Raw genomic sequence first — 72089 nt, 5'->3', positions numbered from 1 at the left:
CCCTGCCTTTGAGTTCTAGGCTGACCTTCCTGCCTGCCTGCCTATGGTTTCAGATCTGCTTAGTCAGCCCCTACGATACCATAAACCAATTGCTTGTAATAAATTTCATAATATATATCTCTTCTACTGGTTCTGCTTCTCTGGTTGAATTTTGACTGGCACACTTATTCAATGATTTATATGGATATGTGAAAGATCTAAATTAGATAAAACAATTTTAGCACAGAACAAAGTTGGAGGACTTACATTATCCAACTTCAAAACTTAATATATAGAGCTACAGTAATCATGAAAATTTGGTATTAGTATAAGGATAGGTATACAGATCAATGATAACAGAATTGAGAAGTCCCCAAACTAACCTTTATGTTTATGGTCAATTGGTGCAAATCCATTTATATTCCAAGACTTGTACATGAATATTCATAACATCATTATTCACAATAGCTCCAAATGGAAACAACCTAAATGTCCATTGATTGAGAAGTGGATAAACTATACTGTGGCATATTCATAGAATAGAATATTATTTAGTAATAAGAAGGAATGAAACACAGATACATGCTACAACATGGATGAAGTTTACAGCATTATAGTAAGTGAAACAAACCAGACACAAAAGACAATTAAATTGTATGATTCCATTTCCATGAAGTGTCCAGAAAAGGCAGAATTATTGACGGAAACTAGATCAGTGGTTTCTCAGGCTGGGAGACAGCAGATATTCACTGCAAATGGGCTTGAAGGAACTTGGAGGAGTTATGGAAATGTTCTACAACTGGATTGTAATGATGGATGTACAAATCACTAAAGCTTATTAACAGTATCATCAAACTGTACATTCACAAGGGGTCCTTTATGGTGTGTAAATTATACTTTAATAAAGCTGTTACAAATAAGTGAACAGAAAAGTCACAGGGCCTGTTTCAATGCTCATCAAGGGAAAAAGAAAGGAAAATTCCCTACGGAGAAAATCTGAAGTGACAATAGAAGATAAAAATAAAGTTGCTTTTGTACATACATTCCTGGAGTCCAGTACTTTTCCCACATAAATTACAGAGGTCAGTATGGCTGGAACTAGATAGTGTGGCCATCTCTGAAAACTCCATACTTTTTCATGACGTAAATAATTTTCTCTCAATGCCATGAGAATATGAAGAGATGTTAAGATGTTGATTCAGCCATAGTTACCTTACCTTGAAATATAATTTTATACTTTTCAGCTTAGTGAGCCTTAACCCACCTTTTATAATGGAAAAAACAAGGAAAAGAATTACAAGTCAGAAGACAACTATAGAAACCCACAGTCTCAGAGTCTTCATTTAGACCCACACAAACCAGTTGATTTTATTTGGAAGGAAAATTGCTCCCAAGTCAAACTTAACCCCCTGACTCTAGCCAATCACCTAAAAAATGTGAGCCTAAATCCTGGTGGGCTCAGCAAAATAACGGGGTGCCTCAGAACACTTATTTTCAAGGGAGATAAGGGATAGCACAATGTTAATCCACAATATGTATTAACTATAGAAATCAGTAATAAAAAGGATAGGAGAATCCAAGATACGATGTGATACTATTTACCCAATGACTAATTGTAGAGTTAATGAGTAAGTGGGGAGAATTTGTTAAGAAGTAAGAATATATGACAGGAGACCAGGTTTTGTTTTTAAACAGTACCAGGGAATAAACAAGGCTTGAAAGGATAGAATCTAGGTTACATGTTTGGACAGGAAACTAGGGTTCTACAAAAACATGCTCTTCCCTTTTCTCTCCGGTGAAGGGGCACTGATTTCCAGTCACACATTAATATTTGGAGGCACCTTGCAAGCTGTAGTTTCATAATTACTGTATTTACCATCTGTCTTTGTTAAGTTTCCAAAAGAATTGGCCATTACTCTATTATTATTATTATTATTATTATTATTATTATTATTATTATTTAAGTAGGCTTCATGCCCAGCACGGAGCCCAACATAGGGCTTGAACACACAACCCTGAGATCAAGCATTGGATGCTTAAACCACTGATCACCCAGGTGCCCCTGCCTTTACCCTATCTTTGTTACTGACTTTTAACCCAGGGTTTCCAAGGCTAGTCACATTTTAAGAGACATGCTTAGACTCTTTCACACTTTATAAATCTCTCAGTCATACCAGGAAATAATGCTGAGCTGTCCCTTAAAGACACCAGAAGTATATGCTGGCAGCTTTTTGGATTCAGGGTCCCACTTGCTGTGATTACTATGGAAATGGGACCGAATGACCTGCATTTTATAGACTTTAAGCTAGCATGGTGATATTAGATATTCCAGAAGCAGAAGCATTTTCTCATTCTGAATTGTATGGAGAAAATTTGGCCCTGACTGATACTGAGATTATTGCCTTCAATGGAGTGTAAAAGAGTCCCTCAGATTCAGATTTCTTAACTCCTCTTTTGAAATGGAACGGATGAAACTTGCTTATCATTGTACTTAGTGAATTTCATTACAGGACTGTTATATCTGTCAACGGGTGGCCACACACCACAGCTGACTTCCCCAGTTATCAGAGCTGTCCAGCTGCATGTACCATCTTTCCTCTCTACCCTATGAGCATTATCACTGCCTGGCCAGAGCGGGACCCCATGGCCCACTGCAGACATGCTATTCACGTTAATCTGGTACCAGTGGCATTGAACTTGCTAGACGGTACTTCCCTTCTCCTGTCTACCTGCCATCACCCTGATGATGTCTTCCAAGAACATCATTTCTAGAAAAGCAGGTGTCACTCTCAGGTTTTGTAGGCAGCTAAGAAACCCATGGAAGGAGCAGAGGGCGGTGTTATTAGGGATGGCAATTCCAGTCATTGAATGCGAAGTCTGTGCAGGTTCAACTCTAGCACCTGCCTTACAGCCCAGCTGCAAAAGTGCACTTAGTTCTTCAGGTCTATTGCTGGTCCAGATACTCTTCCAGAATATAGTCTCATTTTTCAGTTTTTATTAGGGATAATTAGATGATTGAATTTAAATCTTGTCAGCTAAGAGAACATCATCAGAAAGGCAGATTTTTTTTAAAAAAAAAAGGGATAAAGAAAATTAAGAAGAAATTCTTCAGTTTTTCAAATACTAAGTATGACTCATTCCCATTTCCAAAATTCTGAAAGGTAATGTTTTCAATTCTACTATTTTAATAAGAGCCTGTGATTTTAATTTTGATATCCTTGTGGGCCTAACACTTATTTAGGACAGAGTAAAAAAAAATGTTCAAGCTGTTTGAGATTTCTGGCTTATGCATTTGTTACTGGCTGTTGACATATTGCCCTGACTCCCCAAGTATGTGGGTCATGGAATGTCTACTTTTAATTCAAAAGTTGTATTTACAATCAATTTTTGCAAATGATCCATAGGCATTCAAAAGAAGGCATAGTCCCTGTAGGGAACAGATATTATAAATGTATTAATTCAGGGTTAGTGTTGAAATTATTTAAAGCTTCATGCCCTTATTATCTACTTGAATCTGTCAGAGCCTAAGAGTGCTGATTAAATCTTTCACTAACTATGATTGCCTTTTGGTCAATCTCTTTTTTCAAAAAGGTCTTATTTTATATATTTCTTCATTCATTTTATGTATTTTTTAATTGTTCTATATTCATTATGGAGACACTTCATTATAAAATAATTCTCTTTTATCATATTTAATGTCTGGTTTGAAATCTACTTTGTTGGATATTAATACTTCTTCCCTTGCCTTCTCTTTCCTTTTGCCTGATATAAGCCTATTTAAACATTTAAAAAAACATTTTAAAATGTTTATTTATATTTGAGAGACAGAGACAGAGCCCTGCCCCTTCCCCACTTGCACTCTGTCTCTGTCTCTCAAAACTAAATAAACATAAAAAAAAATTTAAGGTTCCAGCATCATTTTGAGTGTTTTTTTTTTTAAGAGAATCATCCAGTTACAATTTATTTGCTAATCTAATGTTGTAATTTTTGTGTTTTAATTTAAAATTTAAGTTATTTCGTTTGATCTAAATGAGCCACTAGTTCTCATTCCTGTCATCTTGTTTGATATGTACTTGTGCCTTTTGCATCTGCTTTTCTTTTCTATCATTTACCCTATAAAGAATATAATAACAAGGGCATTTGTTTCAAATTTGAAAATTTCAACAAAATACCTTAAGCATATCTTTAACTTCCAAAGTATAAGAAAAAGGAAATAAAATTTGATTTCATGATATGTCAAATACATGCCAATGTTAACTATAGTAATGACTATAAACTCAGACTCATATATACCTAGAAATATAAGACTGATTAATAATTCTTTTATTTACTAGATTCAGTTTGGCAATATTTATTTATTATGTTTAACTCCATAAGTTTAGTTGTTTTTTTTTAATTTTTTTAACGTTTATTTATTTTTGAGACAGAGGGAGACAGAGCATGAACAGGGGAGGGTCACAGAGAGGGAGACACAGAATCTGAAACAGGCTCCAGGCTCTGAGCTGTCAGCACAGAGCCCGACACGGGGCTTGAACTCATGGACCATGAGATCATGACCTGAGCCAAAGCCGGTTGGATGCCTAACCGACTGAGCCACCCAGGCACCCCTCCATAAGTTTAGTTTTAATGCTAATGTATATCTCTTCACATACTTTTTTTTTTTTAAGTTTATTTATTTGTTTTGAAAGAGAGAGAGAGAGAGAGAGAGAGAGAACGTGTGCACACAAGCAGAGGAAGGACAGAGAGGAGAAACAGAATCCCAAGCAGGCTCTGCACCATCGTCATCAGCGCAGAGCCCCAGTTGGGGTTCGAACCCATGAACGGTGAGATCAGGACCTGAGCCGAGGTCAAGAGTCAGACACTTAACCGACTAAGCCACCCAGGCGCCCCATCTTTTCACGTACTTTTTACTGCCTAACTTCTTAGTTACTATTTACTGCTTTTTAATTACTATATACTGCTTTTGTGTCTAGAATTGGTTTTTTGAGTAATTTTGGGGGATGGTGACTTGAGAGACCCATTTTGAATGTCTTTGAATACTTAACAGCATGTATTGCTATTTTTCATAAAAAGAGGACCTAATTGGGACAAGAATTTCTGGGTCACTATTTTTTTCTTTCATATTGCCACTCACTAAGTTCTAGGTTTTGGCATGCTACTTTTTTGGCATCTCTCTAGGACTCAGTTTTTATTCATAAAATGATGATAATAGCCCTTGTCCCAGTTACTTCACAGAATTTTGTGAGACCAACATCAGAATATGGACAGGAAAGTACACTGAAACTACAAAGGGCCACTGAAATATGAGATGTTATCATTTCTCACTGAGTTTAACTTGAAGTACAATGTTTTGTACTTGTCTAGACTGATTCAGTTTTTGTTTGCACCTTAATCACTCCTGTTCAGCTCAGCCACCTCTTTAAGAAGCACCTTCTTTTCCAGATTCATCTGTAAAATACAGCCTTCCTGGTCAAGTCATCTGATGGGTCATGCCTAAAGAGGCCTTCTTGTATCTAAAATACTTTTTATTTTTCTTTTAAAATAGAAGTGATTCTTGGTCACTGAGGGAAAATAGAAAATAGGCAACAACTCAAATCAATTCTAAAGCAATGAATTCTGAAGTAATTAATTCTTAAGTATTTCTAATACACGGGAATAACCCACATTTTGACTTTTTTTCTTATATACAGATCACCATTTTCCCTTAAAATTGATATCATCATATAATGTCATGAGCTTAATTTAAGTAATTTTTAATTGATATGTACAGCAACATACACCAAATTGTAAGTATAGAATTTGATTCATTTTTCATGAAGTGAACCCATTTGGGGAGCCACCGCAGAGAGATTATCTTCAGGCCTCTGGAGGCTTCCCATGTAGCCTCTCTATGAACTACCAGTTCCCTCCCCTAAATAATCACCTATTCTACCCATTAGTTTCAACTACTTTTGAACTTTATGTGAATGAACCATGCGCTATGCTTCTTTCATGCTGGCTTCTTTAGCGTAACATTGTATTTGTGAGGGTCTTCTGTCCCCCCATTAGTTTCAAGTACTTTTGAACTTTATGTGAATGAACCATGCACTATGCTTCTTTCATGCTGGCTTCTTTAGCGTAGCATTGTATTTGTGAGGGTCTTCTGTCTTGTTAGCGGTTCATTCACTTTTATTGTTGTATAGTATTCCATTATATGACGACACCACCATTTCTTTTTTTTTCTACTATTAATGAACATGTGGTTTATTTCCAGTTGAGGCTATTACAAATAGTGCTTCCATGAATATGTTTGTATATGTCTTTTGAAGTAAATAATATGCATTTTGGTTGGCTATATACCAGATAGTGGATTTGCTGAGTCATAGGGTATGGGTATGTTTGGCTTTAGGAAATAATAAGAAGAAAATTCTCTCAAGTGTTGGTACCAATTTACATCCCCAGAAGTAGTGTATGAAATTTTCAGTTGCTCCACATACTTTTCAACGCTTGGTAATTGTAACCACTATGTTGGATGTGTATTAGTATCTCATTGTGGTCATTGAATTTCCATGAAATTGAACTTAAATTTTTTTTACCTGTTTATGACTATTCAGATATTTTGTGAGTTCTTATTCAAGCACTTTCCTTGAATAAAATATTTCCTAGTTTTTAAAATTATTGTTAGGAATTCTTATATACTTTGGATGGGAGTCATTTGCCAGATACATGCAAATTAATATTTTCCTCTATGGCTTGGCTTGCTTTTGGCTCTTTTATAGCTGTGTCTGGATGAACAGAAGTCCTTAATTTTAATACTCACAATTATCAATCATTTTCTTTATTGTTATGAATTTTTGTGTCATTAAAAAAAGCTTTGTCTATTCCAAGTCATGAAATTATACTCCAGTACAATAATCTGGAGGCTTTATTTATTTAAGTTTCACATTTAGATCTAACTTTTACCTGGGGTTGTTATTTAATTGATTTTTAAGTATGGTATGAGGTCATGATTCATTTATTTTTCTCTATATTGAAAAAAGAATTCTCTTAGGCAGTGTCACTTTTCTTGTAAGTGAAGTGACTGTATAACTGTGGGTTTGTTTCTGTAGTCTCTATTCCGTTTGCATATCCTTGTGTCTTGACTCAGCTTTATAATAAACCTTGACATCTGATATATGTAAGTCTTCCAGACTAGTTCATTGAGAACGCCTTTACCATTCTTGGAACTATAAATGTCCATGTACTGTTTAGAATTATTTTGTCAATTAGAAATGTCAACAACAAAAACCTGGTTGGGATTTTTCTTTGTATTGAATTGGATATATAATTTAATTTGGAGAAAAATGATACCTTTAAAATATAGAATCTTCCAACTTGTGAACATTATGTATCTATTTATTTAGATTTTTTCAATTTGTCTCAATAAGGTTTTCTCCTTTTCTGGATAGAGATCTTTTCTGACTTTTAAAATATATTACTAAGTATTTAATTATTTATTTGATGTTATTATAAATGTTATTGGTTTCCAAATGTCATTAAAAAATTTTCATGTTGATATATGTAAAGAAAATTGATTTTTGTATATTGGATTTGTATCAGCAATCTTGCTGAATTTACTTTTAATTCACACAATTTATCTGTAAATGACTGTATTTTCTATCTATAAAATTGTATCGACTGTAAATATAATTAATTTTATATTTTATTTTTCAATTTTTAAAACTTTTGCCTTGTTGCTCTGGCTTGGTTTCTTTAGTATAATGTTGAATAGCAGTGCTGACTATGGGCACCTTTGTCTATTATTGATCTCAAGGAGATAGTTTTCAATTTTCACCATTAAATATGATTTTGACTATTAGATTTTTTTTCATTTTTTTAAATCTTTATTTATTTTTGAGAGAGAGAGAGAGAGAGAGTGGCGGGGGGGAGGAACAGAGAGAGAGGGAGACACAGAATCAAAGCAGGCTCCAGGCTCCAAGCTGTCAGCACAAAGCCCGACACGGGGCTCGAACTCATGAACCGCAAGATCATGACCTGAGCCGAAATCAGATGCTTAATTGACTGAGCCACCTAGGCGCCCCTTGACTGTTGGATTTTTTTTTAGACACTTTTAATCACATAAAGAGGCTCACTTTTTCCCCTAGTTTATTAGAAGTTTTTATGATGGACTAACATTGAATTTTGTCAAATATTTCACAGGAAAATTTTTATAATTACAAATTCAATTTCTTTAGTAGAACTATAACAACTTATATTATCTATTTCTTCTTTTCTCAAATTTGCAAAGTTGTCTTTTTCTAAAAAAGTCTCTCTTATATCTAAATATTTGAATTCTTTTGCATAAAGTTGCTCATAATATTCTCTGTATATATGTGTACATATGTGTATGTGTGTGTATATGCATTTAGCTCTATTTAGTGATGTATAATTTATATATAATTAAATTCACCAATTTTAAGTATATTATTTGATGACTTTGACTTTATCTCACTATTTCCATTCTCACATCTTGATTTTGGATGGCATACCTTAAGATTTTGCCTACTTCATTATTGTTATTAATATAACACAGTTAATATAGTTAAAGTAGCATTGTTTATATCTTAGGTGTCTGTTTAAAAAATTAGTTGTGGTATTTACATTTGTTTACCACATTTATAACAATTATTTGGAACTTCTTTGTTTGCTTCACAACTCTTTTTAATTCTATTTCTTCCCCTTTTCTTGAAAATTTTCAATTGCATTGAAAAAATTGAAAAATTTCAATTTTGACGCTTGCATATTTGATCATATCTCTCTGTTTTCTTTATACAACCTTATTTCCATTTGGGTATAGATTTGGCTATAGAACTCTTGGTCATAACTTGTTTCTTTTAATATTACAAAATTTCCTTCATTTTATTTATTTATTAAAGGTTTTTTTTGTGTGTTTATTTATTTTGAGACACGAAGTGCTTGTAGGGGAGAGGGTCAGAGAGAGGGAGACAGAATCTTAAGCAAGCTTGATCCCACAACGGTAAGATCATGACCTGAGATGAAATCAAGAGACAGATGCTTAACCGACTGAGCCATCCAGGTGCCCCTTCCTTCACTTTATCTGACAGAAAAGAAATTTGAAAAAAAAAACTTATTTTTTTTGCTTTATTCTTTCTGTTGTTGTTCCTTCTTTTCTTGTTAATGATGCTAGTGCACTAGGGACCGGCCCATTGCATCTAGTTTTCAATTTTGTCTCAGTCTCCATTCCAGATACTCAAGTAATACTACTGAGTGTTGGTGACCCAAATTGTTGAAATGGGTTTCCGAAAGAATTGGCTTCTATCTCCTGTTTTTCACTTGGTTTTAGCCCAAATCCCACTGTAACATATTTGGAGGGTGGGGAGATTTTCTCATATCTCTTCTTCTTTCTGACAATGTGGCTTAGCTTTCTCAGGAAGGTACCTTAATATCTTTCAGAATTTCTACATGCAATGTGTCTAACTAAAATACCTTGTAGTTTGTACCTCACAGGTGGAATTTTATTTTTCCATGGCTGAGGTGAAATTGTTTCCAACTTCCTATTACCCTACATTCCACTGGTTATTCCATTTTAACTATGGTGATGACCTGGGGAGAGATTTAATACCTGGGCTCAATTACCATCTTACCTGATGACTGCAGGAAGAATTCCTTTTTTTCTACCGCCTTTTTCCTCTCATAGTAGTAACTTTATCTTAATTATTTTTATTTTACTCCTATTGCTTCTGTTTGATACTATCAATATTCTGAATTAATATCCTAAATAGTTAACTGAGACTAATTATAAAGTTCAACCTAAACATTTTTCTTTATATAATCCATAAAAATTATATCAGTAATGCTAATATTCAGGGAAGGGATAGAATGATATAAGATGCTCAAGAAAGCCTTTATGTTAGAGGGACTTGGAAACACAGAATTATAAAATTCTAAAGCTTAAAGCATCCTTAAAACAATTTAACTCAACTTTCTAATTTTATAGATGAAGACACTGAGGCCAAGAAAGTCAAGCTAGCTTATCCAAGTACATGAAGATAATTTGAACAGACGCAAATTAAACTGAGACATAGGAGGTCACTCATTCTTTGGTCGAACCATCACATTTTTCTTCTTCTGGAAAAAGGTCCATCTTTTTAGGGAATTCTTTTAAGGAATTCTCCTTCTCAACTTCTTCAACTGTATACCCCTAGTAAGGGCTGAAGACAATATTGATCTGTTCCCATGAGCATAAATATAGTTTTGTGACCTTAGGTGACCTAGTATCCTAACATAGAATTTAAACATTTCACCTAAGGGAGCATTTATTCTCTGTTGGCAAAGCTATGAAGAGTTGAGCTGCAGAAGACCATGGCTTCAACATTATGTAAAAGCTTACTTAAGAGAATGAAGCTGAACTCCTGAAAGTGTCAGAGGGGGAAAATGGAGATAGCAGGTCTAGACAGCATCTGGGAGCCTGGTTCCAGACAGCTGGTGGCTACCTAGATTCTACTCTGCTCATAGTTTGGGTACCTAAGTTCAAGAAAAAAATGCACTTTTGGCCTAAGCTGGGTTGAGTATTATTTTAGTTACATATAGTCAAAAAAGTCCTAACCAATTGTGTGCCTTTAAGAAAAGGCAGAAATTAAACAGATGGAGAAGAGTGGGGAGGGAATTCTAGGCAGAGAGGGAGTTGAGCCAAGGTTTGGAGGCCAAAATGCCATGCTCTGTTCTGACAGCTTGGTAGAATTAACACCTCAGCAGGTCAAGGATGATAGGGAATGGAAAGCATAAAGAGCACACAGAATTGGTTCCCTGGGGTGGGAACATCTGGGTATTTCACCAGGAGGAGCTTTGAAAAGGATGGTAAAAGGGTACTACATAGGGTTACCTCATAGTTTTGTCAGAAAGATTTCCTGACAAATCCGCACTCTCTTCAGTAATGGCAAACAGTGGTAGCAAACTAGAGCAGACAAATATTGCACATTTTTCTTATCTAGCTCAACCATAAGTTTCCTCCTGAGTTTAAAGGGAAGAAAAAGCATTGACTCATCCACAGAGGGATGTAAGGCAAAAAAGAAAGAATTCACTGTAATTAGGATTGCAAAATTGCTTCAGTATCATCTTATCTTTGGTGGCTTGAGTATTTCTGATTTATTGTCCTTTTAGGACTGGGAAAATGAATCAGTGGGCTTTAAACTGTGTTTGTCTTCTAAACACACAGCCCTTTTGTAATTCTCATTTCTTTGTGGTATTTCAATTCCTTATCTTGAGATCCTTCAGCTTATCAGTTAGTTATATTTTCAATCTTCTCATCGGAGTTTGTTGTATTTGTATTTTCTTGTTCACTGTACCACATGAAATTTAGTAGATTTGAGAATGGGGTCCCTGTCAAGAAGGGAGGAAATTACTGATCCATGTAAGCTAATCAAAGTTGGAACCCTGGTGTTAAAAACTGTGAAAGAGTGAGAGCTCATCTTACTCCAGCTGTCAGGGCCCAGCATTTTCTTTAAAATTATTCAGCAGTGTGGAGTTGGCCATGAGACCATGGAAGGGATTGGTGAGCCAAGGAATGGATGATGTGTTAGAATCATATCATTCTCTTTTCAGTTCTGTCACTGACACATTTGTGCTCATGACTGCCTTAGAGCAGGCATTTTAGTCAGATATCTGTTTTTCCTCTCTGCCACATAATGGTAATGAAACTGTTCAGGCTGATTTCCATGGATTTTAGGAGAATGACAGAGAAAAATGTTTTCTGAAATGAGAGTCATTTTAGCATGAGTAATGGAAGGGAACTAAGAAGTCATCGTGAACTTCCTACAGGCCATCATGAGCCTTCTCCCTGGCCATACTTTTGGGGAAATACCTGTCCTCAGAAGATGATCAACTTTCTGGTAGTTGCCTGATGTCTTCTCTTTAAGTCCTGCTTCCTGGCAGGGCTTTTTTTTTCTTTTTTCCTTTTTAATTTTTTATTCATTTATTTTGAGAGACAGAGAGAGACAGACGTGAGCAGGGGAAGGGCAGAGAGAGAGAGGGAGACACAGAATCTGAAGCAGGCTCCAGGCTCTGAGCTGTCAGCCCTTAGGGCTTCTTTTTTTCTGAGAAGAAAATCTTGCAAAATGGCTATCATGTTTTATATGCTCAGTAAAGTTTCCTTTTTAAATGAAAGAATTAAGGAAAAAATTAATATGTTTGTTGCAACAGCAGCAACAACAAAGCACAGCGAACTATATAGAAAAGAAATGTTTTAATATTTCAAAAGTGCTCACTGCTAAGTTCCCAAGGAAGTGAGATAAATCTCACCATAGTACATGCGACAGAAACTGGTGGGAAAGCCCAACCAAGATTTCGACTTCTTTAGCCATCATGAGTGAGTTCAAGAGACATATTTAGAAGAATGCGATTCATGTGAGTGTCAGTTCAAGTCCTCTGGGAAGCAGACGTGGATGGAGTGAGAAGTTCAAAACATTGTTTTGGAGTAATGCCTGTAAAGGATAAAGGGAGAGGGAGAGGGGTAGACAGGGAAAGCCTTCAGACTGCAGTGCAGGTTTGACACCGGAGAAAGAAGAGAAGAAAGGAAAGACACTTGCATAGGAAGAGCCTAAGGCATAAGTACTATTCTGAGAGAGTCTAGGCCAGTAAAGGATTCCCTGTAGAAGAATCCCATGTTGAGCAGAAATGGCTGGGATCTGCTACCCTGGCTGTGCTCAGTCACTGACTAGGACTGCGTGTGTCCTTGATGCAAACACGATAGTTGATCCTGAAGACACACTTACATGGCTGCCCCATTGGAAATCTCAGCATCCTAATGCAAGCTGCTGTTTTTAAAGTTTACTATGTTTGTTTAGTAAGAGTATTCCATCATAAATTTGGGGTGACAGTGTTGCTGAAAGAGATAGAGCATTATCCCGTACTACAGATATCTGCAAGAGTGTAGCAGTTGGCATGGGAAGGAGGGCAGGTTGTCATATAACAAAAATATTTCATGAAACTGAGTACTCTAGCTTCTGGTTATGATGGTGTGGTTTATAAAAGCCTGATGGCTCCATTGACAACAGCTAGAAAAGCCAGGAAAACAAAAAGCAAAAACAGTAGTTTGAAAGGATTAGGGCCTGCCAAGGCAGCCAAGACCTAAGGGACAAAGACCTTAGAGAGAAGAGAAGTTTGCTGTGGCGAGAGGGATTTCCACATGCCGCTTTCTTCCTGGAGCTTTTCCCCAATCTTGGACTAGAGACAGAGGCTGGGTTGTTAAGCAAAGCTACAGGCAAGCTCACAGAGCTGAGGTGGCAAGCTGGAGTTTGGGCCTGTCGAAGTGTCCAGGTATGGAAGCACCCCGATCCCACAGGAAAAGTAGGTCCAGAGAAGTTGGTTCACACTTGGCACCAGTCTGCCCCTTGAGGCATTTCCTGACTCTTAAACGAGCAGGGTCAGAGGCTATGAAACTGAGCAGAAAGCAGATGGAAAGTAGAGTGACGTATTTTTGTTGTTGTTTGGTTTTGTTTGTTGTTAACAGTTTCATGGTGCTAAGGAGATGAAAATGGGAGCCCAAGACCTACCTTTATGTGAGTGATCAATGCCCTAGGCTCTCAGCTGACTATGTCATACAGGCTAAGTTGACTGAGCCTCAAAAGAGTGCAGAAATGATCTGCTCACTCCCTGACAAAGGACAGTGTAAATTCACTAGGCAGGAGGATGACATTGCACCCGTCTACAATATTTCAGTCGCAAGTTTGGCATTCAGTAAGAAATTGCCGCTCATAAAAAGAAACAGAACAAGTAGAGAAATAGACATTAGATACATACTTATGGATGTCCAAGCTATTAAATTCATCGGTCATATGTTTCTTTTTTCATAATTGGGATTGACATGCTTAAGAAAACATCACGAGATGGAAAGTTTCACCAGGTAATTGGACTATATAGAAAAAAGGGATGAAGTAGAATTTTGCGAGCTAAAAAGTACAATAGCTGTAATAAAGCATCTAGTATCAGGTGGATACAGTTGAGAGAATGAGTGAACTGCAAGAGAAGACAGTAGAAAATATATAGACAAAGGCAGAGGGGGGGAAAGGGATGGCAAATACAAAAAGAGCATAATAACACAATTCTTTTATAGCCAATAGAAAAAAGCAGGAAAAATAAGCACGCATATCAAAAATTTGAAATACTTACTTACACACTTGATGTCATTGAAATATATAGAACACAGCCATATGACAGAACCCACATTCTTTTTAAGTACATTTTACCAAAACTGACTATCTTCTGGGACATAAAACAAGATATAGCAGGTTTAAAAGATTGAGACAGTTAAAAGTATGCTTATCGATGACAGTGGAATTAAGCTAGACATAAATAAATAAGAATACAACAAACGGAAAATCCCCCAACGTTTTGAAATTAAGGAGAATACTTCTAGACAATCCAAAGAAGAAATTGTTGAACTGAATGATAATAAAATATGACATATCAAAATTTGTGTTATGAAGTGAAAGCTTGTTTGAAGGGAAATTTAGGTACGCACAAATTAGGTTACACACAAATAAGAAAAGGAATGTCTTAAAATCAATGCTATAAGTATCCAGCTCAGAAAGTGAAAGGAATGACAGTAAGTTAAATCCAAGGAAAGTAGAAGGGAGTAAATAATAATGATAAGGTTGGAAGTTAGAGAAGTAGAAAACAAATGTATAATAATTATCTAGCTATAATATCTCGAGTCATTTTTTTGTATGAATTGACATAAACATTACTAAACTTTGGCACCTATGACATCAGTATGACCAAAAAAGCTTAATTTAATGAGATAATGGATGTGAATTTGGGATTTTATAATAGGTGAATAACAATCACGATATAGTAAAGTTACTGAAATGGAAATGCGAAGAAAGCAGCTGATAACTTAGGTCTTAGAATCTTCTCTGGAACATACTTTGTGGTGTTCCTGTAAGCTTGGCTGTTTAATCTTTAGTTTGAGATTTCTCTTGTTCTGCATTTTTCCTTTGTGATTGATGAATTTGTAGTTTAATAGTTTAATACATACTACATGCTACAGTTTATGAAAATATTTTTTTTGAAGAGAGACAAGAGTTGAAACCTTGAAAAAATTGACATGTTTGATAACTTCCTATCTAGGAAGAAAGAGAACAGGCAGAAATAACAATATAAGAAATAAAAAGGAGACATTGTTGCAGATCTTATATACGTTAAAAACATAAGGATATATTATAAACAACTTTATGTTATTAAATTAGAAAATTCAGATGAAATTGTCAAATTTCTAAAATCACATCTTACAAAAACATCTGAAGGATCCTATGCCTATTAAATTAGTTCATCTTAAATAACTACTAACAAAGAAAACTAGAGTCCATAAAGGTTTCACTTGAGGATTTGGCCACACATTTAAGGAAGAAATAACTTCAATCTTACAAAATTTTCCAGGGAACAGAGAAAGAGAAGGCATTTCCCAACTTATTTGATAGGGCTATTTGATAACCTCGATACCATGACCAGATAACCGCCTACTCAATTTCTCTCATAAACTGAGATACAAAAATGTACAGCAAGATCTTAGCAAATCTTATCCTCCATTAAAAAAAGGGCAAAAAACTTTAATTTGGGTTTACTTCAGGAACACAAGATTAGTTTAACATTTGAAAATCAACCAATCAATGTAATTGACTATGCAACCAAATAAAGGAGAGAAGGAAGTTACCTTAAAAGGAATTGTGACTGGCAGTGGGCATGAGGGTGGAGACTTCTGGGATGTGGGTGATATCTTTTTCTTGACCTGGTGGTGAGTATCTGGATGTGTTCATTCTGAACATTCGCTGAGTTGCGTGCTGATAATTTGTTTACATTTCCCCATGTATGCTATGCTGCAATACATTTTTACTTTAAAACATTCCATGAAACTGATCTTATGGAATTTGTGGACCCTGCAATACACAATAGACAGTAATAAGAAATAAGTCCTTTGGATCCAGCCTGCTATTGAATTGTATTTCAGAGTTTGAAGGACTCTTATAGTTTAGTCCAGAATACATCCACATACACAAAGAAGTTACATTGGAAACCTGCCATTACTCTATGAATATTTGAACCTCTTCCTTCAGAATTTTATTCATGATTAGTCTAATGGGCATACAAGAAAATTTCTTTTTAAAAATTCAAGATATATTCTATCTTGATTGTTTTCTCTACTTCATTAAACTTCAAGTGGCTTTATTTTCTTCCCTCAAAGAATAAATATTTACTATCACAAGGATATTTAATAACATTATCTTTGGAATAGGTATGAATTCTCCAAGGGCTGTCTTTGAAGAAGCAACATTATTGGGACTCATCTATCCAATTGCCTGTCATGGCGTGTGTGCTTGCTATACATCAGGGATGTTAATTTTTGGTAATACCTCATTATCTTTTGTATAAACTCATATTTGACTTATGTCTCCAGACTACATTGGAGAAAAGAATGCCAGGTAGTAATTAGCACTTTTGTTTTCTGGACACAAGGGCAGCCCACTTTCAAAGAACCAAAGATGACAAAAATACACATAAACGTAAACATTTAGTTCTCAAAGTGGTGCTCCATCTCTGGATGAGAAGCATCAGCACCACTGGGCACTTGTTAAAGCTGCAAATTCTGGGTCCCAATCCAGACCTACTGAGAAAGGAATGCTGGGTTTGGGCTCAGAAATCAGGTAATTGTGATACATGCTAAAGTGTTAGAATCCCTGGCATAGGGAAATACTGTAGCAGAAAAAATGCAGTCTTTGGAGTTAGCCTTAGGCTTTGCATTTCCACTTCCTATTTGGGTAATCTTGGGCAAGTCCCGGGATTTTGAACATACTGAGTTTTGTCAACAATAAATGGGAAAAATAATCCCTACAGTTAATCAAGTACACAAAGGAGGTTTTCAATATGTAGTGCCAATAATACTGATAATATTACTGATATTTTTATTAATTATTTTATAAATAAAATAAGATTTGGAAATCTAGTTTTCACTGGAATAATAGGTAAAGAATCGTCCTTGATTCATGTGGTATCACCAAACAGTATTGATTCCATTTGCTTAGTTATAAAGCATATTTAGAAGTATTCCTGGTTTTGTCAGTTCATGGGAGGCTCTCCTTGTTAACAAAAGCATCGCCGTGTGGCAGCTTATGCTGAATGAGATTCTGCTCAGTGCAGGACAAACAGCATGTCCTGGGATTTTGAAGATGAAGTCACTGAAGAAAGAGCAAGTGCATTTCGTTGAAGAAAATTGCTGGGCATGCGTCAAAAACATTTTTTTTTAACCCCTACTTTCTTTTTTTCCTTGCCCTCTTTCAACCTCTAGTAGATGTAAGTTTCAGAGAGTTGCCAAATCTCTCCACTGCTCAATTAGAAACCATTCTTCCTTCTGGTAAATGGCTCTGCACTTGGAGAACTCCCCCTAAGTAGAGGAGTAGAGGAAATGGCCTGGCTCTTCCTCTCTTCCTTTTTATTCCCTGAAATAAGTGTCTGGGCTCCAGTCTCTTCACCACATTATAGAACACACACTATGAAATATGGCAGAGATAAGACATTGTCTGGTTCACTTTGTTTCCATTTATTGTCTCTGTTTTAATGTTAATGATTTGGGGAAGAAAGTCTAAACTGGCCACTTAACACAGGTGACTCTGTTTGGTAATTAAGTGATGACACCATGAAATGTTGGCCAGATGCGAGGTTGTTAACAAGCATATTGGATCAGGGCTTTTTTCTTCATGTTCTTTGTTTTGCACAGGCTCTGGGCCTGAAAACTGGCTTTCAGCTCCTGTAGACATGGCACTGACAGACGATGACACTTCCTCCATGCTTAGTCCAGAGCTGTGGTCTACACTGTTGGCAGGATTCTATCATCCTATTATTTTCCTCTTTCTTGTCTTTTTCTCCCCAACCTACCTCAGGTTCTCTCTTCTCCCAATACAAATGGGAGGAAAAATCAGCCTCCTGCAGCTTCTGCTTTACAAGAGAAAGATGACTTAATTTCCTTGAGACTAATTCCAGGAGCAAGAGTATGGCATAGCATGCATTCAATGCATTTTATTTAATTCATCAGATTGCTATGTTTACATACAAGTTAATTCACAGTACTGTGCAAATTAAAGAGCTTGTCAAAAAAAAAATGAAGGCTTTCAAATTAGTCTGAGATATACCTATTATTCATTGAATCAGTAACATCTATTCATTGGAAGTTTCTACAAACCCCATATTACAGGTCACTCCAACACATTGGGTACCTTATTACTCACACATGGAAACCTCATTTGCAGATAAATGTGACCTTCATGTTTTGAGGATCTCAATTTTAAAGTGTACTGCATATTAGTTAGTTTTGAATGATAGTAAACATTTCCCCAAACTTAGAAATAGCACCACATAGGGGTGCCTGGGTGGTTCAGTCAGTTGAATGTTTGACTCTTGGTTTTGCCTCAGGTCATGATCCCAGGGTCATGGGATCAAGCCCCGTGTTGGGCTCTGCACTGAGCATGGAACCTGCTTAAGATTCTCTCTCTCTCTCTTTCTCTCTTTCTGCCTCTCCCTCATGTACACTCTCGCTCTCTCTCTCTAAAAGGAAAGGAAAGGTCAGGAAAGAAAAGAAAAAAAAGAAAAGAAAAGGCACCACGTAGGCCACTGTAACACAGTGCTCATGCACATTTATATGTCTAGTCGTTTTGTCATTTGAAAATGATACATTTGAGGCAGTACATGAAATGAGAGTGGCCACTGAAGATAGAACTTCTGAGTGGTCTGAGCAGATTGAAGTCTTGAGAAGAGCAGAAGAGTCAGGCAGGATGACACAGTGGGAAAGCATTCTGCCTTCTAAGTTGTATTCATTGCATGGCTTTTCACTTGTACTTATAGGTAAGCCATTTCAACTATATTTGTGTGAATGATAAAGTGGCAAAGGGCTACCCACCTGCTAACATACAGATCCACATACTAGTCATAGTGATTGACAGGGTATGAGGATGACTGCCCCCCAGGGGGATATTTGGAACTATATGGGGGCATTTCCAGGTGCCCCATTGACTAAAGGATGGGAGGTGTTCCAACATTTATTGTTTAGCAGTGGGAGATGTTAAAAATTCAGCAACATTCTGAACACTCTTGCACAAATAAGAATGGTCATGCCAAAAATGTAAATTGTCTCATCTTTGAGAAGCAGCTGTTTTTTGGTTCGTATCTATCGATTATTCTCATCTTGGGTTTCTAATAGTTGTCATGAATTGTAAGAATCTGTAGACCACGTTGGTATTTCAGATCTCAAGCTCATCCAGACTTCTCTTCTGACTTCCAGAACATTATCCAACTGCTTACTGTACATCTCCATCTGGATATCCCAGAGGACCTGATTCATTATATCCAAAATCAAACTCATTCTCTTCTCCCTCAAACCTTCTCCTTCTCATCTCAAATATCCCCTGTGTTGGTGAGTGCTATTGCCATGACAGTCAAGTTAAAAAGCTAATAATTGTCCTAGGTGCACATTCCTCTCCTCACCCTCACATTTAATCAGTCACTAAATCCTGGGTTTCCACCTCCTTGGTTTCTTTCACTTTTTTCACTATTTTCTTCATTCCTGCCGCTTCTGCCTTAGTTCCGCCTCTTTTCATCTCTGCCCTAGTCTATTTCATTCATCTTCCAATTGATCTCTCTACCTTGCTGCATTAATTGAGAATCTTTTGGTTGAAAGTGACAGAAAACTTGGCTAAATGGGCTTTTATAATTTAGAGGGCAGAAAATTCAGGGACAGCTCGATCCAGGGTCTAAAATGACATAATTAGAGCACTGACTCGCTTCATCCATATACTCCACTTTCTTCTGTGTGGCTCCATCTCAGGCAGGCACTCCTGATGTGGATCCTGCCACAGCTCAGTTCCAAATTTGTTCTTCCAGCCATCTCGGTGGAAGGAGACAGCCTCTTCCTTAGTTGCTTCAGCCTAGTCTCATGCTCAGCTCTCCTTGGTTCCCATCTTGTCATATGCCCGACTAAGCCAGAGAAGGGTCAAGGCATCCCACACAAACCCCATTGAAGGGGCATGGGGAGCAGTTGGTTTCTAAAGCAAAACACAGTTTTGTTAGTAGAAGGAAAGAGAGAATTTGTACTTGGGAGTAAATATCCATTAAAACTCTCTCTGACCTAAGCTCTATCCAGGGACAAGAGGGGGTCTTTTTCTGCATATTGAATCACATCTCTTCCCTGATAAAAATCCTTCCATACTTTCCCATTGCCTTCATGATAAAGTCTAGAAAAGTATGAGCAGGGCTCTAAGATCTGAACTCTGCTAACGTCTTTTTTTTTCAAATACATATTTTTAATGTTTTTATTTATTTTTGAGAGAGAGAGAGAGAGAGACAGCATGAGCTCGGGAGGGGCAGAGAGAGAAGGAGATACAGAATCTGAAGCAGGCTGTCGGCACAGAGAAAGTCATGGGACTCAAAGCCATGAATCTCGAGATCATGACGTGGTCTGAAGTCAGATGCTTAACTGACTGAGACACCCAGGCACCCCCTGTGCTAACTTCTCACGTTCTGCTTCTTCTCTTACCTGGCTCCTCCCTCTGCCTTGGCTACAAACATTGAGACTTTCTAAATACCTCATGCTGAGCTGTGCTTTGAATTTGCTCCAGAAGCACACCCCGTTTCTCTACCTACAGAAATACCTATGCATTACTGTTAGAGGCAGTTAGTTAGGTTCTAACAGGATTCCTGGAAGCCAGCAATGAGGAAGTCATGGCCAGGTATCTGGAAAGTCAGAGGCCTGTCCTGGCAGCACTCCAAAACAAAGCCACATGAAGCCAAATCAAAGGAGACAAGCCCAAGATGGCTGACAAAGGAGGCCAGAAATCCTTGTTCCCAAAAATCCCCACCCCAAGTAATGAATAGTTTACCCCGCTAGTTAACAACTGTCAATAATAGATAGAAACCCAAACCCCAGGGTGCTCCTGATGAGACCAAGAGCCTTTGGAAACATCTTTAGGACAGGCTGAGTGGAAGCCTCTGGTCCTGGCATCTCCCCAGTTCACCTGGCAACATTACCTCTTTTCCTAACCTTTTCCCATCCTCTCCTGCCTTTACACCCCCAATGAACCCGCACAAATTTATGTCAGAGCAGTGTGACCCAGTCTATCCTGATTGGTCTGTCTTCCCCTCTAGGCTGTCAATTCCTTAAGATCAGGGATAGACGTTTCTCTTTGATTTCCAAATATCTAACAAGGTGCATGACCCACAGTTGGCACTGATAAATATTTACTGAATGATTGAATCAATAAAATATAATAAAAATGAAATGTTTACAACTGATAAAGTCAAACAGGGTACAGATACTTTTTTTGAAAGTTGAAAATTTAAATTCATAGGGAAATCAGAATCAAAGATGTTTTTAGTGCTGAAGGGGGAAAAAGTACTTTCAGCGGGACATTGTGTTACAGTATTATTTAGCGGGCGCTGTGCTAGTTTGTTAAGTGATCATTATTTTGAGGGACAATTTGGTAACTAATTTGATTATAACCATACTTGAGGTCTATTTTTATGTAATCCTTGTGGCCCGAGAAAGTAAACCTTAGTCAGTGAGTCGACTGCAGTGGATATAAGGTCAGCAAAACTATTGGCATTGATTGTTTTGTCTCCCAAATCTAAAATCTTCCTAGTGTGCTATTCAGATGGAAACAACCACCAAGCACTCAAGCTAATGGCCAAGGTCATTTTTCCAGCAAGGCAGCGATGCAGCTGTGTCCAGTGCCCTAGGCAGGACTTGAAAGAACCCTGTTTGTCTCCCCATTGCCAGGGTGGGGGAGTGCCCCTCCCCCACACCACAGGTCTGCTTTGAACCACGTTCCAAAGAAAGCTCCCCCTTGCACAGTGAATGCTAAACAATTTCTTCTTTTTTTCTCCCTGAGGCTTAACTCAAAGAACATTTTTCATTAGGACTTTTCTAAGAATTTAGGGAGAGCAAAATTTGGGTTTTATCAGAATGATGAAAGCTCTAGATAATGGGGATCATGGCTGTATTTACATATAATTTCATCCTGAATTACTGTCTCTAGAGTTCAAACTTGTCTGGAAAGTGCTAACCCTTGGTTTCACAGCACTGAGCTGTCATCTGAGCTAAGAATGGAACTCAGGTTTCTTAACTTCTCAGCCATCTATTAGAACACTGTGCCTCTCAATTGTGTCTTAAATTAGCCACATAAATGAATTCACTCACACTCTTCCTGCCTACCAAGTTTCTGCAAAGGAACTTATCAGCGCTACACGCTACAGTTGGGAGCATTTCCTCAGCTCTAGAGTTAAACTCCTACAGACTGCGGGCGTGGGAGAGACTCAGATTGAGAAGCTTAAGTCTCCTCAAATCTCCGAAGAGCCACACAGTCCCCTCCGCCTCCTCCATCATCAGTCAGACGCGAAACAAAGGGAATCCTTCTAGTCCCAGGCCAAACTTCATCAGGGAAATTACACGTTTACCGTGAGAAACCCTTAGTCCAGCAAGAGTCTATGAGTGTGGAAAGGAACATGCGTGGACGCACCTGCGCGCTGCACTTTGCCATCAATGGCATTCTAAATGGGGGCTCTGCTTCGTTCCCCAGGCCTGTCCCCCCACTGCATCCATCTGCAGGAGTGAAGAGAGGGGTCTAATGAATTAGAGTGAATTGCTTGGCATTGCTCTGACTTGAGAGCTGATAGGAACTCAGGGGCGAAGTGCCTTTTATTTTTAATGGGCTCTTGCATACCTTTTAAATGTTCTCTTCTTTTTGGTCCCTTGAAATTCTAGTGCCTGTGGAGTGGGGGGAGGGGAGGGGAAAAAAACACACAACAAACCCAAAAGAAGAATATAAATAAATATCATTTGGAATCTTGCATAATATCAGCCAATGGCAACAGCAGGTTTTTGACAGGCCTGCGAACTTCCCCAAAACAACATCCTGCCAGCCTGGCTGTGATTCAGGCATGAGTCAACGCTGTGAGATGGGCCGCTGCCAGCCCGCTTCCCCAGCCCAGAACGACTCCCCCTAGGCCCGTTGGTCTATTCACATTTAGAATCCAGGCTGGACTGTGTGTTATTAGCGGCGCTGGTCCCCCTCAAGGTAACCGCATGAGGACATCTTTTCTTCTAGCGTTGAGAGCAAATCTACCATAAAGAAAGATGTCTCTTCATCACGATATGATCTTTGGTAAGAAGGGTTCGGCACACAGTTTTTACAGCTGACAAAATTCTTATATTCTTAAGAACTGGAGAAAAGCTCTTTCCCTAACCCCTGGAGTCTTGTTATGATGAGGCCTGAGAGTACGATCTCTTTTTTGTAATCCAAACAAGGGATGGAACTGGAACTGGGGGGGGGGCATACCAGAGGAATCATCAGAGCCCCAAATGCTGCGCAATAATTTCCTGCTGATGTTAGGAGACTCCCTATCACAGAAGCTTTTCTCGAAGCCTGCCTTTCACTTGGAAACGAGGGCTGTGCTTCAAAGAGCAGTTCTCTCTCTGTTTGCACGAAGTAGCAATCACGGGCTCCTCCACCCCCCAAAACCACCACCTTGCTAATTAGGGATGCTGGCCTCCTTCTAAATGCCCATGGTGCCTTCTGAGCTGGGAAAGCACAGCACAGTCGTGATTCTGCAGACGTTGACTCAGAGTAGAGCTATAAAACATGAAATTTTCTCCAAGTAAATATGGAGCCAGGAGACATAATGGAAAGAAAACAATATTCTTCATCGGTTCCTTCCCCCTTCATTCTTTTGTGCTAGAGCTAGGGAACGATTTATGAAACCGCGATCAGGGAGACTTCTTTTTTCTTAAGGGCAAGTCCCTCACTCCTTTTCTTTAACCTTTTGACCAGTTAATGAACTGTGTTACTCACCGTGCTTTTGTTAAGTCACTCTTCCACTGCCGAAAATACAAAGTAACTTCGATAGCCTCACATCCATTTGGGAATCTAGAGGGGATGGTTTATGTTGTGCAAGTCCTGGTTGGGCACTATAGCCTTTGATTCTTCAGTGATGGTTTATACCTATGGCTCCAGAGTGGGGGCGGGGAATTGGGGAAGCCGAAAAGTGATTGGCTGGCAAGTTTCTTTAAATGGAGCCAACAACATTTAGAAATTGCAGGCATGGGCATGGAGACTGTCAATAAAGAGGATATTTTGGAAATAGGGTTCTTGCAAATTCTGATTTTTTTTTTTAACAGCTTCTTTTGGCTTATACCTTGCATGTCACTTGTCTTGGAGGAACACTTGTCCCTTGCGGTAAAGCAATGACTCAGGTGTTAAAAAAGTTCTTGGAAACATGGCGATCCTGCACTCACAGAAGATGGAGCTGAGTTGCAGGATTACACTGGGAGAATTATGATGGCTGTCGGCGGGCTCTCACTTCGGAAGCAACTTCCTGCAAGTTATGCCCACATCTCCTGCGCCAGCCAGAGTGTGGGTGGGAATGGGCTTTCTCACAAATGCTGGCCCTAGTTTTTTGTTTTTGAAAATTTAGCCTTTGCTGTTTACTCTAGCTTCAGACATGATATTTTTTAAAACCACACTTGGAATCTGCAGCAGCTTTTCTCTCCTTACTAGAACTCTGCCATAACTTTGGCCATGGAAGTTGACCTTGTTTATCAACAATTCATAAGCTGTGGAGGTGGCAAAGAGCAAACTAACGGCAGTGACACCCAGCTAGCAAATTCTGGCCCTCACGAGGTCATTACTATTGGTGTGCTTATTTACGGACTGACTCTATCATTTCCGGCCTCCTGTGTTTGCAGCTGCCTCCTGTTCTCTCCCTCTTGATGGCCGCAGATCTGTGCTTATCATCCATTTCCATGCTGGCTTTGTGTGCCTCTTTGTAAGCCCTGCTCTGAGTGGTTTCCACAGCATGCACGGCATTGTCAGTGACTAGTGGATAAGCTGCCTTGCCTGTTATAGTCATTCTGGATCTCCTTTGTCTTGTCTCCTTTTTGATGGCCTAATTTCATACACATTCGAACTAAGGACTCTTTTCAAAATAAGCAGCCGATATGGGTCTGCTATTGTTCCATGAGGCTGCCAGATTATTATTTTTTAAATGTATTCACTGCATGGATTTATCATGTAAACTCCTGTTGAAAACCATTGCCCCCAGGGAAGGATTTGAGCATTTGGATAATTTCCTGAAATTCTCAAGTGTACGTGTTTGTAGTTTCTTTTTTCTTGCCTTCAAATGGATGCAGCCATGTCAGAGCAATCCATAAACAATATTGATTGCACAAAAGCACCAAACTGCCAATCTCAAAGCTTAAGGCTCGTCCCCTGCTGTAGACCCTAATCTCTGAGAAGCCCACCCTTTTTCACAGGATGCAAAAGAAACACAATTGGATTTCCATTTATATGATCGAAGCTTCAGTGATAGTCTCCCAATTTTCTTGGTGTCAGCATTGTGTCAGTTTTGGACTAAAAGCTGGAAAATCATTCTTCCTGTGAAACATGGCTTCTTTTCCTATGCCAGCAGAGACATGCATGAATGCAATAATGTGTGGATATTCTAGGCCCCAGACATGGAATGTGCTGGCTTTCACTTGATTTGATAATCTAATACAATTAAGGCCATTAATAAGAGAAATTGTTTGGGAACTTGATTCATTGCCTAAAATCTGTGCAAGGCAATGTCATTTAAAGATCTTTTTCCTTTCCTTTTAGACTTTTATCCTTTGAATAAATAATTCAACTTAATAACCTCTGTGGTCTGTGAGGTTAATTGTCATCAAAAGAAACTTTTCTACTGGTTTAATGGAACCGATCTTTGAATACTATTTACTGAGTGATACAGTAACTTTTGATTTTCCCTCTTCCCCTCGTATTTCCCAATAGACTGAGTATGTTCCAAAAGCCACAAACCACGTCAGCGTGGTTCACAACTGGCTAATGTTTTTGGAACACAGGGGTCAAGGTGATTATCCAAAGTTCATTTTAAAAAGCTACATTTGCTATGGTCCTTATAATCCAACCATTCTTTCACATAAATACACATTCTCAAACAGCAGCTAACCTCTAACAAGAGTCCAGCATTTTAAGTAATTGAAAATTAATGTGGACAACCATACAAATTCTGTAGTTTAACCCCAAGACTGGTTGGATTCCAGGAATGGTATTTTAATGAAGGGCCCACTGAATTTAGGACAGCTGCTGGGTGTTATGCTAGGCTGGTAGCTGAATCTTGGATCAAACACAACTTTGCAATGACTCATACATTTTACTAATTTATAAGTGCAGCCTTCCTTGAAATCTCAATGTAAAGACCCGCATCCTGATCTAGAAAAGTGAATATAACCTTGAAGTCAATGAAAATGAGGGTTTTGTTCCCTGAATAGAGAATCTGTAAGCTTATCACCTTTCCCCTCCCACATCTTCTACCTTTTTGTTTTCTTTGAGTTTCACATGAGGGGCTATGTGAAGCCAAAAGCATAAATCTGACTTCCGGAAGTTTGTATAACAATAAACAAGAAAACCTTATCTGAACAGCCAACAGAAAAAGGTTGGATGGCAAATTCATTTAGAAACAGCATCAGACTACCCAACTGGGCATGTTACTCTGAGCCTGGGTAGGAAAGAGCCATGTGTGATGAATAATCGGGAAAATATTCTCATCTCCCAGTTTAGAAGCTTCTTGTCTTTGAATGTTCCATGTGGCCCATCTTTATCCACTTCCTCAGAACCCCTACCCCACCCCACTCCTATACGGTGGGTGAGCCTTGCAGGACCCATCTGTCTACTGCCAGAGGTGCTGAGTCTGGCAAAGTTCCCCTTTCATTTACCTTTTCTACCACTAACTTCAGATTGTCAACTCTTACATGTGAAAATGATCTCACAATAAAGTCATACAGAAAAACAGGATGCAAAATTTTACTTTGGAAATAATCCCAAATATACAAAAAATTACTTTATTGGAAGCAAATACTTCAATATATTAATAGTCATTGTGAGTATTTTGATCTTTGTACTTTTCTCTAGTTCCCCACCCCTGGCCTTTTTTTTTTTTTTTTTTTTTTTTTTTTTTACCATAAACACGCTTTTGTAACCAGAATGTATTTTCTCCCTCCCTGTCCCATCAGGTACAGCATAGAAGATACAGCCTGAAATACATTGAAATCAAATTAAGGAAATAGAGTTACTTAGAACACAAATTTATAGCTACAAATTGTCATCCTTTGCCTCTTTTCAAGTGCAATGAGATAATTAAAAGGAAGAAGTGAAACTTTTAAGGGACTATTAGCAGTTTAACATTCTCAGTTGGTGTCGATTATGGATTTCACTTGAAAAGGTGAAAATGAGATGCCCCTGAGAGGCTGGACATCATCCCTGGTTTTCTCTGACAAAGCAGGTGTAGGTATGTATAGGTCTTTGGCAGAATCCGACCTACATGTTGTTGTAAAGAAGCACCTTTGTGGCCACACAGGGATTCTCTGATGGGCACATTCACTAATTAGGAACAGAAAGGGGACATGCTGGGAAGGAGGAAAGCGAACAGAGTGGGAAGAACTGGTGCCCCAGATTCCGACTCCGCTGCTCTTCAGGAAATAGAGAAGCTAACTGTGCTGGCTGTGGAGGATCCAAGACGCCTGTCCGACCTCATGCAGCATCCTTCCCCTGCCTGAGCTCTGCTCAGAACTGCCAACAGGGAGCCACGGGAGCACTGCACATAGGGATCACATTTTACAGAATTCTATGTATTAACATTAGATGTATGTGTGTATCAGATTATGTATGTGTATGCACATAAATGTCATCTAATTTCACATCCGTGCTACCTGGTACAGTAGCTACTGCTCTCCATTTGCACATAAGGAACCTGACACTTGGAGATGTCACAAGCTGGTAAGGAGACATGTGCGGTGCTAGAAACAATCTCTTGGCCAAGTCCAGGACACTAATCTCTAAATTACAGATAAATTTATTAAGGAACAGTCATTTTAATTCCTGGTTTTGGGCTCAGGAAAACATTTCTACACTGAGATTTGCAAACCGCAGCATGCTCCTTGATGTAAACGTGGAAGTGCCCGAGCTGTGTTTCACATCTTCCCAACCCACCTCTTTATGCAGTTGTGGCTGTGATGGCCAGCTACACTTCTGCCACACCGCCTGGTAGCTGGCAGGAGCCCATTCAGCCATTGTGACACATGCTCAAGGTGGTAACATCCAAGGGAAACCTATGGACCATTTGGTGTACGGCGTCTGGATAAATACTCTCCTGCCCCATTTCTTGGGTGGACAGTCCTGAGGTGTGCTCTGCATGGCTCCTGAATGGTCCTGAGTGGGGTCACGTGCGTGAGGAAAACAATCACATTCTAGTTCTAAAATTTATGTTTATGGGAAAAAAAAATTAAAAACTGAAGAAAAGTATAGGAAATACAGACAAATGATAGCTCAATTCTGTATCTTGGATGGGATTTCTCTCCTCTGGTTTCTCTTCCAAGCTGTCCAGTTGGAATCCAGTCTTTGGAACATGCCAAAGACCTTTGTATTGATGATGCTACTCTTGGGGATGATTGTATTGAGAGGTTTCCTTCAAAATGCAGTATAAAAGTAATTTTTGATCTGCTCATTGGAATTCATAGGTTTCATATTTGTTTTCATATGTATCACCTCATTTGTATCTTTTCTCCACCTCTTCTCCCCATGTCCACTCCTAACACCTTGGACCGAGTTCCCCATTTATCTTTGGATAAATGGATTGTTGCAACTGCCTCATAACTTGCCCCTTGCTTTTGCCTTTACTCCTGTTTGAACTCTTATCCCCACATCATTTCATTCTCAAGACACCAGCCAGAATGATTGTTTGAATAAAAATCAGATCATGTCACGGCTCTGTTCCAAATGCTCTAAAGCTCTCCATATCACTCAGAATAAAAGCCCCTATGAGGGTCTAGAAGGCCTTACTCAGGCATCCTGTTACCTCACTGACTTTATCTCCTCCAACTTTTACACTTGCTTAGTCCTCTCTGGCTGCACTAAGCCTCCTTATTGTTCTACCAACAAGCTAGGAATTCTCCTGACTCAGGACCTTGGCACTTATGGCTTCATCTGCATGGAATGCTCTTCTCCATATACCCACATAGCTCCTTCTTTCCCTTCTTTAGCTCCCTCTTAAGTTTTGCCTTCTCGATAAGACTCTTCCTGATGGCTCTGTTTAAAATTGCAATCCTTCCACACTTTCCCAGCATTCACTATCCCTCTCCCTCTTTTATTTTTTTTACCCATAGTAACATCATCTAAACTGTATTCACTTAGTTATATTGTTTATAGCTGATTTCTCCTGCCTGATATTAACTCCATGAAGACAGGGACATTTGTTTTGTTTACTTCTATTTCCAGTTTTCACAACAGAGCCGCACATCATATGCTAGGTAAATATTTGAATGACTGAATGAATGAATGAATGGATGAATGAATAAGCTTTGTGAGTTTGGCCCTATCCCTATTTTACAGATAACAGAACAGAGATTTGGAAAGATTAAGGGACTCTGCCAAGTTCATACAAATGGTACATAGTAAAGTCTTGAGCTAGTTTCCCTATCTGCAGTAATGCTCATGTACGAAAATAGAAACAGTTCTTAGATTTAGAAATTCACACTTAAACTAGATTTATTAGGGTACACAACTTGTATCCTAGGGAAGAGCTGATAAGTAACTCAAGCACATGAAAAGCAAGTACATTTGAACCATAATTGCTTTCATGTTTGTGATGACTGCAAGAAAACTCAGAACAAAATCTGTGACCCATCTCCAGGATGTGACAATATGCACTTGCTTTCATAACTGTTTCTCCTGTCCTTGTTTTTTCTTTTAACCTGATTTCCTCAATTACTTGTTTTTTTTATTTTGTCGTGTTCTATGAATTTTTGTAAGGTAACTCCAGTCCTCTTTTGCAGTGTGTGGCAGGGAAAAATACAGAAAGAAATAAAAATTATATTGTGGTGCTTATGTAAAGGACTAACACGATCTGACTTCAAGAAAAGATCAAGGTGGGCTATAGCCTGAATATAAGTGGTGTTCACTGAGCAATGTGGAGATAGCCTGGTCTCTTCATGATGTCAACTCAAAGGAATAACCTTTTGAAAAATATCATGAAAAAATTCAAATTTGTGCTTTAGTCTTTTAAGAAGCTGACCAGTGAATGGATAGAGGTTATTGTCCAGCACTGTGACAGATCGGAGGTTTAACCTACTTGTATGCTAAGTAGTTAGTGTGTCATAGTCCCATGGATGCTGGTAGAAAACGTGAGATTTCTGGGTCAGAGGCAAAGAGCTTGCTCACAGCAATAGCAGCAGCCAACGTATCGGCATTTTTGCCCCAGTTTCCACACGGTGACACAAAGAAAGCCAAATGACACTTACACACTCAGTGGGTTGCATTATAGGATAGGACTCCTGAGCTTAGGGAACCTGAGTGTTTTATACTGGGGTAAGCATGCCTCCTCATTGCTCAGGAGGGAGACACCATCTCTGTCCTCTAAGGCTATTTGCTAGACAAGCATCTTTGAAAAGATAGCCTGGTATACCTGCAAGAAATGCAGAAATATAAAGAGCCATCTAAAAGTCTCTAAATGTATATATATATATATATATATATATATATATATATATATATATATATTCTAAATGCAGAATGAAGCATCTTAAAATCCATCTCTATCCACCTCTTCCAGTCTTAATATCTGCCACTGGCTGGCAGCTGCTCCCCTAATGTTCTTTCTTAGTCTCAAGTCTCCAAACCAAGCTCTCTGTCAAAGCCAGCAATGGACTCTGGTCTTCCTTCCTTTCCTTCCTGCCTTTATTCTTTATTCTTGGCCAAGAATAAATCTCAACACTAGACAACACAACTTCCCCTTCATTTTTCCCACTTCTGTCTTTTTCTGCTCAGTCTCCATTCAACATCACAAAACCTTAGGAACTGAGTTTGCAAAGACCTAGTTTTCTTTAGAGAGCAGGGCAGGAAAGCCTAGAACACTCACACCTTAAGGATTTTTGTCCCCGACCAAGGATGTCTTTAGTAGCTCCAAGTTCTCTTCTGTTCTCTATCCATTCTCTTCTTTCTCTCCCTAAGGTTCTCAGAGCTCTAATATTGTTCCCAGATGGTTTTTAATTAAAAAAAAAAAAGGAATATGAAAAATGTCTCTGGTTGCAGGGAGCTTGGGTTAATGACCCTTTTTGAGAACTTGAGATTTTGTCTGACTATAATTTAATATGAACAGCAGTACAACATGGCTTATAGGGCTATGTCACCAAGATTTTAAAATTTCTAGGCAATTTTGGATGTTTTTGGAGTAAGGCACTTAGGCATTACCCTTAATGCCTTTAATGTCTTTGCCACTTTCTTTAAAACTCCTATCCCTCTGAACTTCTGTATATCACCCCCATCTCCTGTTCCATTAAACTTTACTGCTTTTCTCTTTTTCACCCAAACAGACTTGACCTCATGTGTTACAGAGAAGATAGAGGTTCTCATATTCCTGCCAACAAATCACCAATCCTACCTGAATTCATTCAGGTTTCTTTGTTCTCTTACCCAAAGTTCATCTCTCCACCTATGCTCTCAATCAATCCCTTCCGTGCCTCCTTGCTACCTGCCCATTCTTCACCTATGTCTAATCCTGTCTCAGTCTTCATAATTTCTTAGAATGGGCTCCCTGCACACTACCCTGCTCTAGATTGCTGGGGAGACTTTTCAGTCTTCCCTTCTAGATATCTCTGCATTACTGGACTCACTCCACCATCTCTTTCTTCTCGAGCCACTTTATCTTTCAGAGTCTGGAAGATCATGAACTCCAGGTATCCTTCTATTCCCCTGCCCACGCCTTTTCAGTCTCCTTAGCTGGTCCCCTATCTTTCATCCAGCCTCTAAATGAGTCCCTCAGGCTTGGTCCTGACAAGGGCTTAAAGGTTCAGAAACCAGAATTAAGGATGGATCTTCACTCTGCATATCTGTCCCTTATCTATGTTTTTACTGTCTTGGTGAGACACTCACTTTCCTGGTGAGAATAGACTTTCTCTACTTTAGAGACTTTAGAGGGAAACCAGATGTCCACAACCTAGACATATAGCTTAACAATCTTAACTAGAGAATAAATAAGGATTTCCTCTTTTGAGGTAAACTTTTAAAAATCTCACAGTAGATCTCTAATGGGTCTGCACTGGGCCATGTTCCTTCTTCTCAGACTGGTCCTGTGACTGGAGAAGACATTCATTCATAGGAAACTAATGGAGATTTTTGGCAGCAGGAAGTGGGTGGTGCTTAACAAATGCCAAATATTTGTAAGTGGTTTTGGAATTGAATAACAGGCATAGGCTGAAAGAACTTTGCAGTGCATGACAGCAAAAAACTTAAATTGCTTTGGATAAAATATTGGTGGAACTATAAACATTAAAAGCACTTCTGGTGAGGGCTCAACATGTCATTGGAAACTGAAGGAAAAGTGATCTTTGTTATGTACAGATAGAAACTTAGCTGACTTGTGTCCTACAGTTGTATGGAAAGCAGATCCTGTAAAGGATGAACTTGGATATTTAGGTTTCCAAGAAACTTGGGCACTAAATGCCATCATAAGTGTTCTTATCAGAGATATAGAGGGAAATCTGTTTCACTCACAGAAGATGAGAAGGTAATGTGACCACAGAGGCAGAGATGGGAGTGATGCAGATTCAAGCCAAGTGGCCAAGAAGCAGCCACCAAAAGCTGAAAGAAACAAGGGGTAGATATTCTTCTAGAAACTCTAGAGGGAGTGTGGCCATTCTGGCATCTTGATTTCAGATTTCTAGCCTCCAGAACTGTGAGACAATAAATTTGTATTGTTTTTAAGCCACCTGGTTATTGGTAATTTGTTACAGCATCCACAGGAAACTAATACAGTAGGTGAATGACACAGCCTGGATCACCTGCCATTTCAGAAGCCAACAAGCCTGAGATGTGATGACAACTCATTACCAAAATCGTGTGTGAAGTTGAATAAAACAAAAACCAGACAAACAGAAACCAACAAAATAAAGCAGAAACATTTTCTTCTCTCCCTTGTATATCTTCTGTGTCTGACAGAAGCGGTGCTTACCAGGATTAGTTGGCCATCTTTACCCTTAGGTCACTTTCTCTCAGCAGTACTAGATGTTGCCAGATGCTCCCTGCTTCTTCAACACTCCCTTTCTTTGATTTCTATGGCCCTGCACTCCCTGGCTTCCCTTCCCCTTCTCTGACATTCCTTTCTTCTCAGTTTCTTCTGTATTTCATTCTCTGCTAACCATCCATCCCATCAATGTGGGGGTCCCCCAGGGGTCTGTTCCAGGTTTTCTTTATTTTCCTTCTCTTTCCATTGCTTCCTTTTGCTCAATAAGGATCCATGGGCTCCCAAATTTCTACTATCAACTCAAGCTTCTTTTCTTGAGCTCCAGGTCTACATTTAGAATGGCTTACTTTATATTTTCACCCGGATATCTCATGTTCATCAAACTTAGCATGTCTCTTCCCCACCCTCATTCCCAATGGCCCTTCATCCAGTATTTCTTATCTGGTAAACAGTACCTCTGTTTGCTCACTGGTTTATGCTAGCACCCTTGGAATCATGTCTAACACCATCCCTACCTATCCTCACAGTCAAGTTCAATCTATTTCTAAGACCTAACCTTCTACCTCTGAAGTAGATATCAAACGTGGTCCACTGCTGTCATTCTAACTCAAGCCATAACCACCTCTCATCTGGGCTTCTGCAGCAGCTTCCCAGCCGTTTCCTGCTTCTACCCTTGGTCTGCTTCATTTTTTATACACTAGCAAGAGTGAGATGTTAAAAACACAAAACCAATTGGGGCGCCCGGGCAGCTCAGTTGGTTAAGAGTCCGACTTCAGCTCAGGTCATGATCTCAAGGTTCATGGGTTGGAACCCTGCATTGGGCTCTGTGCTGACAGCTCAGAGCCTGGAGCCTGCTTCGGACTCTGTCTGTCTGTCTGTCTCTCTCTGTCCCTCTTCTGTGTATGCTCTCTGTCTCTTTCTCAAAGTAAATAAATAAACATTAAAAAAATACAAAGCTAATCATGTCACCCTCCTACTTTAATCTCTTCAATGGTTTTCAAATGCATTTAAGATAAAATCCTAATCAAAGCCTATAAAGTCCTGAAGGAGCTATAGTGGATACCCAGAATACCTATCAGGAATGAAAGACTTATTCTCCCAGCTGTTGGGAGTACAGCCAGCCTTGAGCTGGGGATTGCCTCAGCTGAAGAGAGCTGCCTTTCCCAAGAAGATGGCCTCCTTTATGGGTTGATCTTCATCCAATAACTGGATGATGATGGGGGAGGGTGGTTTAAAATCTCAACCTTCTCATCCCAACTTGGTCAACAACAACTTGGCCAGCTCGAGTGAACAACTTAATGGGGTCACCTGATACCTCTGTTGATACTGCAGCTCAACTTCTGCTCTATAATGCTTCCTTCCTCTTCCTTCCATAAGTGTTGATCCCAAGAGCACTCCCAATAAAACTCTCACACACTAATCTCCATCTTAGAGTCTGCTTCTTGGAAACCAAACCTATGGCAATCTGTAAAGTAAATGTTGAGACCAAGGGAGGTAATGATCCCACTGTCCTTCCTGATGCTCAGATTATGTCTAAAATACTGTCATACCCACAGTGTATGTTCAATCTTTGGGGCTACATTTTAAGGAGTACATTGACAAAGTAGAACATGACCAAGGAGGACAACTAAGATGTTAAAGGACTGAAAATTTTGTCACAGGACAAAGGGTCAAGAGATGAAACTAGTTAGTCTGGAATATCATTAACCTGGTAAGAACATGATCATTATCTGTCGAATTTTGAAGGGCTGCCAAATGGAAGAAAATTTCACCTTGTGTTGTTCTAAGCACTAGGTTTAGTAGCAATGGGTGAAATTTCCTGGGGCACAAGTTTAGGCTTCATATAAAGAAGAAATTTCTAGCAGCAATGTAATGACATCTTTGTGAAACATAGTTTACTTTTACTGGACTTGTGTGCCCAGGTCTTGAGAATGAAATAGCAGAAATTCCTGAGCACAGAGAAAGTGTTGATCAGATGACTAAATTCTCCATGACAGCATTCTATGACTTTCTGCTCTAGGGCATGGTTTTAAAAGTACCTGAAGAAGGTAATGGCTATAATCTGACAAATGGATTCCATAGCCAAGTAAATTTTAGAAAAAAGTTAAATAATATCAAGAAGATATTTTTACTATATGATTTATTAGTTTTAATATGTCAAAAATGCACCATAAAAGTCCATAGAGGCCACCAGGACTCAGCATTGCTCAGAACTCTTTCTGACCAATGGCTAGTCAAAACAACGGGGCTAGTGTTCTGTGGAACCTACTTCAAGAAATTCTGTTTTAGAACATATGTTGCCCTGAGTTGCTAGTGATGAGAAATTTTTAACTCAGAATCATGAAAATATAGATGGTTAATATTAGTAATTAAGGTTCCCAGAAATGTGGATACTGGCTAAAAAGTTAGAAATTCTCCCTGCTTTGCAGAGAAGGGTGTTTTGTTTTGTTTTTCTTTTCTTTTACATTTGTACCTTTAACACGTGAATGTGCCTGCTAATGCCATCCTTGGTAATATTAGAATGGATAATGGATAAAAGCTAGAGTATTATCATTTTTGTTTCTATTCTTTATTAGGTGCCATATTGACCCTTTTTCAAATTTACTAACCATTTATATTTTGCAGTGTTGACAAGGTCCCTGGATAAAGAATCCCTCCAAATACACACACACACACACACACACATATATATATATATATATGGAACATACATATATATATACATATATATAGATGGAACACACATACATATATATATATATGGAACACACAATTGGGGGATATACTTGACTATTGAAGTAAAAATTCAGATCTTCAGAGACAAGAAAACCCAGAAAATTGTACCAGTTTTACATTAACTAGGCTCATTGCTATCTTGTGCTATACAGACACTATAGTGAGTCCCAATTATCCAGCTACCTAATCAACACCCATAATTAAATTCCTCACATTTGCTCCCTTTTATTCAGCATTCCCAGTAATGAGGTACCCACTCTAGAAGAAAGAAAGTAACAGGGCATCCAGGTTATTGCTTATGCCTGTGTTAATTCTGTGAACTCTCTTATCAAATGCCCATTCTATAGGTCTGGTAACTGGCTTGATGCTTTTCAGTAGAGTGTGAAGTGCTCAAAAAGCTCAACCACAAAGTGTCGGGTTGGTCCTAGGACAATTAAAGATGTGCAGCAGCTCTGTTTCCAGACCACGATGCTTTTTGACTGATAGGTGAGCAGTTGTTCTAACTTGTAGGTTTAACTAAACTGAGGAGGCAAAAGAAGATGGGGAGAATTGTAGGATTAACTCATGTTTTTCAGAAATCTTTTCAGTTTCTATTACCAACAAAAATTTATGGAGGCACCAGCACTTTAAAAGACACTCTGGGCAACAGAATTATTTTTAACAATAAGAAAATAATTTTAAATAACTAATTTTGCTATGGGAGCATTTCTGAGGGCATAGAAGGTTATCAGTTCAAAGTTGGTGGGTAGCATATTAAAGAGAATTGGGCTATTCAAATGAATATCTCAAAGTCCTTAAAAATTCTAAGGAGGCAAATCAAACTATGGTGATAGAGTTGATAAATTATCTCTAAGATGAACAACGCAAGACTATTCTATGAGCACATTAGTTTTATCCATTTTAGGTGCTACCATACACTGGGGGTCCTTTTTGATCAAGAATACACCCCCCCACACACACACACATACATACACATAGACTTACAAGGCTGCTATCAAACACCAGAGATCATGTTCCTATGGCAACTACAGTCCATTTTATTGCAGTCATCTTTACACAAAATCAGTTTTAGAAATCCACTGTGATGAAAGTGATATCTGTTCACACTTCTCCAAGTTAAGCTTTCTATACTACATGTGATAGCATGTCCTTGCTATTCGCTAGGAGTATATTATGTGTCAAAAATCATACACATTTCTAGTTTGATTAATCAACATTACATCTAACATGAATCAAAGTCCTCAAACACAAGGGGTCACAAAGACAATTGCCTTAAATCACTCTATGCCCAACTGTGCCATCTACAGGCTGAAGAAACTCTCTTGAGTGTGGTCAAAAATGTCTCTGATGCCATACGGGTCTTTAGAGGACTCCTAGGGGCCATCTTGCTCTTCTATGTACTTGAGGACATTTCTTGCCTCCCTGTGTTCCATAAGAGAAATTTCACTTCCTCCTCAAAGCAGTAGAGGATCTCAGGGATATAAGAAGTCTGTTGGAAATGTTACTGAGTATATTACTGTATTTGATAGAATGACTATGGGGTTGCAGTTAAGTGGCCTCTGACTCTGCTATTGATTAGCTTTGTGACTAAAAAGTTAGAAATTCTCCCTGCTTTGCAGAGAAGTGTTTTTTGTTTTGTTTTGCTTTTTTTTTTTTGCTTTGTTAATCTTCTTGGGTCTCAGTTTCTTCACCTGTAAAATGAGGATTTAGGCTAGGTGACCTGCAAAGTCTGATTTGGTTTAAAGCAACTGTGGCATTATATTTAATGGAATCAAGGAACTTGAATGAGTAAGAGTCACCCCTGTGGATGTGATCAGAAAGGAAAGTGGAGAATGAAATGACCTCCATTCCTGTCAAACCAAAGTGAGCTCCAAAAAATACAAATATCTGCGTATATAGTTTGTTATTTTTGTTATTAAAAGTACATGGAAACTACTATCAAGTGAGACAAAGCTATGAGATTCTGTTGTATGTTTTGGAGCTGATGGCGGGATGGATGTTTGTCATGGTTCTTCTGCTGCCATGCCCTTGTCCCCTAGTGGAGAATATGCATGCTGAATTTGCAATGGGAAAAGAGCAGTGCAGAAAGAGCTAGATGGGCCTGGAAATTCGAGTATAGAGTCCCAGTAAGAAGTTCAGTGTTCTCTCTCACCCAATCTGGGGAGGAAGGCGAAATGGGAAGAAAAGGTTACTCTTTATCTAGTGCTTCACAGTCTCTAATGGATCTCAAAATAGCTTTAGATATTTGGCAATTCCTCTCTCTTCAAAAGCACAAAGTCATTCCTTCTCTCCAGATGCTGTTGTGCTTCCTGACATGTTAAGAGTTATGGGTACTTTCCTCATGACTTCAGGCTGTTTCTGTCTCTGTTAATCAGTCTGTCTCCCCTCTTTGCCCTTGCTACATGGCATTGGCAGAGCCGAGTTACAATATCTCAGCTGCTGTTCCAGCCTTTGCTTAATGGTGACAGAGGCCATATTTTCCCAACCAAAGTCTAGAAGAACATGGCATGACAAGTATGAATGTACTCAAGAGGAGAGTAGGAGAGAATATCAGAAATGAAGACTGTCCTGGAATACCCTTGATACACCAGATCACTTGGCAGCTTGCCATTCTTTGGTGAAAGGAGAGGAGCAACGGATCCTCCAGTTAAATGATATGCTTTCTTCATAGTTGTTCAGGTTCTTTAGATCACCAGGTCTTGAGTCTTTTTCTTGCCTTCCACATATATGTAGAAGCGTAAGTTTGGAGAGTGGGTCTGGAGCCAAAAGACCCCTGAAGCTTTCAGCTCCCTCAAGCACCAAAAGAAAGATCATACTTTTGAAACATACAGCATCATTTCCTCTTATGTTTTATAATGCCTGCCACCCCCACTCTCCTTGGCAGACTCAGTCCTCTAGTTTTTTTAGGATGGAAGCTCCACAAGGGCAGGAAATGTTATCTATTTTATTCACTGCTGCGTTTACAGCATCTAGAACTATACTTAGTACATAGAAGGTGTTCACTAAACATTTGTGGGATGAATGGGTGATATTATTTGATTAAAGACTGAGCTATACCAATTCTTTTCATTAATTTGTGGTAATATTATAGATAAGGATATTTTGACAAGAGAAATCAGTGATAGGAAGAAAAAAGACAATTCCTATATCCTTCTTACTTGGTTTCAGTCCTGGATGAATCCTTCTTTATATATTTAGCAATATTTAGCCGTATTTCTTTGTGAATGACAGACCTTTCAGATGCTTCTCATTTATTTTTTTTTTTTTTGACCTAAACAGCAGTATGTACAAAGGGCAAGAGCCCTTGAGGTACAATGTCATATATAGCTAGCATGTGAAACCTGTTCCAATCCGATCATTAGTCATTGTTTCCCTGTTTGGGGCCTTTTATAAGAAATATACATATAATTCTCTCTAAAAAAATAATAAAATTGCCACTTCTCCCTTAAAGTCATTTCTGTCCTATTTTATTTTCCATTTTAAAAAATCTAATTCAGTCTCAAGTAATAATGACAAGGTTCCATTTATTTCAAATCACCAAAAATCTAATGTTATTTCAGTAATGTTAGTCTCAGAAAAGTCTTACTACTCCAAAACGACAATTTTATGTTTTTCTAAATGAAAAAAAGAGGAAAACTGCAACAAATTCCAATTATTTGGACAAGAAACTGGGCTAAAGTTTGTTTTGACAATACCTTGGAGGGAAGGATTTGTTAAGCTACTTACTACGGCAACAATTTAAATTATATAGAAAGGCAACTAGAAAGGGAAGGACATTAATATAAATAAATATGCAAATGACAAATTATTTTCTGTACATAATTGTCAGGAAAGCAGCTTCCTAAGAAACTTCACTAGGCTACGTTATTTATCTAGTTTAAATTACTATCAGAAAGCTTGGGGTGCCTGGGTGGCTTAGTTGGTTGAGCATCAGACTCTTGATATCAGCTCAGGTCCAGATCTAACTGGTTGTGAGATTGAGCCCCATTTCAGGCTCTGCACTGAGCTTGAAGATTGCTTAAGATTCTCTCTCTCTCTCTCTCTCTCTCCCTCTGCCCCTTCCCCAATCTCATGGGCTCTCTCTTTCTTTCTTAAAAAAAAAAACAAAATTACTATAAGAAAGCCTTGCATGTGTATAGTGCTTTTTTTGTACAATTTACTGAACAATTGTCTATAAGTTTGGGGTTTTTTTTGAGAAAGAGAGAGAGAGAAAGAGTACAAGTGGGGGAGGGGCAGAGGGAGAGAGAGAGAGACAATCTTAAGCAGGCTCCACACCAGCCCAGTGTGGGGTTCAATCTCATGACCATGTGATCATGACCTAAGCCAAAATCAAGAGTTGGACGCTTAACTGACTGAGCTACCCAGGCACTCCTGCCTGTAATGCTTTTAATTATCATGGCAACTCTGTGAGCTAGGTATTACTGTCATTTTATAGACAGGAAAACAGTAGCTTTGAGGGGTCAATAGAGTAGCTCAAGGACACATGACTTAACAAGTGGCAATGCTGGGACTGCATCTTCAGATGCATGATCCAAACTTTACTTCACCGCAACACAGATGCTTGTTAACAGTTTTAATATGTTCTGTAATTTAGACTTTTCATTAATCCTGACAGACCAATTAGCCAAAATTAATGTGTTTTCTCCAAGTCAGTGGATAGAGTCAAGAAGAGCTTTGGAAAAAAATAGGAAGGAACACTTTTCATGATCATTAACCAGTGATGATAATAAATACATCTCATACCCAGAAGAGGTTCAGAATGTTCCCGTTTGTATCCTTATAATTGAACTCTAAGTTTTGAAAAAAAATCCTCACAGATCATCAGTTTGCTTACATCTCAAGGAAGAATATGAGTGTCTTGTCTTGTGACCCAGAGTAGGAGAATAGTGAGCATGGATATGAATGCATGTTTGCTTATTTGTTCTTGCCCTTAACAGATGGAAGATTGCAAAGGAGAAAGAAGTAGCATAACTTCATATTTTTCCACAGCAACTCTAGAAAACACCAGAGTGATGCATTCAAAGTCAGAAAGAAAATTATTTTCAACCCAGAATTCTATACTCAGCCAAACTATCAATCAAAGGAAAGGGTGGAATTAAGGGATTTTTAGACATACAAAAATCTTATTCTCAGGGAGCCTGGGTGGCTCAGTCAGTCGGGTGTACGACTTTGGCTCAGGTCATGATCTCGCGGTCCGTGGGTTTGAGCCCCACGTCGGGCTCTGTGCTGGCAGCTCAGAGCCTGGAGCCTGCTTCGGATTCTGTGTCTCCCTCTCTCTCTGACCCTCCCCTGTTCATGCTCTCTCTCTCTCTCTCTGTCTCAAAAATAAATAAATGTTAAAAAAAAATTAAAAAAAAATCTTACTCTCATACCTTTTTCAGGAGGCTACTGGAGGATGTGCTGTACCAAAAGGAGAAAGCTTATCAAGATGGGAGAATAATGCTATACAGGAAACAAAGCATACAAACACAAGAGAGAGGCACATGGATATTGATCAAGAGGCATACCAGGCAGAGAGGGCAACTAATGTAGACTGGAGAGTTTCAAACATTTGTGGCCAAGGACAGTACAGGGCTCCATATTCATGGCCACCCTTCCCAGGTGTATATAATGAAAGTACATGGGTTGGTGAGATTTACAATGATTAGACAATAAAGTACATTTCTAATATGAAAGTTTACATTGAAGCTTGGTGCCTCTCTTGTTTATGCCTGTTGACTGTGACACAGAAGAAAATATAGATCACCTGTATATAGATCACCTGTACACTTGTTATTCAGGTAATCTGTATTTTCTTCTGTGTCATAGTCAACAGGGAAAAACAAGAGAGGCACCAAGCTTCAATGTGTGTGTGTGTGTGTGTGTGTGTGTGTGTGTGTGTGTGTATGTGTGTGCATGCGCGTGCATGCATTTGCACAGAATATTTCTGGAAGGACTTATGCCAGTAATGGGTTCCTTCTGGAGAGACAAAGTGGACAGCTATGGTGTAAGAAGGAGACTTTTCACTAGACGTTATGTATATTCTTGATCTTTTTGAGTTGCTTATTATATACAAAATATAACATAAAATATATCCTCCCTCTTTCAAAATTTCCAATTCAACAAACATGCAGATAAGTGCTCAATCTGATTGGTCATGGATAGTTTGGGGATCACTGAAAGAGATTATTCTCACTTCCCTGTGTGTTTTATTTTCCTCTAGTTAGCTCAGAGGCCATCTGGAATGCTAGCTCAAAGATATGATTTCAATATGTATTTCAAATTGTTTCCTGAAAGGTGGTTCCAACTTATACAACTACCAGCAAAGAATGGAGAGAACCCACTTCCCTGTATGTCCTAGATTTACCTTTTTCATTTATTTTTTTATATGATCACATTATTTGGACAGGAAATTACTGAACAATACTCAGAAATGCACTGGGTTTGTTTGGAGTTTTGGTGTTAATTTATCTGGATCTGACTGGGTTTTTTACAGCCTGGTGGCACACTGGCATCTTGGCATGAAATACCTGCTCATGGCCAGGCTCTGCACACTCTTGGTACACCTTAGGATTTTGTTGTTCCAGAACCAGTGGAATATTAATTGTCCCCATGTAGTATTCGTAACGAAGAGCTGAATTACTCTGCATGACAGACAAAATCAGCTTGGCCACTGAAGGCAGCCTCATAAGCATAGCATGAATTTCTCATCCACTGTTGGATTGCTTAAAACATTCAATACTGAAGAAAAATTTCTGCTGGTGCCTTTTGCCACAACAAAACCCAACAGTGTCTTAACAAGGATTCATTCTAGCAGCAGTCAAGATGCCGTCGTAAAAGCTCTCAGGGAGTCAGTTCTTTGCTGGCTTGTATTACCAGGCAGTATAGATTCTACTGCAGTGTAGGGTAGTAGGGACAACGTGGGTTTTAGAATCAGACCCATCTACTTCATACTTCAGTTCCACCTCTAACCAGCCATAAAACTTTGGGGATGTGCTTTCTCTGAACTTCAGTTTTCCTCATCTCTAAAATGATCATTTTAATAGTTACTTTATAGGGTCATGGTATGGATTAAATGAGATATGAGACATATATGCAAAGCACCTGGCATATGATAAGAACTCAGTTCACATTTAATACATTGGGTTAACCATATTAGCCATATTAATGTTTTAAAAGTACTTAGTGCCTGGATCATTATAAACCTTCAATGAATGCCCATAGTCTTAATTTTTTTTTTTTTACACTGCAGTGAGTAGTTTCGCCAAATTGAAGGTATTCTTTAATGAGTTAATCAAGTAACATCTATATTGAAGGTCTACCTACACAGCCTGTGAAGAGACCAAAAACTGCTATGCCTTCCTTAGACATATGCAGTCTAGTTAAAGAGATAAGAATAGACATAAAATTAATTATCTAACAATAAAAACCGTGTTATCTGAAGCAGGAAGGGAATAGAACAGATCATAGAAACTATAGTGACTCAAAAGGAGAGGAGAAGAGGAGAGAAAGAGGAAGAGAATGGAGGGAGGCATGGTTCTGTGGGTTGAATTTTGTCCCACCAAAATTCATTATTTTGAAGTCCTAATCCCCAATGTGGCTGTATTTGGAGATGGGGCCTCTGAGGAAGTGATGAGGGTTAACTGAGGTCATAAGGATGAGACTCTGACCTCATAGGTCTGGTGCCCTTATAAGAAGATAAACAGAGGGGGCACCTGGGTGGCTCAGTTGGCTCAGGTCATGATCTCGCGGTTCAAGTTTGAGTCCTGCATTGGGCTCCTCACTCACAGCGCAGAGCCTGCTTGGGATTCTCTCTCTCTGCCCTTGCCCCCCGCTCTCTCTCTCTCAAAATAGATAAAAGAAAGAAGAAGATAAAGAGACACCATAGCACTCTGTCTCTGCAGTGTGAGGATACAGCAAGAAGTCAGGTGTCCACACAACTGGGAAGACAGTCCTCATTAGGAACCAGTGATCTTGGACTTCTAGCTTCCAGAACTGTAAAAAATAAACCTATGCTGTTTAAGCCACCCAGTCTATGCTATTTTTGTTATGGCAGCCTGAGCAGACTAAGAGGGAGAGAAAGCGAGGGAGAACATATTTTGGTAAGGCCAGAACAGGGAATTTGCACTGTCATTTGAAATGCCTTAAAGGGGAGGGTGGCCCATGGAAGGACAAGCAAGAAGGCATGTTCTGGAGACTTGAGTGAGCAGTTAGGGACCTGAACATGGCTGCTTAATCTAGGACCAGCTCAGGAAGGACTTAAAATTCCTTCAATAGCAAGAAGATACCAAGAGTGGCATAATATTTTGGGCAAAATAAAATTCAGTGTAAGATACTTTTCCTCAACCAGCTGGCTGTCCTTTAGGGGTTTGGGGGGCAAGTTTGATAAATCATTCTACGTGAATCTTCACAGATAATGAAAATCAGGCCAGCTTAGGACAAATGAGATAAGGAATTGTAGGCATGACCCTGACCGGTGAACTCTGAATTACACTGAAATTACTAAGCACATAATCATCATTTGCTCATGCAGCATTCATTCTAAACAGACTGTCAAAGGGGCAAATTTCCTGTATTCAACTGCATTTCAAAGAATCTTAAAATGTAACAAGAAAATGTGGAGACCATTTAGTCAAATCCCACCCAATGGAAGGCTTTCCTTTACAATTTCCAAGAGAAAGTGCCATTAAACCGGGCCCTATCTAGACACTTCTTTAATGCAATTTTTAGAACAGCATTCTCTCTTCTCAGATTTAAGATGTTTTGAATCCTTTGGAGAGCAATAACTATAGTGTTATTTACTGAGTGCCAGTTACTATATGCCAGTCACTGTGCTGAGTGTTTTTCTTGCTGTACCTCATTTTAACCACCCGTTCTCACTTAAAAGCACTTTTGTTATTATTCCCATTTTATGAACGTGGCAAGTGAGGCTTAGAGAGGTCAAGTTACTTGCCTAAGATTACTTAGCTGGGAAGCAGTAGAATGAAAATCTGGACCCATGTGTTCTGCCCTTACAGTTTGAGCTCTTAATCAGATGTCCTCTTGCATTGACCTACATCAGTGGTGCTCAATCATTTCTCCATCCATCCCAGAGAGACTTTCAATGGGGCTAGAGAAAATGTGAGGATGAAGCTTGGAAAGGCCATCCTTGGGGCACGGGGGTGGCTTAGTTGGTTAGTTGGTTAAGCATCCGACTCTTGATTTCAGCTCAGGTCATGATCTCCTGGTTCATGAGATCAAGCCCCGTGTAGGGCTCTGTGCTGACAACATGGAGTCTGCTTAGGATTTTCTCTCCCTCTCTCTCTGTCCCTCCCCCATTTGTGCTCACTCGTGTGCTCTAAATAAATAAATAAATAAAACATTAAAAAGAAAAGAAAGGCCATCCTCAATCTCAGGGTGCTCTTCTAGGTCCCTTTCTTTTCTGGAGCCCCCAAATAACAACCACCAATCCAGATATATCAGGCAACATCTGGGAGGAAAGGTCTTACTTTTTAAAATGTTACCAAGATGGTTAAAATACATAATTATTTTTCCACTGAAAAAACTCCATGAAAACAAAACTCTATATATGACTAATATGGTTTCCATAAAATAATCTGGCATCTTGATATTTTAGGGTATGAAATCAATAGTAACATTGTTTCTTGGGGCGCCTCGGTGTCTCAGTTGGTTAAGTGTCAGCTCAGGTCATGATCTTGTGGTTTGTCAGTTTGAGCCCCATGAGGGGCTCTGTGCTGGACAGCTCGGAGCCTGGAGCCTGCTTCAGATTCTCTCTCTGTCCTTCCCCCCTTGTGCTCTCTATCTCTCTCAAAAAGTAAATAAATAAACATTAAAAAATTTTTTAAAAATAGTACCATTGCTTCTTATTTCATCTTGTCCTTACAAGCAGACGTCTGCACTTTTGGAAATCAGAGTCACATGAGATCCATTCCTTCATTTTCAAGAAGGTAACCTCCAAAATCCAAACATTGTAAAAAAAGGCACCGTCCTGTCTCTTTTTCTTAATTGCAGTAGTTATGATGCATCAGGGGTTTCTCCAGCTACAGTTTTAGAGATCAGTCCCTCTGTGTAAGTCATGAACTTATGTAGAATAAAAAACAGCTGGACAACATTTATTTAGCAGCTGCAAATATACTGTCAAGATTGTCATCAGGATAGTCCATGGCTTTCTATTGTCCAAACTCCATGAACATAATTCCTTCAGAGTTTCCAAATGAGTCAAATAATTTAGTTCAAGCTCTGTGAGAGCATGTATGCATGTGACCCTGGTGGGACCAGTTAGCCTCCATCTGGTTTCCACTGCTGACCTTCACCCTTACCTCATCAGTCAGCTAATAAAAACATGACATAGGCCAAAAGAAAGACCACGAATAAGCCGGCACAGCACAAAGTTCAAAGCCTTCTCCAAGAGGACAATAGAATCATCTTCATTAGATAAAAGGCAGCGTATGGTCATTTTAGTTTCTCTTTGGAACTTTGCTCCAGGTACTTTGTATATCTTAATTTATGGAGTATGGATTAAAACACTATTTTCTATGTTTAATTTTTAAGATTAGCTATGTATTTTAGTTTTTATTTTATGGCACACAATAGAATATTCCATAAATAGCACTGCTTTGCAAACAATAATAATAAGGGTTTGGTTAAGACATAAAATATAATTTAAGGCTGTGTCACATACTCTACATTCTTAATTTTGCATTTTTTTGCCATTTTCTTCCTAAAAACAATAAATCATGGTAACCCCAGGTCAACTATTAATCTTATATTATTTCCTTGATAAGTCTCATGCTGTGCATTATATCTGATATTTCTGTGTCTAATTATTTTTCCCAAAGAGACTTGCATTATCCGTATTGACAGTCTGTGCATTGGCTTCTAATTCTTCCATATTGTGAGATTTAATACTATGTTTTGAATAATAAGTTACCTATTTTGTAAGCTTAATGAGTATAATTTCAATGACATAGAAGCCACTTAGGAATACATTAAACATCTGTGGGCACTGGAATAAATTCTGCACAATTTAACTCATTACCAAAAGATACTTAACATGGAGATATCCCACCATCCTATCAAATTAATGCATGGCTTTCTTACCTTTGTATTCTCCCAAGTCCAGAATCAAAAGCAGATGTTCTTGCTTCCAGAAGTTATTTTGGTATCTTCTAGGTTATTTAATAATTTCTGGCACTACCCACTAATTATTCCATCATATCTCAGCTACTTGAGTTGAATTGCTTCTTAATCCAGAGACATTAACCAGGCTTGGTTTTTATCATTGGAATTTATCATCTTCACAGTTGTTCAACATCAAGAGAATTTTGTTTAACTTACGTTAATGAAGTCTCGCTTTCGTGGTGCATAATCGAGTCCCAAACCTCACTTTTATTCTTCCAACCCAACATGACAAATATCTTTTCCATGGAAGTGGGAAGACTTTCCATTAGGTTATTTCTGTGGAGGTATTTGAAAAAGAATCTTTGTCTCAGTGAATTACGTCCTAAGATGAAATTCAAAGTCTCTCATATGGATCACACTGATGGTGTCATTACAAAATAAGCCTGCCAGTTCATATGCTAGTATGAAGGAATCAAAGACTTTGAGACCTGAAGCCTTTCTTTCAAGATCCTAGAACACTTCTCTGGTGTTTCAACTATCAGGTGAAACCCTGATGAAAGAAAAGAATCTAAATTTGATCAATAGTCGCAGAAAGCATTAAAAAGCATCCTTAAATGATAGCTAGGACATGTCACATTATGTTGTTTTCTCAAAAATAAATAATTCAAAACTGGTACATATTTGAAACAATAATATTTTTGTCTCAAAAAAGGAGGTCATCATCCTAAACATCTGCAAAGGTATGGTACTGGGCACATGAGAAATATTTTCACAAATGAGGGTCCTATTTTCTCAGTGTTTAGACTTTATTCATCTTTCCCCCCCCCTCCTTTTTATTCTCTTCAGTATAAATATTAAAAGCAAAACTATAAAACAAATTTCAAACAATGAAATATTTTATAGACACAAATTTTTGGAACTAATTAAATAAAAGATATCTTAAATTACCAACGTTTAAACAACTTAAAAGTACTCCCAATCTTTTTCATTTTAACATTATTGTTTCTATCACTAGTATTTTCTAGTCCATATCATATGGATATAGAGTTTTAGAACTAGAAGTCTCTTTGCATTTGCAGAATTTTGGTTTTGAAAAATTTTCTCGTTGACATAACTTCTTCTGGCAAAATCGCAGGCTCATAGAAGACTACCAGGAACTAGGAAATCCTACTAAACATAAAACTCTACTAAACATAAATTCTTAAGAACCATGTTAAATAAAATTTCTAGAGCATTTCTAGAGATTTCTGTATTATCTATTACAGCATAACAAATTACTTCAAAACTTAGTGATTTAAAGCAATGAACATTTATTATGTTACAAGATCTGTGGGTCATAATTTCAGGAGCATCTTAGCTGGGTGATTCCAGCTCAGGGTCTTTCGCGGGTCACAATCAAGATGTCATCAGGGACTGCAGACATCTCAGGGCTTTACTGGGCTTACTGGCTGTGGGCAGGAGGTCTCAGCTCCTCCCCAATGAAACTCTCCTTAGGCTGCTTGAGTACCCTCAAAAAATGACAGTTGTGTTCTCTAGAGCAAATGATTTAAGGGAGAGCAAGGAGGAAGTCATATATGCCTTTTATGTCCTAACTTGGAAAGTAACACAACTTCACTTCCACCCCTTTCTATGCCTTAGAAGTGAGTTATTAAGTACAGCCCACACTTAAAGGGAGGGGAATTAGACTCCAACTTGCTAAAGAAGGAATATCAAAGAATTTGTGGACATCTTTAAAACCTTCATGATTTCCAACACAAACTAGATTTGTGGATTTTAAGAACATGATCTGGTGGGTAACTCTTCTCCTGATTCATCATATTTATTCAGGAAATACTTGCGAGTATTATAATGCTTTAAGGTAGATTTTCCCTCAAGATATAAGTCAAGTAATCTGTATCTTTTTAGCAATTTTTTAAAAGTTAGTCCTTTACTGGAAATGCAAATTAAAACCACAATGAGATATCACCTTACACGTGTCAGAATGGCTAGAGTCAAAACCATAAGAAATAACAAATGTTGGTAGAACGTGGAGAAAAAGGAACTTTTATGCACTGTTGGTAGGAATATAAACTGGAGTAGCCACTGTGGAAAACAGTATGGAGGTTCCTCAAAAAATTAACCAGAGAATTACCATATGATCCAGTAATCACACAACTGGGTATTTACCCAAAGAAAAGAGAAGCACTAATTCAAAAAAATATATGTACCTCTACATTCGTAACAAAGATATGGAAGCAACCCAAGTGTCTATTGATAGATGAATGGATAGAGAAGTTGTGGTGTATACACACACACACACACACACACACACACACACACACACTATGGAATATCACTCAGCCATAAAGATGAATGAAATCCTGCCATTTGCAACAACATGGGTGGACTTAGAGAATATAATGCTAACTGGAATTAGTCAGAGAAAGGCAAGTACTATATGATTTCACTCATATGTGGAATTAAGAAACAAAACAAATACACAACGAAGAAAAAGAGATAAACAAAACAGTAGACTCTTAACTATGGAGAACAAACTGGTGGTTGCCAGAGGGGAGGTGGGTGGGTGGATCGGTGAAACAGATAAAGGAAATCAAGAGTGTATTTATCTTGATGAGCACTGAGAAATGTATGGAATTGTCAAATCACTATGTTGTACACTTGAAACTAATATAACAGTGTATTAATTATACTTAAATATGAATAAATAAATAAATAAATATATCCCTTACTGACTTGAAATTTAATGTCCTATGCACTTGCATTTTCTTTTCCATAATCGTTATAAGCTTTAGTAAAATGCTTGTGTAGCTGTCAGGAATTTCAACACATTAAGAGGATACTTAAGGGTATATACTTGGGTGGGGTATATGTGCTCTGCCAGATGCCCTCACACTGCATGGTAGAACAAAGGAGACCCCTTTGCCAACCTTACTGTCTAGACCTGCCAGTATGGTATAGAAGATGCTAAATCCTGGTGCCATATTCTTTTATTTGTGGCAACTGAAATTATCATTAAATTGTTTAATACGAAAGGACTAAATTTTTGCTACAGAAACATAAAATCACAGTATTCCACTACTATGGCTGGCTAAATCACAGTTGAAGGATTGTTTTGTTTTTTTCTAGCTAACATCATTTTGGAAAAAACTTTTTGTGTATCTTCAGCCTCACGTTTATCACTTTAATGGCTCCATAATGGTCCCCTGAGATGATATACTATAGATTATATAATGATTCTCTAATCGCTAGCTATTTGTATTCCTTGATTTTTCCTTCTACTTTTACAAATTATGTCACTATAAACATCCTGGTACAAATAACTTTATTTTTCCATGATTTCAAGCTCTTCCTTAGGATAAGGTTCCCCAAACTGGATTATTTAGTCAAAAGATATGCAGTATTTTTAAAAATCTTTTTATTATGGAAAACTTCAAACATGCAAAAGTGGAAAAAATGATATAATGATCTTATGTACCTATTCTCCCTTCTTCAATAACTGTCAACTCATGGCCATTGTTATTTATCTATACTCCCACACCCTTGTCTCCCATCTTACTCTCCAAACTGGATTATTTTGAAGCAATTCCCAGACACCTATCATTTCTGGTATAATCTTTTTTTTTTTTTTTGCATGCAATACTGATTACCTAATTGTGCTCCAGAAATTCAAGTGAATTTTCAACTCTAAAATCCAAATATGACATGACAGCTAAGGAATGAAACATAAAAGAAAAAAAAAATTTTGCCCTGTGAAAGATCCTGTTAAGAGGATGAAAAGACAAAATTACATACTGAGAAAATATTTGCGTGTTACCTATGTGACAAAAGATAAATATAAATATCCTATTTTATACACCTATATTATGTATAATAAATATAGACAATAATATATATAATGTACAGTAAATATATATAATAAAGAACTCTCAAAACTCAACAGTTTAAAAAACATATTAATTCATTAAAAAAGGGAGCAAAAGACAAAATGTGACATTTCATTAAAGAGGGTATACAGATGACAAACACATGAAAAGATGTTCAACATCATTGGCCATCATGGCAATGAAAATTAAAATCACAATGATCTATCACTACCCATCTAATAGGACAACTAACATAAAAGAATGGTGATAATAACAAATGATTTTGAGGATGTGGAGAGACTAGATCTCTCACACACCACTGGTGGGAATGTAAAATGGTATATACCTATTCTGAAAAAGTTTCCAGTTTTTTTTGTTTTTTTGTTTTTAATTTACATCCAAGTTAGTTAGCATATAGTGCAACAATGATTTCAGGAGTAGATTCCTTAATGCCCCTTACCTATTTAGCCCTTCCCCCCTCCCACAACCCCTCCAGCAACCCTGTGTTTGTTCTCTATATTTAAGAGTCTCTTATGTTTTGTCCCCCTCCCTGTGTTTATATTTTTTTTGTTTCCCTTCCCTTATGTTCACCTATTTTGTATCTTAAAGTCCTCATCTGAATGAAGTCATATGATATTTGTCTTTCTCTGACTAATTTCACTTAGCATAATACCCTCTAGTTCCATCCACGTAGTTGCAAATGGTAAGATTTCATTCTTTTTGAATGCCAAGTAATACCCCATTGTGTGTGTGTGTGTGTGTGTATGTGTGTGTGTATATATATATATATATATATATATATATATATATATATTTATATATATACCACATCTTCTTTATCCATTCATCCATCGACGATGGACATTTAGGCTCTTTCCATACTTTGACTATTGTTGATAGTGTTGCTATAAACATTGGAGTGCATGTGCCCCCTCGAAATGACATACCTGTATCCCTTGGATAGATATGTAGTAGTCCAGTTTCTGGGTCATAGGGTAGTTCTATTTTTAGTTTTTTGAGGAACCTCCATACTGTTTTCCAGAGTGGATGCATCAGTTTGCATTCCCACCAGCAGTGCAAAAGAGATCCTCTTTCTCTGCATCCTTGCCAATATCTTTTGTTTTCTGAGTTGTTAATGTTAGCCATTCTGACAGGTGTGAGGTGATATCTCAATGTGGTTTTGATTTGTAGTTCTCTGATGATGAGTGATGTTGAGTATTTTTTCATGTGTCGGTTGGCCATCTGGATGCCTTCTTTGGAGAGGTGTCTATTCATGTCTTTTGCCCATTTCTTCACTGGATTATTTGTATTTTGGGTGTTGAGTTTGATTAAGTTATTTATAGATTTCAGATACTAACCCTTTATCTGATATGTCATTTGCAAATATCTTGTCCCATTCTGTCAGTTGCCTTTTAGTTTAGCTGATTGTTTCCTTCGTTGTGCAGAAGTTTTTTATTTTGGTGAGGTCCCAATCATTCATTTTTGCTTTTGTTTCCCTTGCCTCCAGAGACACGTTGAGTAAGAAGTTGCTGTGGTCGTTTCCTGGTTTCTTAAGAAAATTAAAATATATGCTTACCACATAACTCATCAGTCACACTCATGGACATTTATCTTAGAGAAATAAAAACTTAAGTCCACACAAAAATCTGTGCATGAATGTTCATAGTAGCTTTATTCAAAAAAGCTGACAGAATGGAAACACCTCCAATGTCCTTCACTGGGTGGATGATTAAACATACTATGGTAGATCCAGTCCATGAAATACTATGCAGAGATAAAGAAAATTAACTATTGATATTTACAACTACTTGGGTGGATCTCAAGGCCGCTACGCTGAGTGAAAAAAGCAAATCTCAAAAGATCACAAGCATCTGCTGACTGATGTTGGATGGATAAGGAAGATGTGAGATATTATGTAATGGAATATTACTCAGCCATAAAAAAGAATGAAAACTTGTGATGACATGGATGGAGCTAGAGAGTATTATGCTAAGCGAAATAAGTCCATCAGAGAAAGACAAATACCATATGATGTCACTCATATGTGGAATTTATGAAACAAAACAAATGAGGAAAGGGAAAAAAAGAGAAAGGCAAAAATAAGGAACAGACTCTTAACTATAGGGAACAAATTGATGGTTACCAGAGTGGAAGTGGGTGAGGGAATAGGTGATGGGAATGAAGGAGTGTACTTGTGATGGGCACTGGATGTTGTATGGAAGTATTGAATCACTATATTGTATACCTGAAATTAATATTACACTGTATGTTAGGTAACTGGAATTTAATAAAAACTTAAAAAAGATTATATACTATATGATTCCATTTATATACCATTTTTGAAATAACAAAAAGGGTAGCATGAGGGAGTTTTCTGTGGTGATGGAATAGTTTTGTGTCTTGGTTGCCATGGTGACTGTAGTGTCATCACATTTACACTTGTGGCAAAACCCACAGAGACCCCTACACATAGTTTTGCCAGTGACAACTTCATGGTTTTGATATTGTACCATAGTTATGTAGGATGTAACCATTGGGAAAACTGAGTAAAAGGTGAGGACTCTCTGTTCTATCTTTGGTATTTACAGTGCTTTTGTAATTACTTAAAAAGTTAGAAATTTAAATATGGATTATCTGTTCATATTTTTGGGTTTGTATGAGTGAAATTGAAGCATAGAGCCTACAGAACCAAGATTCTGCTTTTACCATGGAGAAATATACATAACAATCATCTCTTCAGAACTTCTCAAAACTTTTTGAAACAACTCATCCTGTGGTAGAAGTTGGAAAACGTTGCGCCATATTGAACGAACTTAAGGAACACTTGGCCGATCTGCAGATCTTAACCTATTAAGACGTTGTCCTCTCAGGTCATTTTCTGAGTAGATATGATGGAAATCATAAAAAGTGGCTCTTGTCTCTTTGCCAAAAGTCCTTTTCTTTAGGAAGAAGAACGCTGAGGGAAGTACTTTTACTTGTCCATATTGATTACAGCTGAAACCTTGAAAGACACTGCCAGTTTTGACATTTAGTCCCCTAAAATTTGTAGCTCAACATATGGATACTTGGACTCTCAAATCAGGCATAAATAAATGAGAAACCTATAGAAACATGAGTAGAAGGGACACATAAAATAAGAAATATTTAGGCAGGCTTACTAAGGCAGCAAATTAATTAAGAGGAAATATACGTATATGTTCATGCACACACACACACACACATGACTGCGTATTCCAGGAAACCAAATGCAGTTTTGATTCCACTGAAACTTCCCTGACAGAGATTAAAATAACAAATCCCTAAGCTTCAAATACAATAGGCTTCTTTTAGGTTTCGTGTACTTTTTATGGCATTTGATATGAATAACCTTCTTGAGATTACAGAATTCCTTTGGCTTTTGGTGATACCACTCTTTCTTGCTTTAATTTCTATATCCCTGATTATCAGCCTTGTTTTCCAACTTCTCCACCATCACTTATAAGTTGGCTTCTCCAACATTTTGTCCTCTTCTCTTCTCTGCTAATGTGGTCTCTCTCAGGAATCTTATCAGTGGCTTCCATGTCCACCCATATGCTGATGGTCTTGAAATCTGTATTTCCAGCCTCATGTCTCCCTTACAATCAAAAGTCATACATCCAATGACTTACCATATATTTTTTCCAGAATGTTCTACCAGCGTCTTAAATTTCCCATGTTCAACGCAAAACTCACTATTAATCTTTCCACATCTGCTCCTCCTCTTCCAATCACTGCATTTCTGAACATACATTGAAGCACCAAGTCAGAAATATTGGTACCCAACCTTTACTTTCACTGATACACCACCCAAATAATCCCAACTTCTTACTCATCCTCTCCTTAATGTCTCTTGAATCTGGCTTTCTCTCATGCCCTTTGTCACTGCTTATAGTTCAAGATATTTTCATTCCTTGCTTGTTCTGTTTCAATAATCTCCTGACTATTCTTCACACGTCTAGTCTCATACCTTCAATTTATCTCCCATACTTTTATTCACGAGGTTTCTAAAGCACACATCTGTTTATAATACCCTACTGTTGAAAACACCTCAGTGGTTTCTCATTGCTGACAGGACAAAGTCTCTCATGAATTAGTCAGTCTCTGGTCTCATTTCTTTCTTCTCATCAACAAGCACCTATCTTCAGCCATTCTCATAAACAAGCAGTTCCTCCAGATTCAGCTTTCCATAACTCTGAGCCTGTTCTTACTACTGCAAGTCCCTCTGCCTGGAACCCCCATCTTCCCCATCACACACCCCACCTGCAGAATATTTACTTGTCCTTTAACAGTCAGATTATCACCTCCTGTGGGGAGCTTTTGTTGACCTCTTAGTGCTAGGCTATTCCCTTCTTTGTACTTCCTGTGCATCTCATAGAACCTTCTACCGTCTTGTCTATATGGCTTTAGTTTACATGAGTGTCTCCCTCTACAACTGTGAGTTTCCTGGGAAAAAGATAAATTTAAATCCTCTTTGAATTTCAGCACCAGCACAGTGTCAAGGACATTGTAAGAACCTAATAGTCACAACTAATATATTTTTTAAGGAATTACTACATGCCAGGAATTATTCTAAGCCCTCTGCACACACTCTCACTTAATTCTCTGAGCTCTGTGAGATAGGTTCTATTCCCACCCCCATCCCCACTTTATAGATGAGGACATGTTGCTTACATTATAATTAAATGCACTGAAAATGCACTTGACGAATATTTATTGAATGAAAGATAAGAAATGGATCAATGCCCAACTACTCAGTCTTCTCCCTGGGAATAAGACCCTGAAATATCCCTCTGAATTTAGTTCACTCCAGGAAGGCCGCCAGCCCCATATGTTATCCTGGCATAAACTGTTGCGTTTTATGATCTGGAGAAGGTTTGCAACCCATTTCCATTACCACAGTCCATCTTCTGATTCCAAGGCACACTCTAAGACATATGCCTGTAATACGCCAATAAACATTTTTAACATAAAGGACCCTGATCTTGTAGCCTGTTTGGCCAGTTATTTATTGATTTTCTGGGGTGGGGAGTTGTGATTGCTGAATTCTACAGCCAACGCCAGAGACAAATTCATAGGTCCTATATAAAAATCAGCTTGCTTCTCTTGTAGATAGTACCTTCATAAAGAATTCTGCACAAAATTCCATTACTTTTAAATGCACTCTGGCTCAATACTTGGCGCACATTTTGATGGTGAAAGAAGGAGCTCTAGAGAGTGCAAAGGCAGGGATTTGGGATCAGAAACCTGGGTTTTGAATTGCAGATAACTGGGATGAATTGAATAATCCCTCAGCCTTGGTTTCTTCAGCAGATCAGCAAATATTTATCAAACGCCATCATAAAGCCAGCACAGGGGCAGGCCTTGTATAGATGGGGACTTCACGTCTGTGAGAAGGGATTGTTGTAAGGTTGATATAAACAGTGCCTCTGAAGCATAGATGGCACTCAACATGGCCAAGGTTTTGGCGTTTTTCTTTCATACATGGCAATGACTAAAAATGACTATTTCCTAATAGAGGAGAAGTCAAATTTCACCCAAATCAATTCTTAGTGTGCAAATGTCAAAGTATTAAAGATTATGAGAACAAGACTCAAAAATAATAGTCTAAAGATACACATGTAAACATGTAAATAGGTATCTGCAATATTGGACAATTAATACATTTTGAATTTTTGTACTGTTAACAGTTTGGATTCAATTTTGCTGGTAGTTGTGAAAATACAATATTATAAGTTAGTCTCAGGACAAATAAACAAAAAGAAAAGTACAATATTGCTTTTGTATATATTTGCATAGTGTTTGCTAAATGAGAAACTTGTAACTGTAAAAAAAAAAAAAGGAGAAATTACACAATAATCTAAGGAACACTGTTGAGAATTTATGCCATGTTTAAAATATTCCTGTTCTTCATGATGTCAGCCCCTTCGCAGGAAAGATTCTACAAGTTCCTCTGCCTGAATTTTTAGCCGCTTGCTGTTTTGTTAGTTTTTTATTGTTGTCTTTTGTTGCTTTGTCTTCTGTCTCTCACTTGGAGAAGACAGGGTGCTCCTCTCCAACACGTGTCTTCACTGCATGTTTCTGCAAGAAAATGTTTTTTAAAGCCTGGGGAATTCTCCAATATTAATAACTGTTAATTAGTTTTAAATGTCTCATGCCTCCAAGGAGGTTCTGAAGTTTACCTACATAAGCCGTCACTGCATAACTTGATTACTTACTGCTTTCAACCAGAGCAAGAAAATTAAGAGTTTATGATTTTCCTTTAGTTCAGCATTGGTCCTTTTGTCTCTTCTCCTCAACACACAGGGAAACACACACACACACACACACACACACACACACACACACACACACATATTTTCCAAACCCAAGAAAGTGGAATTACTTTTACCATTCTCTGCTGCTACACATGAAACTCACTTATCCTTTATTTATCTTAATGAATTAGATAATAATGGCTTCATATCATTCCTAAGCCTGTGTTTCACTTACAGAAGTGGGTGTTAACTGCACAGTTAAAAAAATGCTATTAATGTTATTATCTGCATTGCCTATGTAAAATTGTGGAATATAAATTTAAAACAACCACACTTTGACTTCCTTAAGCTGCTTGCTAAAGTGTTATATTAATTCTTATCACAACAATACCCCTGTATCACATAAAAAACGTATTTTCTAAAATGCTCTGATAATGAAGGCATGCTAGCAGGAATATAATACTCTTAACCTGGCAATTCATCACCCAAAAAACAATTTTCTCAGATGATCTATTGCCAAGATTCATGCTGCTGGATGTGCATAAAGAAGAGACCATTATTGTTCTGCAACCATAATCTAGTATTATTTAACAATAAAAAGACAGATGTACAAACAGCCTTTGGATTGAGTATAATTATTTAAATTATTTGAAATATCCTTAAATAGCTTCTCTCAAAACTTACTCCCTTTGAAGAATTTACAACATTGCTGTCCTTCCTCAAACTCTTTATGTATCATTTCTTGTCAGAGATTAATTTGAATTAATTCCAGTTTTCAGCTTTACATTAATTGCATTTCAATTAGCCCACAGAAAGCCCCCTGAGTACTACTTAAAGTTGTAAGCCAGTACTCTTCAAGACCCCTATAATTCTACCCTTCACTTTAAAATGCTACAGAAATGCAGAATCTCAAAACAATCTCAGTCAAATTGAAGATGATGGTGTTTAGCAACCACTCACAACTGGGCTGTGTGTAGGCAGAATGCTAGTCACAGCTCTCTGAATAATGGCTGGGTTTTCATATGTAGGATTAGGTAATGTTCTTCAACGAAATAAATTTATGTTTGATATTTTTTCATCCCTCCAAACATAAAAGCTGTAAACAGCCACAACCCTTTTAAAATGGAATGGCCTTCTGTGACCCTCAGGCTGAGATTTAAGAGTTTTCTATCGCTGATTCATTCCCATTCCCATGGAAACAGTCACCAAGAATGATTCTGCTGTCATTATTTTCAAGCACTTATCCTGGTCCCAATGATCTGGTGCTGTGTCCATGGAAGTCAGAAAGGAAATGAGCATCAGTCTTAGGGAGTGAACTCAAATAGCTGTCAACTGATAGGTTGAAAGTCAGATACTTCCCAAGAAATCAGCCTTTTAAAAATATGTACTTAAATGTTTTTCTAAGGATAAAAGGAATTTATTGCATACAAACTCTGGAAGGATGCATAAGAAACTACAAATAGTCATTATCTATGGCGAAATGGGGACTGGATGGATGGGAGAGTAGAATGGAAACTTTGTATTTTCTCTTTTAGCTTTTTATTATAGAAATTTTTAAACATAGGAAAAGTAGAAAGAATAGTATAGGGAAATCCCCATATACTCATTACCCAACTTTAACATTTACCAATTCATGGCCAATCTTATTTTATCTGTATTCTAGACAATACCCACTGGATTGTTTTCAAGCAAATTCTAGACATCATATAATTTTATCCACAAATATTTAGTATTTATCTTTAAAATATAAGACCATATTTCAAAATATAAACACAATATTATTATTGCATATTAATATTTTCACAATAATTTCAAATATAATAAAATAGTGTTATCATTTTCTCATAAAAATTCTTCATGGTTGGGGCACCTGGGTGGCTCAGTTGGTTGAGGATCCGACTCTTATTTCAGCTCAGGTCATGATCCAGGGTCATGGGATCGAGAACCGGGTCAGGCTCTGTGCTGAGTAGAGAGCCTACTTGGTAATCTTTCTCTCTCTCCCTCTGCCCCCACCCTCTAAAATTTTTTTTTTAATTTTATGGTTGATTTAGGTCATGATCAGGCAAGTTCTTGTACGGCATTTGATTACTAAATCTCTTAAGTCTCTTTTTAATCTGTAACTTCTCTCTTTTTTTTTTAAAGTTTCCTCTTGAAATATATTTTTTTAGAGATCAGTAGAGTTTCCTTTACTCCAGATTTTGCTGATTACTTTCATGGTGTCATTTTACATGTTCTACTGTCCCCAGTGTATCTGTAAACTGGAAGTTATACTTAAAAGTTAAGCAGATGCGGGTTTGATATTTTGACAAGAAGACCTTGTATATAGTGCTTAATTCTTCCATCAAGAGATGTCTGGCTATCTTTTTTTCATGAGGTTAACAGAGATTGCTGAACATTGTCTAAGTCCATTCTTTCATTGGGGAACTGAACTAAGTGAATGAATCACCTATTTAAAAAATTAATGAAATACAATTTTTAAAAACTTGGAAAAGAAAGTATTGCAGTAAGACCCCACTGTAATGTAGTGAGTAGGCTCTAAAAGAATCAAACATGCAAAATGGCCTGAACGAGCCTGTGTAACTGGCCCACCTGGTATTCTGGAAGTTCAACCAGGCTGTCCAAATCCCTTCTGGACCCAGACGTGGTTTGGGGTCATCTGGTGGTACATGCTTACCGTTGATAAGTTTTACAAATGTAAAAACTGATGAGGATGATTCCGAGTCCTAATGCTGACAGGGACTTCCTGGAATCTCCTAATGAGCTGGTACCCATTTTGTCAATGTAATCAGGGGAAATCAGGCTATGAGAATACGGGGACAATAGGACACACACTTCAAGCTTTCTATTTCTCAAGAAGGGGTTGTCTGCTATTTCCTTTGCAGGCTCTCCTTTCCTACAATTTTATTATTACTCCCCAACTCCCAGCATGTAAAAATATTAGCAAAATGGAGAGTTGGTTGGAAAGTGTAGTTAATTGCCAATGGCACTGTAGTCAAATTCATATTGCTGCACAAAGAATTTTATTGTATATGCATCAAGTGTGAAGAAAATAAAAATCATTCATAAACTTGCCACTCATAGATAACACTGCCACCATTTTGAAGTATCTTCTTCCAAACATTCCTCCAATATTCTCACATATACATCCCCATATGTAAAACCAGGCCAACTCACTTTTAGACTCTGTTTTGAAAAATGACATAGGTTGTAGGAGATACATATTGGAGTGGCTCTCGTTTTATAGAACAGTGTCAGTGCCACTTAACCTACACCCTTGCCTGAATGATTGAGTCAAGCAGAGAGTAAACTGACCAAAGCGGAACCTCTCATGGGAACTAAATGGAGACACTCAGACATGCAAGGTGGTCAGAATGAACACATCTGATGGTTGTACTCTCACAGGAAGGTTTGAGAGCTCCTGTTGCTGAAGACTGCAGAGTATTCTTTGCTTGGGTCATTCCTGAAGCTTTCTGGTCCAGCTTTTATTTTGTCTCTGTCAGATAGCCCGGTTTCCTTCTAATATGGTGGTTATTGATAGAGACAGATTCTGCTACTTGGACTTAAACTATTTTAGTTGATACACCAGTATATTACCACGTTTCTCCAAAAAGTGAATTTTACTGGACATATGTTAGATGTCCCATATATAATCCTTCCATTATAACCAGTCATGATTGCTAACAATTTTCAGTGATAAAAATAATGCTCTAATAGTATCAGTATATAAACTGCTTCCACATTGTATTTTTAAAAAATTTTTTAACGTTTATTTATTTTTAAGAGAGAGAGAGAGTGTGAGTAGGGGAGGGGCAGAGAGAGAGAGGGAGAAAGAATCACAAGCAGGCCCCATGCTGTCAGCACAGAGTCTGACGCAAGGCTTGAGTGAGATCATGACCTGAGCTGAAATCAAGAGTCAGAGGCTTAGCTGACTGAGCCATCCAGGAGCCCCTACTCCCACATTTTAAAATATTTCCTTAAAAGTTATTCAAACTTTTTAAAAAAAAATTTTTTTAACGTTTATTTATTTTTGAGACAGAGAGAGACAGAACATGAACGGGGGAGGGTCAGAGAGAGGGAGACATAGAATCTGAAACAAGCTCCAGGCTCTGAGCTGTCAGCACAGAGCCTGACGCGGGGCTCGAACTCACGGACCACGAGATCATGACCTGACCCGAAGTCAGCCGCTTAACCGACTGAGCCACCCAGGCGCCCCAGAAGTTATTCAAACTTTTAGATACACTGTAAAAATTCATTTTAAGAGCGGTTACCAAATCACCAAATCAAGTTACCCAATCACTATAATTTTGTAATTTAATGTTAGTCTTGCCATATTTTCATCACAAGTGATTATTGTAATTTATGAAAGTCTTTGCCAATTCAATATGGGGGAAAGGGAAGTCAAAGCTATTTTAATTAGGTCCTTTCATTGTTAGTGATGGTAAATATTTTGGATATTTGTATATTTATTCTGCCAATTTCTTATAGGATAAGTCATTTCTTTTTAATTTGGATAATACTCTTTCTGTAATAAATATTCCAAATAATTCTTTGTTTCTTTCCCTTATGTTTGTATTTGTTTTCTAAATGTATTGATACTTTTATTTATTTATTTAAAGAAATTTTTTTACATTTATTTATTTATTTTTGAGAGACAGAGAGGGACAGAGCACAAGCAGGGGATGGGCAGAGAGAGAAAGAGACACAGAATCTGAAACAGACTCCAGGCTCCAAGCTGTCAGCACAGAGCCCGATGTGGGGCTCGAACTCACAAACCTCGAGATCCTGACCTGAGACAAAGTCAGACACTCAACTGACTGAGTCACCCGGGTGCCCCAATGTATTGATACTTTTAAATTTTAGGTATTTATGTTTTCAATATTTTCTTCATGAAATTGTTACTTTGCTTAGAAAATTTCTATACTTCAATTTTATATACATATTCTTAAAATTTTTTTTAATGTTTATTTTTGAGAGAGAGAGACAGAGAGAGAGAAAGAGAGCACAAGTGGGGCAGGGGCAGAGAGAGAGGGAGACACAGAATCCGAAGCAGGCTCCAGGCTCTGAACTATTAGCACAGAGCCAGATGTGGGGCTCCAACCCATGAACCGGGAGATCATGACCTGAGCTGAAGTCAAACACTTAACAGACTGAGCCACTCAGATACCCCTATATAAATATTACTATATTTTCTTTTTAAACATTTAAATTTCTGAGTTTTTTTTTTATTTTGTGGTGTGGAAAAGATCTATTTTTTTCTTAAATGAGGAATTAGATATCTCAATGATATTTATAAAATAAATAATCTATCATTTCCTAATGTTTTTGAAGTAGGAAATTTATCATACACTAAATTTTATGAATGTTCTATAATAGTTAAAAAATTTTTATCCACTTCTATGCCAGTTCTACTATAACTTATTTATCATTTATTCTATATTTTAAATTCCAATAAGAGAATCCCATTTCTTATTTTTATTTTTCAAAAATATTTAGGTATTCTTGGGGTGCCTGGGTGGCTTAGTCAGTCAAGCACCCGACTTCAGCTCAGGTCGTGATCTCATGGCTCATGAGTTCGAGTCACACATCAGGCTCTGTGCTGATACCTCAGCTCCTGAAGCCTGTTTCAGATTCTGAGTTTCCCTCTTTCTCTGCCCCTCCCCCACACTCTCTCTCTCTCTCTCTCTCTCTCTCTCTCAAAAAAATAAAATAAATAAATAAACATTGAAAAAAATTTAGGTATTCTTATTAGTCAAGGTTTATTTTAGATAACTTTATTTTTTATTGTTTACGTTTATTTATTTATTTATTTAGAGACAGAGACAGCATGAGCAAGGGAGGCACAGAGAGTGAGAAGGACAAGAGAGAGAATCCCCAGAAGGCCCTGCACTGTCAGCACAGACTCTAACATGGGGCTTGATCCCACAAGCCGTGAGACCATGACCTGAGCCGAAATCAAGAGTCAGATGCTTAACTGACTGAGCCACCCAGGTGCCCCTATTTTAGATAACTTTAGAAACACAGTTTGCTCTTGTCAAATACCCTTTGTGAGATATTATGTTTGTAAAGGAGTTGGTGTATTGATATTATTAAAGATTTCAGGTACATGACATATCTCTACATTAATTCAAGCTTTCTGTTATGTCTTACAGTAAAATTGTTTGTCGTTTTTAAAAAACAAATAGCTTTATGCACATTACTTGACAGGTTTATTCTTAGCTGTTCTGTATACTGGATTCTACTAGTAAATCATAAAGGTATTGGTTTCACTTTGTTTATGAGAACTCAGTTAACCTCTCATTGATCTTATAGACGCACAATCTTATCACTTATGTGTAATAGAGATTTTAATCTCCTCCTCTCCAGTACTTATGTCTTTCATTTTCTTTTGGCCTTGTTATATTATTCTTTGATGGTAGAGGAGACAATGGTCATATTTGTCTTGGTTTTTATATTTTGGTATTACATAATAGTGTCTCTAGATTAAGATTTTATTATGAATAAAGCATAACCATTATCAAATGCCTCTCACACAGTGATTGACACATATATAGTTCTCCTTTATTCAACTGGTGAGATAAATTTAGTAATTCAGTTCCCAATATTGAAACATTTTATTTTCTTTTCCTAAATCCTACTAGGCCATAGTGTATTATTTTCATTAAAGGAAAGGATCTTATTTTCTACAACTTTATTAAAGAATTTTAACTTCCTTATTAACAAAGTGAGATTGGTTTATCATTTTGTGCTACCATTGTTTAGTTTTAGTGTCAATGCTACCTTCTATTGGGATTTTGATTGGACTTGTGTTATAACTCACAAAGTATTATTTTTTATTTATTTATTTATTATTTATTTATTTATTATTTTTTAATTTTTATCAAAAAAATTTTATGCTTATTTATTTGGGGGGAGGGGCAGAGAGAGAGAGGGAGACACAGAATCTGAAGCAGGCTCCAGGCTCTGAGCTGTCAGCACAGAGCCCAAAGCGAGACTCGAAGTCACTAACTGCGAGATCATGACCTGAGCCAAAGTCAGACGCTTAGCCAACTGAGCAACCCAGGCACCCACTCACAAAGTATTTTAGAAAGATTTCAATCTATTTAGTGTTGAGGATTGTAATGTTATAATATTTTCTCTCTCCATGTATGAAAGAAAGTCTTAATGTTGGATCACTTTATGTGAGGAAGTGTCCTTTAACCTAAAAAGGTGAAGAATGCATAAGAACGAACTAGGTGAAGCTTAAGGTAGTGGAGGGTATTACAGGAAGAAGTTTTTTTTTTAAGTTTATTTACTTTTATTTTTGAGAGAGAGACAGACAGATCAAGTGAGTGGGAATTGGCAGAGAGAGAGGGAGCGAGAGGATTCCAACCAGGCTCCACACTGTCAGAGGCCGATGGCGGGGGGGGGCGGGGAGGAAGGGGGCTCACACCCATGAGCTGTGAGATCATGACCTGAGCCAAAATCACGAGTTGATACTTAACCAACTGAGCCCCTCCAGAAAGAAGTTTTAAAGAGAAAAATTACAAGACTGAATTTGCCTATTGAATAGATCTTCCTGGTGATAGATATAAATAATTTTTCCAGATTTTAAAAGGAGAAAAGACTATGAAAGGGAAAAAGAAAATGGAACTGGAAAAGAAAGAACCAAAAATGTGGAAAGATGGGAGGGATTTCATCATATTTAAATGGTAATAGAATAGAAACAGAATAGAAACAGAAGGAAGGAGAGGTTAATGGTACAATAGAAAGGATAGTTCATAACGTAGGTTTCTGAAAAGATGGGAAAAGATGGGAATTAAGGACAGACAAAAGCTTGGTCTTTGATAGGAAGAAAAGTGAGACCAGTGGCATTTTTTGGAAAGAAGAATGTGGGTTCAGATGCAGGTATGTGTGTAGGATGAAGGGCAGGAAGTTAAGAAGGCTCCCTTCTGATGAGGCAGTAATGTAAGACACAGCAGGGGTAAGTGGGTGGATGGCCATGATGGGAGGGGAGTGGATCAGACTGCTGTAGGATCCCTCAGGAGTGTGGAGGACCCAGATGAGATTGAAGATTATGAATTCAGTGTAGTTCTAATGAATGGATATATTCCCATTACATTTTCTGACTGGCAAATGCCTGCAAATGGGATAGGTGATAATATTAAAATATATTTCCCCATTTTGACTAACTTACTGAGCTGTCTTATTAATTCCAAGAAGTTTTATTTTAAACATGATTTTCTTCAACTTTTGGCTGATAATCATGCCATCAATAGGCAATAATAATTTTTTCCTATATTTCCAGCATTTTGTAGATTTTATATTTTGTCTCACATTTTGTTTTATTGGCATGAACTCAATGTACAATTTTGTACAATAAGATTCATAGCAGGCATTTTTGCTTTGGTCCTGATTTTAGTGGGGGTGCCTCTAATATCTTATCCTGAAATATGATGTTGGGTTCCTTCTTTGATGATTAAGTAATGTTCAAAAAGTCTTCAACTTCTAGTTTTCTCATCTTCAATAAATAAATAAATAAATAAGAATAGGCTGTATCAAAGTCTCTTTCAGCCTGTATCTATTATCTATCCCATAATACCATTTCTTATTCAATCTCTTTGCTAGATCTGTGAATTCTGGGAACAAATCTCACTTGGTTGATTTTTAACACAGCCTTGAATTTAGTTTGCTAGCAATTCATTTCAGGTTTTCGACTAAATCAAGAAGAAATTGACTTTTCTTTTTGTTTGAGTATCAGAGTTATGTTAGCTCTATAAACTAAATTATGTAGCTATCTATATCTTTCTGTTCTTTGCAGCAATTTATGTCGCATTAGCTGTTCCTTGAACATTTGAAAAAGCTCCATCTGGTTTCAGAGCCAGGACTTCTTTTACACCTTTTCCATGTTTTCTGTGGTTGTGTGTCTGTTTGGTTTTGACTCCTTCTGCATCAATTTTAGTCACTTAGTTTTTTTTTATGTTTATTTATTTTTGAGAGAGAGAGCGAGCCAGAGTGAAAGCAGGGAAGGAGTGGAGAGAGGGAGACACAGACTCTGAAGCAAGCTCCTAGGCTCCCAGCTGGCAGACGAGGGCTCACTAACTGAGCCACCCAGGCACCCATAGTAACTTAGTTTTTTTAAGACAGGCTTATATTTCATTGGATTTTTTCCTGATATTAACATTGAACAATACAACACATTTTCTTATCGTTTAAATGGTTTCTGTTGTTACAACTGCTGTGTCATTTCTACATTGATCTATTTGCTCTTTGCGTTGTTGCACTTTTCATCCTGAGTTTGCCAGCGCCCTGTCAGCTTCTTTCTGCTTCCTTTGTTGCTTGTTTGTTCGCTCAAAATGCACCTTATTCCCTTCAGCACTTTCTTTACTTTTTTTTTTTTGGTATTCTTTCTTTTTTGGTATTCTGACTTTTTTGGTATTCTTCCCTAAAATGTTGAGTTGGATGATTTATTTATTTTCCATCTGTTTCCTTAACATCGAAACTATTATTTTAACTTTGTGGCGTAAAAAATATTCTGTAACTATTTTTGTTTTAATCAAATGATTTTTAATGGGTGTCATTCTGGGAAAGATAAATATGTCTTTGTTGTTATAAAAAAAGTTTGTTTTCATTGTTGCTTAAGCTTTTGTTCTTAATATGTTATTTTAATGCATAGTAGACAGATGTATCTGGTTTAATATCCTTTTCCAGAAACTATTGAGGTTTTTGGTAATAAAATGCAGGACAATTTTCAGGAAATTTACATGATATTTAAGAAGAAATGTAAAGAGTACAAGATTTGCTTTTAGTTTAACACTTCAAAAAAGTGTTTTTTGTCATTTTTCTTTGAATACTTAATAGTTTTAGAATTTAGAATGATGCCATGTTTTATAGGGTTTACAGATTCATATATATATCCTCTCTTTATTGTCAATTTTACCTTTTGTTAACATAAAATGATCCTTTTTCATTTATTCGATCTCTTGCCTTGAATTCTTTGGTGTTACCTTTTTGATCCCTGTTTGGCCATTTGCACCAATATATACACTCAATCTGCATTTTCCCCCCTTTAGTCTTTGTAGTACGTTCTTTCTGACTTTCAGTATTATTTCCTTGCAAGTGTTTCTTTGGTAAGTAGATAGAATTGATTGCTTTTCCCCCTTAACCTAAGCCGATGGGTTTTGTTATGCTTAAACAGGGGGTTCTAAACCGATTAATTTTTGTTCTAATTGTTGGGATTGGTGGTTTTTTTTTTTTTTAGACTTTTCTGTTCTTGCATCTTAAGTTTTGTGCCATCTAGTACACAATTGAGAATGTCAGTTTTCTCATTTTTTTTTCTGATTATAGAAGTGTATTTGTTTCAGAGGTGTGTTCTTGGTTTGTTTCTGTATTAAAATCTATTCCCCAGGGTGTGCAATATTTTTAAGCTATTTTTTTCCTTTTTAACCTGCATCAGAGGAGCTCCATTTAGACCCAGACTCTGACAACGGATAGTGTTTCCTTCCTTGGGCCCTGCTCACTGTCTTTGTTCCTCTTTTAGGATCTCTGGTTGGTGATCATCTTGTCGTCCCTAGCTCTAGTTTCACCTTCAGACCCTGGCATGTACTCTTCTCACATATGTCCCTGACAGACCGAGTTATCTTCTACCCCTATTGACTGTTTTTCTGACACTGGAACAATTGGAGTTCCCCAAGCCTAAGACCCTTGCTGTTTTGTTGTCTCACTGTTCTCTATTCATTGTTTCTGATTCAGCATTTAACTTGCTTGAACTGCACTTAGTAAGGCACCAAGCATTGTGCCAGTCCAACAACCGGTCTATCTGCTGTTTTCTAGGATTTGAGGTACTGATATTTTGGTTTGGACCACAGTATTTTGACCTCTTCAAAAACAGTGGACTGCTAGGTCGTTAGTTGGCATAGGCACTAATTCTGAGCCAGAGGCAGTTAGCTGGGAGCAGACAATGGATTTTTGCTTTCTTTTTGGTCATCAGGCTTCCTCTGTTTCTGGTAATATGACATGCATTGAACACTGATTGTTGTGTTCAATTTAGCTCCATAGGACTTATATTTAATTGGTATATCTCTTGCTACTTGTAATAGATTAGATGTCAATTTTTGTTTTAGTGTTGATATGAAGTTTTCGTCTTCTTCTGTTGTGTAGATATTTTTTGTCAGTGGTAAAAAGATACCATGGTAAACTGGAAGCCATAAGCAACATTTTTTTCAAATATTTTCTTGGAATTATAGTTGACATATGTTATATTAGTTTCAGGTGTATGACCTAGTGATTGAACAATTGTATACATCATTCAGTGCTCACTATGGTAAGTATAGACACCATCTTTCACTCTACAATATTATTACAGTATTATTGACTATATTCCTTATGCTGTACTTTTTATCTCCATGACTTATTTATAACTAGAAGTTTGTAGCTCTTAATTCCCTTTACCTATTTTGCCCTACCTCCCCTCACTTACCTCCCCTTTGGCAACCATTAATTTGTTCTCTATATTGAAGACTCTGTTTTTGTTTATTTGTTTATTTGTTTATTTGTTTTGTTCTTTAGATTCCACATATAGGTGAACTCATATAGCATTTGTCTTTCTCTGTCTGACTTATTTCACTAAGCATAATACCACCTTGGTCCATCCATACTATTGCAAATGACAAGATTTCATTCTTTTTTTACAGCTGAGTAATATTCCATTGGATATATACATATCACATTTTCTTTATCCATCCATTTATTGATGGAGATGTAGGTTACTTGCATATTTTGTCTATTAAAATAATGCTGCAATAAATGTATGGGTACATATATCTTTTTGAATTAGTGCTTTTGTTTTCTTTGGATAAATACTCAGTAGTAGCATTACTGGATCATATGGTGTTTCTATTTTTAATTTTTTGAGGAAACTCCATACTGTTTTCCACAGCGGCTGCATTAACTTACATTCCTATGAACAGTACACAAGTGTTCTCTTTTCTCCACACTGTCAGCAACACTTGTCATTTCACACAAGCACCATTTAAAAGAAAAAAAAAACCACTATAGTCATGTTAATAATAACCATTTGTTGAGCATATTTTTTTTCTAGGCATTGTGCCTTAGTGGTAAATGCCATCACTGCTTGGAACACCTTTTCTGTAATTTAAGAGAACAGTGGGCATATCTTTTCATGATTGCCATCTAAGCAAGTTATTTGCCTTATTTTATGCACATTGAATTGATATATCATCAAGCTTCCCTTTTTTGTCCTGTTCTAGAAAGCCAAGAGTCTACCTACAGCAACTTTACCAGACTGATGGTGTTCCATTTTGTATTAGTTTCAACATGACTTTAAATCACACCATTATTTTTATTTATAACATATATTATTATAAATTATATAATTTATAATTTTTCTGGTTGATGTTATTTACAGTCTATTAAATCTGCCTTAAATACTTTCTGTAACAAGGTAGAATAATAATACAAGTTAATGTTCTTACACCTGCCTTCAAAAAGAATATTGGATCTGCAAGATGTGTAATTGCACTTTATATTAGGCTGCACTGACCCTTGTAGTCAGGAAAACATTGAAAGTCACATGGTTTAAATTCTTGCTTTGAGCTGATTTAAAACTATTCCTTTAAAAGCTAGATATCCTGGATGGTAGTTGCTGGCAGAGATGACATAAGGCGTTGTAAACTGTTCATCTCCAGGAGCTTCCACTTCCCTTTTTCCTCTCTCTTCCCACTTGGGATGTCAATGACAAAATGGAAAGAACAGGCAGTGGTGATGGGCCAGGCAGCCACACCCCAGCTCAGCTCCAACACTTGCCAGCACCTCAAGATTAGGCCACTTCCTGAGCTTTGCTAGCCCCTCTTCCTTCACCTCTAACAAGGGAGTAATCATACACATATAGTGGAGAGGTGGCAACGTATGAATTTGAATAAATACAAAAAGTATATAGCTTTCCTGAAACATGCTATGGATCCAATAAGTGGTAGATATTGTCACTATTTGGTTATGCTCTGTCCTCTTCAAAGCCTGCTTGTAAGGCTCCCTTGGGGGCTCACTGCAACTTTCCTTTTGGAACTGCTTCCTATACTCTGTACTCCTGTACTCCATCTCCTCCCCTTTTCAATATATTCATGTTTTCCCACCTCCCCTTAAGGTCTTAGTTTCTGCTGAATTAACATGATGATCTATTCAACGCTAATATGTTATCATTTGAGGGAAGATTTTGATTTTAACAGGAAATTCTGGTGAAAATTTTTTAGAGAAAGAAAGAAATAAGCATATTTGGAATTTCAGGTCAATGAGGCAATATTTTTTGGTTAAATAACACCTTTCGAATCACCATACTGTTAAAAACTTTTTGTGAATTTCAAGTTGTGACCCAAGAGATAGACACTTTTAATCCTTTCTACAATATTTCTAAAATAAGGTTGTCACCATGTAAGGGACAGCCTTCCAGATCCTGGATGAAAATGAGACAGATTAAAAATATAGAAAACCAGGGGTACGTGGGTGGCTCAGTTGGCTGAGCGTCCGATTCTTGATTTGGACTCAGGTCATGATCCCATGGTCACGCGACCTGACATCAGGCTCCATGCTGAACGTGGAGCCTGCTTAAGATTCTCTCTCTCTCTCTCTCTCTCTCTCTCTCTCTCTGTCTCTCTCTCTCTCCCTCTCTGCCCCTCTGTCCCATTCACATTCTCTCTCTCTCTCTCTCCCTCCCATTTGCATTCTCTCTCTCTAAAATTAACAACAAAAAAAGGAAAACCGAATTAATTATATGGACACACATTAAAAATTGCTTTTGTCTTTGATAACACAATACACAAAGATCCAAGCCAAATGAAAGATACCAAAATTTTACTATTTCATACCCAACAATATAGGATTTGAGGTGTGGGTTTCATCTTATTTTATAGATGAAATAAGTTAAATCAGGCTCAATTTGGTTGAGACCATCTCGCAGGAGGTACAGGGAGAAGTTGGCTGTGTATGAATGCTCACTCTGGGGCTGATGAGGCAGAGAGAGCTGCCAGCATGCGTGTGCACCAAAAAGCAACAAGAATAAAGCTGGACTAATTTGAACTCTCCGCTGACTGTCAAGAAGGCAAATGAAGAGCAAAAAGATTCTCTGGTCACCCAATCAATATTGGCCTCATGAAGCTGAAGAATCTATACACCTCATTTAAAAGCTGAGATTCATAGCTCTTGGGATGTTCCCAGAAAAGTAAATATACATATGCTGATTTAAATACCCGAGGAAAAGAATCCAGGTATTTCAGCAGTAACTTATAGAAATTCTGTTTTGTAAAGTTCCTCAGGAAAGTTCCAATACAAATGTAGGTTATATTTCACGAGTGTAAGGAAGGACCTTAGAGGATTGTTTATAGACAGAAACTCCTTATGCTTACTCCCAAATCTAAGTCCTTGGATTTTGGTTTGAAGAGAATAGCATAGCCATGTTTGAGTTCTCTTTTAAAATTACCTACTACTTTTATATTCTGATTTTTACATACCTTGAAAGTATACAAAAATATGAAGGAAAACACTTTGAAGATATATCATGGGGCTTATTTGTGACATGGTTTAAGGTCCCACCACACTACCATCCATGGACAAAATATATGCTTAATTTTTTCCCCAAAAAAGATAACTGGCAATGTTGGTAGGGTGTAGGAAAAGAGGCATTCTTCGACTGTTAGTGGTGGGAATATTGGCCAAACCCTTCTGAGGGTGCATCAACATGATTCAAAGCCTTAAAAATCTCCTTTCACCCATTAATTCATCTTACAGAAATCTACCCTATGAAAATGACATTATAAGTGCACAAAAGTGTATTACAAGGAAAGTCAAGCAGCACTACCTATAAATATGAAAAATTAGAAACCAGCCCATTAAAAGGTTGATAAAATTAGAGGTCATTCTTTTCTGTGTAAGATTATATATATATATATATATATATATATATATATATATATATGAACAAGATGGAAATCACAGGCCACCAGCAGACATAGACTTCTTTAAAAGCTTTTACTCCCTGTAAGATGCAGTGTCCAGAAATATCCAGTAACAT

This window comes from Panthera tigris, chromosome B2 (assembly GCF_018350195.1).
Source record: "Panthera tigris isolate Pti1 chromosome B2, P.tigris_Pti1_mat1.1, whole genome shotgun sequence".
Taxonomy (NCBI): domain Eukaryota; kingdom Metazoa; phylum Chordata; class Mammalia; order Carnivora; family Felidae; genus Panthera; species Panthera tigris.
This window is presented reverse-complemented; position numbering follows the sequence as displayed.